Source organism: Artemia franciscana, chromosome 20 (assembly GCF_032884065.1).
Source record: "Artemia franciscana chromosome 20, ASM3288406v1, whole genome shotgun sequence".
NCBI lineage: Eukaryota > Metazoa > Arthropoda > Branchiopoda > Anostraca > Artemiidae > Artemia > Artemia franciscana.
In genome coordinates this window covers 31072189-31144277 of record NC_088882.1, presented here as the reverse complement: position 1 = coordinate 31144277, position 72089 = coordinate 31072189, and the positions used below count along the sequence as shown (strand labels likewise).

Sequence of the window (72089 nt, the reverse complement as noted above, 5' to 3'; positions counted from 1 at the left end):
AAACTAAAAAGTTTTTCTTGCAGAAATTTTTAGTTTTAAAGTAATAGTTTTGAAAAGTTTTTGGTTTCAAGTTTTTGTTTCAAAGTCTTAGCTTTAATGTTTTACTTTTCTAGTTCTTAAGTATTAACTTTAAACTTTTATTTGAAGTTTTAGTTTTAAATTTTTAATTTTAAAGGTTTTAGTTTTAAAAGTATTGGTCTTAAGGTTTTAGTGACAAAGTTTTTGGTTTCAAATTATCAGTTTTAAAGCTTATGTCATAGCTTTTATTTTACAAGTTTTAGCTTAGAAATTTTTTACAAAAGTCTTAGTATGAAGAGTTTAATTTTAAAAGTTTTGAAGTATCAGTTTTAAGGTTTAGGCCTTAGTTCTTTTTCTTAATTTAAAAGTTTGAACTTAATTTTTTAGATTTAATATGAAAGTTAAAGTTTTAAAGTTTGAGTTTTCAAAATTTTATTTTTAAATCGATAGTTCTTCAAAGTTTTCGGTTTTAAGGTTTTACTTTTACAGTTTTAGTTTTAATTTTTTCATTTTTTACTGACTTTAAAACTTTTCTTATACGCTTTTATTTTCAAGTTTTGTTCATGCAGTTTTAGTTTTAAGGTTTTACGAATTTTTTTTTGCATTGAACTTTCAGTTTCAAGCTTTTAATTTTGAAGTTTCAATTTTAAAGTTAGTTTTAGAAGTTTTATTTTTCATTTGTCAGTTTTTAATTTTTTTTTTTAAAGTTTTCATTTTAAACTTTCGTTTTAAAATCATAAGGTTTAAATTATCCGCTTTAAACGATTCAGTCTACCCATGACAGAAGACGCTTTAGATAATCTTGCCTGCAGTTCGGGGAGAACTGAGCCATTTGAAGAAATTACGGAGCCCAGGTAGGTGAAGTCTTTAACAACCTCGATGCTAGTGGTGCTGTCCAGGCTAACTGGAGAGTTAACAGCAGGAGAAGACGGGTCTATGGCTATAATTTTAGTTTTGTTCCAGTTTATATGCAGTCCTACTTTGGCAGCCTTTTCTCGCACAATTCGGAGCGCTTCCAGCAGCTGCTCCATGGAGTCTGCCAGAATGGCCAAGTCATCGGCAAAATCGACATCTATGATGGTATGATCTCCGAATTTGAGCCCAAAGCTGAGACGTGAAGTGGTTTTTGTCATAACGTAATCTATGATGACATTGAAGAGCTCTGGGGCCACTGCACATCCTTGGCGCACCCCTGTCGTGATTTGAAAGAATGGGCTGCGCCGACCATTTACTTGTACACAGCTCTCCGTCCCATGGTGCAGCGCCCTGAGAAGTCTGCAATATTTCTCGGGTAGGCCAGTCAACTCTAGGATCCGCCAAAGAGCTTTTCGATCGACTGAGTCAAATGCAGCACGGAAGTCAATGAAGGCAATAAATGCTTTCTGTCGGAACTCTGTGGTCTTCTCTACTATTTGTCGAAGCGTGAAAATCTGCTCGATGGTTGAACGATCCGACATAAAACCAGCTTGCTCCGGTCGCCAGATTTTTCGAATGATGCTCCGACATCAGTCCAGCAGGACCATTGAAAACAGTTTGCCAGGGACTGACAGTAGGGTTATTCCCCGGTAGTTGGAGCATTCGCTTCTCGAGCCTTTTCTCTTCCATAAGGGGATGATGACACCCTTCCGCCAATCCTCAGGAATTATCTCTGTTTGCCAGATTGTAGAGAACAGGGTGTGTAGAAACAGGAGCATTGCAGGACCTCCATATTTTAGCAGCTCTGAGTTTAAGCCACATATACCCGTAGCTTTATTATTCTTGAGTCTTTTTACTGCATGTCCAATTTCTGAGGGGCTGAAAGGCTCATCTGGAGGAACATCTGTTCCAGGTCTTTGACTGCAAGGTTGGCTGGGACTATCATTAGGAGGCGCAGACGGACCAGTATTGTTGAGGAGCGAACAGAAGTGGTCCTTCCACCGCTCAAGACAAGAACCTTCGTCAGAGAGAAGTGCACCATCCCTGGACAGGACGGGACCCAAGGTGGGAGTTTTATTTTCAGTGAGGTCTCGGAGATGCTTGAATAGGCTGCCCATGTCTTTCTTTTTTGCAGCTAGCTCAATTTCATCGGCTTTCCTTGCAACAAACTGGGTTCTATCCCGGTGAATGAGTCTGTTCCGCACTCCATTGAGCCTCCGATATGTGATCATGTCCCCAAGAAGTCTTGCCTTCCGTCTTTGCTCTATGACTTGCAGTGTTTCATTAGTTAGCCACGATTTCTTTGGATAACTCCTCTTGCCAAGCACTAGTTGTGCTGCTTCACTGGTCTGCAATTTAAAATGCTTCCAGAGATCTTCGCTGCTATTAAATGAGCCAAGGACCTCGAAGCTATTCGATATCTCGATACTGTACTTCTGGCAAGTATCTGGTTCCTTTAGTTTCCCAATATTTGCAGCGACGGGTTTTCTTTTCGATCGTTGTGCATGGAGGCGAAGCCGAAGATCGGCGCACACAAGCCTATGGTCTGTGTTTCAAAGCTCTGCTGATCTGTAAGTTCTGCAGTTCTTCACCAATGATCTCCAGCATTTGGAAATAATGACATAGTCAATCATCTTCTTTGTACGACCGTCATTACTATACCACGTGTACTGATGAATAGTTTTGCGTTGGAAGTAGGTGTTAGCAATGTAAAGGTCGTGAAATCGGCACAGTTCAAGTAAGCGGAGCCCATTGTCGTTAAGTGGGTCGGGGGATACAGGACCAACTGTGCCACGCCATAAACCCTATCATCGCGCACTGTCGCATTAAAGTCGCCAAGGAGAACAGTTATATCATGGGGGGGGGGGGGGTACTGTTGCAAGGCATCTGGACAAAGCAGAGTAGAAATCATCAGAATCGTTGGTCGGGGCATAGCATATGATGACAGTCATCTTGCCATGCTTGTGTCCAAAGCGGGCCTTCATTAATCTGTCCGATACAGCTTCGTGTAAAAGTAAGGCCTTTCTTGTAAGGCTATTTAGTGCAAGGCCAACGCCATTCCTTCTCGAGCTTCCTCCAGACCAGAGCAATGAGTCACTGTTACCTATTCGCTCTTCTCCGCTTCCGGTAAGACGTGTTTCTGTAAGACCTGCAATTGACACTTTATTCTTGCGAAGTTCTTCAGAGACTAGGTTCTTTGACGCAGGTTCATTCAAAGTCAAGACATTCCAGGTGGCTAGTCGTAGCCCCCTTCGGTCCATAAGGTTTAGTCTGTAAGTCTTTCTGACGTCGTCAGCATGTCCATTGACGCGCGATGGTCGAGATCTTAAAAGGGAATCCGGGTCCGAGGCTATATTGTCACAAAAGCAATTGTTTTTTAAAGTTTTGGTTTCAAGGTTTTAGCTTTAAAATTATAATTCTAATGCTTTAATTTTTTTCCTTCTGGCTTTTAAATTTTTGTCAAAAACTTTTGTTTTGAAGTTTCAAAATGCAGTTTCAATTTAAAGGTTTTACCTATGTTTTTTGCTTTAAATTTCTAGTTTTAAAATTGTGACTTTAAGGTTTGATTTTTAAATTATAGTTTTAGAAGTTTTTGTTTTAAATTGCCAGTTTTGAGGCTTAGGTCTTAAAGTTCTTATTATTTTAAAATTTTAGTTTCAAAAGTTCTTTTTTTTTAGTTTTGAAGTTCTACTCTCAAAGTTTTATTTGAAGTTTCAGTTTTTAAATTCTAGTTTAATAGTTTTTAGTTTTAGAGTAGTAATCTGAAAAAGTAATTTTTTGAGGGTTTTAAGACTATAGTTTCAAAGTTTTAGTTTTAATGTTTTACTTTTCTAATTCTGCAGTTTTATTTTTTTTAAAAGGTCGTATGTTTAAAAGCTTTTAGTATTTACGATTTAATAAAAGTCTTCAGTGAAGATTCCCACAAAAAAAAATATTCTCAGTATTTTTCATTATTCGTAAAAAAAATAATCAACATCCCACGTATGCCCTATTATTGCACAACATCCCAGATGTGCTTCGTCATTACGTAACAGTCACGCATACGGCGCCATTCCGTAGCACCCACATTTGTGCTGCCATTACGTAACATCTACATGTGTGCCTTGCTAGATTAGAGGTGGCGATTCCCCACATGTCACCAAAGTCTAGCATGCCAGGTGAGATTGCACCCTTCTTAACATAAGTAAAGAGTCTCCTATCACATAACAACCAAAAAAATCTTAAAAAACATCTTGATATAAAATGTTTTAAAAAATGTGTTGAAATGTCTTGATAACGTCTTAAGAAAAGTCTTGAAAAAAATGTCTTAGAAAACGTCTTTTCGGTGGAATTGGAAGCTTGGACCCCGGTAGAATTGGATGCTAGGGCCCCCATTGGAAATGCGTGCTGGGGCCCCCACTAGAATTGTTCATTAGAACCCCTATAGAATTGGTTGCTAAGGGCACCCGGTGGATAAGGTTGCTAGGGGCTCGTTGGAATTACTCGCTAGGGGGCCATAGTGGCACTGGTTGCTAGGTCGCCATTGGAATTAAGTGCTAGGAACCCACTGCAATAGGTTGCTAGGGTACCGCTGGAATCGCCTTCTAGGGCCTCTGTTAGAATCACTCGCCAGAGTCCCCTTTGGAGTTGGTTGTTAGGGACCCGGTGAAAGTGGAAGCTAGGGCCTCGCTGGAATTTGTTTTATGGCCCCGTTGGATTTGACTTCTTCGGCAACTGTTGGGATTGGTTGATATGGACCTGGCAGAACTGAATGCTATGGCCCCACTGGAAGTGACAACTAGGGCTCCTTAAAACTATGGAAAAGCCATTTAACCCCAAAAAATTAATATGCAAATTTCGTTTTAATTATTTATGTGCGGAGAGCAAAGATCAAACCATGCATTAATTCAAAAACGTCCAGAAATTAAAAAAAAAAAACAAGTTTTTTTAAATGAAAGTGAGGAGCGACATTAAAACTTGAAACGAACAGAAATTCAGACATTGATGGCGCGCAAAGAAACGATCTGAATGTAGAGCTTGCTCTTCTCAATTTTAAAATACAACTAACTCTAAAATGCCTCAATCTGTTGAATAAATATTAATTTCCTGTGTTCGAGAATAAAAAAATTAAGAATAATAAATGGTTTCTTTACTGACAAAAAATTCACTACAAAATTATAGTGACATTCGAATGTCACATTTATTTTAAATAACACACAGTAGGCACTTGGGAAAAACAACAAACATTTTTATTTAGATAAAATAGACACTTGGGAGAAAAATATTAAACAGCGACACGATATGAAAGTTCTTGAAAGAAGACCTTTGAAAGCACGGCGGTCGTTGCGGTGGCCAAAGGACGGAGCCAGGCAAACGCCAGGTAAACAATAGTATAATATTAAACACTTTTTATGTCAAGATATAGAAAAATATACCAACACATAAAAAACAACAATAAAAACTCTGCCTTACACGGAACAAACACACATGTAAAAAAAAGCACTAGTGAAATAAAAAAAAAGAACCCCGTCCCGCCTACTATTGAATTTATTCCAGACCGAGATGTTGCCTGTATTGCACACATTCATCTCGGTTCGAAGTAGTGTCCATGTAGAACTTTTCCACCATCCGCACACACACTCACTTTGTCCGATATGGACTTGGGATTTTTCTCTAGTCTAACCATGTAGTTTTTAAATTTTAAAGAGCAAATTGCTCTGTCTTTCACTCTTGGAACTAGATTACTTTCTACACAGTTTCTATAAACAGTCACACCAAAATTATCCTACACATAGGGCAGGGCTTCTTAAACTTTTGTAATTCCCGACCCCATTTACGATTGCGAGTTTCTTAGCGACCCCAACAAATATAAAAGAAAAATAAATTAGTATTTTTGATGACATATTTATTAGGTAACAATATACATATGTATATGAAAATATATAAATTTAGAATCCGTTTTGAAACATATAAAAGTCTAAAATTGAAATTTGCACAAAATGTTATAGAAATGTTTTTATTATAGTTTCAAAAACAAAAGTGGATTCTGACCGTCTTATTCAAACAGTTCGTGATAACGAACTGTAGTAAGGAGCGACCAGGCTCAATAGTAACCGAAACTCTAAAAAACGGAATTTTGATACCAATAGTTCCATCAAAAGAATGGTATTTTAATCCTGATTTTAAATATATAAGTTTCATCAAGATTAGTCTTACCCATCAAAAGTTACGAGCCTGAGAAAATTTGCCTCATTTTAGAAAATAGGGGGAAACACCCCGTAAAAATCATACGATTTTAACGAAAATCACACCATCAGATTAAACGTATCTGAGAACCTTATTGTAGAAGTTTTTAAGCCCCTATCTACAAAAATGTGGAATTTCGCATTTTTTGCCAGAAGACAAATCATGGATGCGTGTTTATTTGTATTTTTTTGTTCACTAGGGCGTGGCGTCTTGAAGAATCCCCACTCACGAACTCTGAGGGTTTTCCTGACCCTCTGTTTCTAGAAATAATTGTAAAATCCTTTGTTTGCAGACAACAATGGGCCATGCGTGTGTGAAGCATGATAGCTTTGGGTTATGATCAATTTTGACAATGTCCTTACTTGAGGGGACCTGAAGATTTTTTCTGGCCTCATAGGTTTTTAAACATAATGAGCAAAGAAAACATAATTTGTGGGGGCCCTGAATATTTTTCCTGGCCCTTGCGTGTTTTTTGTTAACATAACAACCAAAAGAAAACATGATTTTGCGGGTCCCTTAAGGTTTTTTTTTTTTTTTTACCTGGCCTCGAATTTTTCAAACAATCAAAGAAAAAAGAACTCTCTATTTTGTAACAAGCACCTGCACCTTTTAGAAAATAAAAGACTATTACGTAACATCTAAAGAAATCCTGAAGAATACAAACCATATTACGTAACATACACCTGCATCCTAAAGAAAACAAACTTTATTATGTAATAATCGCCTGATCTCTTAGAAAATATACCCTATTACGTGACAGACATCTTTATCTCTTATTTGAAAGGGGCTTTTCCTTCTCAACGCCCCGCTAAAGTTTTCTAGTGTTTTAAAATTAAGAAAAAGAGTCAAACTTTAGCGTAAAGAGCGGGCGTTGAGGAGGGAAAGCCCCTTTCAAATACGGAGTAAATTCTGTTCGTTTTAAGTTTTAATGTCGCTCCTTACTTTCATTTTAAAAAACTTGTTTTGTTTTTGTTTAATTCTCTCGAATATATCCAAGTCGTTGCGTGGTAAATATTAAATTAAAGTTTATGTTAAAAATTTAATGAGATGGATGTGCCTATTTTTTATTGGATAAGAAATCAAATCTTGGTGTAATGTTTGAAACTGCTGGACGTAAGACCTCTTCAACATTTTTATCGCTGAACAATATTGGGATTTAATGTGTGTTAAAGCTGAGAAAGTAACTTCACATAAATATGTGGTGTTGAATGGCAGAAGTACATTTAACGCCATATCAGCAATTGTGGGAAATTCAGTTCTAGTTCAGATCCAGAATTCAGTCAAGAGCTTTTTTTGGAATTGTAGTTTTAAGTTTGAGTCACACGAAAGCTCAGCAAATTCCTCTTGAGCTTTAAGTGGCAGATGATCAATCTCACTTAAGCCAATCCAAAACGGCTTTTGACTCCAAACTATTTTTTGTAAATCAATATTTAATATAAAATATGTCCGGAACTGTATTTCTAGCGCTTTTAAGTGATCTACAATAGTTTTTGCAATAAAAGTCTTACGATGAATTTTCTCAAATACAAAATTGTCGACACCGGAAAACATTTCGAACGAATTTTTTTCGACCCTACTTTTCCAAATACTGATCTTTTTAATAAAACTTTCAATTTTGTCGCTTGAAGTAAATATATCGCAATATTTTCTTGAAGAGACAAGTTAAGATCGTTTAACTTCGCAAAAATATCTGACAAATAAGACTGACAATTAAGAATATAAGACTAAATATCTGACAATTTGCGGGAAAAAACAGGAATCTAAAGAACAGATTATATTCGAGAACGTATTATAATAATGTTTTGTTTACCATTTTAAATCTAAATCTAGCAGCTTCTAAAAAGATTTGGGTAAGATATTATGAGAAAAAGAACCATCCAGCAAGTGCCATATTCAACCTCAGCTCTCTGCAAACGTGTCAACGCTGGCAGTATGAATTTCAAATCATAGTTGGAATTGTGTATGTTAACCGGTAGATTAGCTATTGTTTAATACTTAAATTGCAAGATTTATGGGCGAGTCCGTGAAAGTTATTACAACAATAAATTGATATTGTGTAAATGATCATGATCGTGAACTGGCATCTCCCCAGTACTCTCAATAAATTTCAATTTAGACACTCAATACATTTTCTAATTTTTAATGGCCAACTTGTCTTCTGATTAAAGGGTCATTGGATAGACTGCATTGCCCACCTGTGAAATTGACTAATTATGAGTTTTAATAAGTGCAATCATGGCAGCAACCACAAAATCTTTCCCGCCCAATGCTTCAAAAATTTCTACCAATTGTATCGTATTTCTTGAGTCTCTTTTTCCATATGCAAAAGAGGCAGTAATGGCTTCATGTTCTTTGACACTATTTAAATCTGGTGTATCATGTCCATCTATGAGTTTGTCCTCGTAAACTAACACCATCTTGTCACTCTGTAAGAGTGAATTCTAAAAGTTCTTGAATCACAAGATGGCATTGTCGCCCGAAACTGTCTCCACAGATTGATACTCATGACGCTTATAGTGCTTGAAAGGGTGCTTTGATATTAATTTGGTGTGGAATCTAGACTGACACATTAGATATTAGTAGCTTGTCCCACTCCTCTCTCCCCGAAAAATATGTACTATAGAAAAAATGTGGAACTGGATTAGCCTCTTTAGCAAGCTCGTAAAGAAGTCATACCCAGGGTTTTACTGATTCAATGGACGGAGCCCTCACTGAATATGCTACCTTCTTTTTATCCTTACATCCTCCTAAAACTCTGTATCTTACTGTAAAAGAGTAACAGCAATCCTGAAATGCTCATTGGCCCGCTTAAAAATAATTACTCCTTTGAGTGTTACTGATATTGACTATTTAAACAGTTAAAGTTTACCTTAGGAAACTCTGCCCTTCTCTGGGCCCATTTACTGCCAAATCACCCAAATCTGCCCTACTGGTACCCTTTTGCAATTTTTTGTGGGCTGCTATGACAAATGCGCATTGAAGCAATGCAACCTTGTTTCAAAACAAATTTCTTGAATACTACTACACCTCCTCAAATCTGAATTGTATTTTGTACCTGCCTTCCCCTCCCACCTCTTAAACAAAATCTTTTTTGAAATTACACCTATTAATATATAAATTCTCAATAAATAACACCTCTGACCCACTCCCCTTTCCATTACAGTCATCCAGTTTATTCATAATACTATCTACTCAACCCGGAAGTACCCCTTCAGAATTATGCAAGTCTGGGTCAAGTGACTTTCAATTTGCATACAATACTAATAAAATCACCCGATTTTTCGTTTAATTCAAAAAAAATTGTGAGATGGATGGGTTGATCCTATCCCTACCTCCCCAATCCTGTATCTGTTTTTCAAGAAGGGCTCGAATCCTGCCCCCATAGGAGAAGACTATGTCTGTAGAATACATGATTCAACAGCCCACTATAATTAAGTTAAAAGCATCCCAAAGTCTGCGCTATAGACATATTTTTTGCAGAAGGTAGAGTTCAACAAGTAAAAGTATGGTAATTCAGGGGATGAGCCACTTTCACTTTGTCCCACACCCCCAGCTTCTCCTTTCCACGGTCACTGTGAGAGTTTAGGAGGAGTAGCCCCTCTATCGTCTGCCAAGAGTCTCTGGACTGTGTTGGGTGTTAACTCCTCTTGCAACCAATCCAAAAATTCTGCATTAAGACCAAGATTGGCTGGAAAACTATCTAAATCAAAGTTGGGAGATTTATACTATCTAGGATCATCTCACAAAATATGTTTAATCCCTCTCCTACACTCTCCTTTGGGGCCTTCTCTGTCTCAATTTGGGCACAGATACTGTCATAAAATGCTGATGGTGCAACAAGACAGATGTCTTCATACCGTCAAAGAGATTATTGACCCTTTAAGTTGATGGCACTGATAATGTCGCTCGCTGGAACGAAAAATAATGCTACCAGCTTATTTTCTTTTTCAAACGGTTAGGATTTTAACCTGAAAAATAATCTATAATTTTCATCGTTTTAATAATCTATTCTATTTTTTGGAGGCCCCGGGCCCTCAAAGTTCCCCCTGTCTCTCCAAAACCATCGAATAGGGATGGACCCAGCAATCCAAATTATTTGGATATGATTTTCGTTTTATTAGTCTGAACGAGAATATATTATTCTGCAGTATTGAAAAGCCTATAAAATTATTTTTTTAGGGGATTTGGTGGAAGGGGCAGTAGCTATCCAACAGGGGGTTACTCAACATCTGTTTGAAATGGGATGGTTTTATTAAATTGAAAAAAGAATGAATTCACCAAGTTGAAAGGCCTGTAACTATTTTTAGGAGTGGCAGAATCCTCGATAAAAAGCCCCAACATCATTGTTTAAAGGTTTATAGCTTTATTTTTTATAAGGGGCAGAACTCTTGAACAGGAGGTTCCGACATCATGTTTAATAGTCTGTCATTATATTTTTAGTGGAGCAGAACTCTCCAACAAGGGCCCCAACATAATATTTAACAACCTGTAACTCTATTTTTTAGGAGGGTCAGAACTCTCGAACAAGAGGCCCCTCGATACCCAGGACCGGACATACGCAGGACCAGGTTGTAATTTCTAGGCAATTCAGGATTTTATTTTCCTCTGGACTTTCCTTTGAAAAAGCCTATATTCTTCAGATCTAAATTATATTCATTCTCAATCATATCCAGGACTAGCAAAGCGAATTTAAAAACCATTTTATTTGACATTAGTCTTATGATTCGGCATTACCACTAAGCTGACCCAAATAATAATTAATGCTTCCATTTGCCCCTCGAGGAGCCCTTTGAGGAGGGTATTCCCGCCATATTCGCTGTAAGCTTGGGTGATTTACATAGAAACTGTTTCATTTGTTCTTGAAATAGAATTGACCCATGTATGTCACCTTTCATGCTTATTGCCCCTATCTGAAATATAGCTATTGATCAAACAGTTTGTGGTAATGAACTGTAAGTGAGAAACGACCCGGCTCAATAGTAACCGAAACTCTAAAAAAACAGAATTTTGATACCAATAGATATATCAATGGAATCGGCATATTATGCGATTTTAAATATATAAGTTTCACTAAGATTAGTCTTAACAAATTTTTGAAAAAACGAGGAAAAGACCCTTTAAAAGTATTAGAATCTTAATGAAATTTACACCATCAGATTTAGCTTATCAGAAAACCCTACTTTGATGGTTTCAGGCCCCTGTCCGCAAAAATGTGGAATTTTGTATTTTTTGCCAGAAGAAAGATCACGGATACATTTTTTTTTCAGGGGTGATCGTATCGACCCAATGGTCCTCAAATATTTTGAGAAGGCTCTTTCAAACGAAAGTGAACGTTCTAGGGACCACAAAGTTTGGAGGATATCCTGTCCCCCTCCCCCGCCTTTTTTCTAAAGTTGTCTGATCAAAATTAAGTTACAAAAAGATCGGAGGGTATCCTTTCCCCCACCCCCACCTTTTTTCTCAAGTTCTCTTATCACAATTTTTAGATAGCCATTCTGCCCAAAATAGTTGAAAGGCCAATAACCCTGCCTTTGGATATAACCTGACCCCCTCACAGCCCCAGGGGAAAGGCTTTTAAGTCATAAAATGTGCCCATTGTTTACACATAGTATTTGTTATTGTGAAGTGTGTATGCATTTCCGGGTGGGGGGAGCAAATTTTTGCTGTTTTTTTCCACAGGGGAATTTTTTTATTGGAGGGGAAGTTTCAAGGGAAGTGAATCTGTTAGGGGAAATTATGCACTGGGGGAATTTGGCAGAAATCCAATACAAAACGCTTTTTATATATCTTGCATACTCATTTCCGTCTCAATGTTACGCGTGGAGTTGTTAAAGGTAATTGTCCGGGGTAAATTCTCACCGATATTCAATTTTCTAGAAGATATTTTCGTTGGGAGGGGGGGGGGGTTGAATTAAGGTGAAAAACTGGTTTTTTTCTAAATTTCTCCAGTTACCAAGCTCCAGTCGAAAGAACAATTTCTCAACAAGGAGAAATCTTCTCAGAAATGGGAGCTGCTAAGAAATCCAGGTCTTGGCATGGCAACCTCAAAGATACCGATCCTGAAGTGGAAAATGAAAATGGTAAGTTTTCACTAATCCCAAGAAAAAGAAGGGCATTGATAAAGAGTATTAATATTAGTAAATCTATGCTCTTTTTCTCGACATAAATTGTTGGGTCCACAGATATGACAACTTAGACCTTAGTACTATGCAAATAATAAATTAGAGACCTTTTGCTCTCCACTATGTCAGTGCTGCTATATTGGGTATGGCGCTAAGTATACATCTAAGAACACTAAATCTCACAATTTAGCTTTCAGACCACGGTGTAGAAGCACTTTATATAAGCTATGGACCAAGTTAAATTGGGATCCAGTGTAATATTCATCCTCCAAACATGAATTTATTCTTGTTTTTATTGCATGTCTTAAAAGTTTTATCCATTTGACGTAGTGTAGCCCTATTTGAAAATAATTTCATAGATGACAATATTTCTATTTATAGTTATATTTTTAATTCTATTTATATTATTATTTATTATGCACAGTATACCGCTTATCTTACACGGTGGAAGAATTCAGTCACACTCCATAAAGTCTTATAAAAATACATTGGTCAAAAAGCAGTTCGTCCGGGCCGGGGTAAATATAGCTACTAACGCTCTTCCTCCTCCCAGCTTCAATTAGAGCTTCAATGTTTTCTCCCATCCAAGAATATCCTACTTTCTTTAAGTTTGTCTTCAGAATTTCTTCCCACTCTATTTTAGAAGGACCTAGCCTTTATAAAGATGACATCCATAAAAGAGGAATTAATCCTCACGTTTCATAAAGCTTAATCTTTGATATACTGTCGTTCAAAGGATCATCTTCCATGGCCATATTTAACAGCTCCCACTATTGTCATAATCAACCATGGTTATAAGACCATTGACTCCCACTATTGTCATAATAAAATAAAATCATAACCGTGGTCATAAGACTATTGACTCCCGTTATTGTCACAATCGAATGACATCATAACTGTGATCATAAGACTATTAATTCCCGCTTTTGTCATAATCATATAACATTATAACCCTGGTTATAAGACGATTTACTTCTACTTTTGTCAGAATCAATTAACATCATAACCATCGTAATACGACTTTTCTTTCAATTCTTCTAAACATTTTTAACGTCGAAAAAAGTCCCCACGTCTTTCCATTTATCACTAAAAATAAAATATAATAAAGGATTCTATTTAATAGGTCTTATTTTTTGGCCCCAAAGAATGGCCAAAAACACAATCTTTAACAATCTGTAATAAGTAATAAGTACATAATGTAATAAGTACAAGTATTTGGAGATATTCAGCTAAATGATGATCTTAAGTGGAGAGGCGACAACCCAAACAATCTGAATGGTTGGCTGGAAAATGCTTATAAGATTAGGTTTTTATTTCTAAAAAACGTCTATCACAAACCCAAGTGACCGGAATTTGCACTTTAGTGTCAAAAAATACAAAATAAACAAGCAAATATAATAAGTCTGGAAATGTTTTTTTCCAAAAAGTTGTAAAAAATAACAGTTGTCAAAACAGTAGAAAATGTCCAAATAGTAAGAAACATACAAAATTAAAAAACGAATAAGCTAGATAAAAAAAACACATAAGAATAATTTAGTCTCACACTAAAACATACAAAATACAACTCAATTAAAAAATAACTAAATTTGTTAGCTAAAAATTTAAGAGTTGCAAGGTAAAAAAAAGAGGGGAGGATCTCATGTATTTAACATGCTCACTATGTAGAGGATGAAAGTCCTTCTGTGTCTCTCGGTAGACAGTATAAATGGGGTAAAAAGGGGAATTTTTATTGAAGTAGAACGAGGGAGGCGAGGACGAAGGGAGAACTAAATAGGGAAAAGGTACTTTTCCCAGAGACTATGAAGGGTATTTTTGGCGAAATAAAGGAAATTTGTATTCTGGGTGACAAGATCAGTTCTTCGAAGAATGGAGATATAAAGGATTTTAACCACATTCAAAATAATACTTAGGCACCTTTTTTTTAGACCGCCTCTATTCTTGCTGACAATTGCCAAACAGGACAAATATACTCCATGATTGTGCGTACATATGAAAGGTAGATTCTCAAGCAATGGGATATAGGACATTTAAAATTTTAAGGAGGAACAATGTGGTATTTGCGCTTGGACATGACGATCCCATTTTAAGTCACTTGTGATGACAACACCCAGTAGTTTTGTAGTGCTAACTGACATTTCAAGCGAGATTGGTCATGTTAAAAAAATGGGAGTCTTTATAAAATGAATTAAAAAAAAACAAGTTTTTTCAATTGAAAGTAATGAGTGAGATTAAAATTTTGAACGAGCAGAAAGTATTCCGCACATGAAAGGGGTTGTCCCCTCCTCAACGCCCCCCTCTTTACGCTAAAGTTTGACTCTTTCTCACAACTCTGCTTTTTGAAACAATAAAAATTTTAGCGTAAAGAGCGAGGCGTTGAGGAGGGGACAACTCTATCATGTACGGAGTAATTTCTGTTCGTTTTAAGTTTTAATGTCGCTCCGTACTTCCAGTTGAAAAACTTGTTTTTTTTTATTTGATTTCTGAATGGCTTTGAATTAATGCACGTTTTGATGTTAGTGAATGAGTTGTGCTCTTTTTAAGAGTCAATTCAATTTAGTTAAATTCATTTATTTACAAATGATATGACAATTATTTACGAAATCAACTTTAGCAGCATGGAAAGTAGAGTGGCCTCTCTGAAAACCAAACTGCGTCTCACTTAATAGGCCATGATTCGTAAGATGGTCGTTAAGGCGTTGATGGACCACTTTCTTAAGTATCTTGGAGAACATCGGCAATATTTAGATTGGTCTCCATTTACCCATATTTGACTCTAAACCTCCTTTGAACAGAGGTATTTCTTAAGCATGTTTCAAGGCATCTGGGAAGGTGCCTGTTGTCAGGAATGTGTTAATGATGTGAAGCAAGGAAGGAAGTAGATACATCATTGTGACTTTAAATGTGAATAGATTTACATCATCAATCCAAGCCAAATTTGATTTAATATCTATAACAATTTTTATAGCCTTATTACTTTTAGATTTTTCAAACCGAAACTCCAATCTTTCCCCTCGATCATCCACAAATTTATGTGAAAGAACAGTTATTGAATCATTTCTAGCATCCTCATGAACTCAAGATCCTATTTTTGAATAAAAATAGCCGAAATGACTGGAGATAATAAATTTGTCACACCCCCTAAGAGTCATAGAATCTTAACGAAAATCACACCATCGTATTCAGCGTATCAGAGAACCCTAAAGCGCAAAAATTTCAAGCTCCTATCTACAAAAATGTGGAATTTCGTATTTTTTGCCAGAAGACATCACGGGTGCGTGTTTATTTGTTTTTTTTTCTTTCTTTTTTCCATGGTTCATCGTATCGACCAAGTGGTCCTAGAATGTCGTAATAGGTCTCATTCTAATGGAAATGAAAAGTTCTAGTGCCCTTTTTAAGTGACCATAAAAATTGGAGGGCACTTAGACCCCCTCCCACGCTCATTTTTTTCATAAATTCAACGGATCAAAATTTTGAGATAGTCATTTTGTTCCACATAGTCGAAAACCATAATAACTATGTCTTTAGGGATTACTTACTCCCCCACAGTCCCTGGGGGGAGGGGCTGCAAGTTGCATACTTTGACCAGTGTTTACATACAGTAATGGTTATTGGGAAGTGTACAGACGTTTTCAGGGGGATTCTTTTGGTTTGAGGGTTGGGTTGAGGAAAGGGGGCTATGTGGGAGGGTCTTTCCTTGGAGGAATATGTCATGGGGGAAGAGAAACTCAATGAAAAGGGCGCAGGATTTTCTAGCATTGCTATAAAAAAAAACAATGAAAAAATAAAACTGAAAAAGTTTTCAGAACAGAGATAATTAAGCATATGAGGGGTTCTAAAAATACTTTAGCATAAAGAGCAATATATTTAGGAGGAAATAAATACATCACTCTTTATGCTAAAGTATTTTTAGTAATTTCAACTACTTATTCTACGGCCTCTCTGATTCAGGGGTCATTCTTAAAGAATTGGGACAAAACTTGAGATTTAGTATAAAGAGCGAGGTATTAACGAGGGGACACACCCCCTCATATACATAATAAAAATATAAGAATATAAAAGTTTTGTTACGTAAGTTAATTCTTAAGTTACGTATATTTTTTACTAATAAAAACGTTAGTTAAAAATTAAAAGTTCTAGTTACCTTTTTAAGTAACCGAAAAACTGGAGGGCAACTACGCCTCCTTCCCAACCTTTTATTTTTTAAAATCGTCTGATCAAAAGTAAGAGAAAGCCATTTAGCCAAAAAAAAAATATTAGTATGCAAATTTCATTTTAATCATTTATGTGCGGAGAGCCAAAATAAACATACATTAATTCAAAAACGTTCAGAAATTAAATAAAAAAAACTAGTTTTTTTAACTGAGAGTAAGGAGCGACATTAAAACTTAAAACGAACAGAAATTACTCCGTATATGAAATGGGTTTTCCCCTCCCTAATCCCTCGCTCTTTACGCTAAAGTTTGACTCTTTGCCACAATTCTAATTTTTAAAACAATTATAAACTTTAGCGTAAAGAGCGAGGGATTGCGGAGGGGAAAACCCATTTCATATATGGAGTAATTTCTGTTCGTTTTAAGTTTTAATGTCGCTCCTTACTTTCAGTTAAAAAAACTAGTTTTTTTTATTTAATCATTTACAGACGCGACATACTTTTCACTAAAATACCTTTTTCTTAGCATGGTGTTACAGAAAGTTTATTCTGTTTCTTGCCTTTCTGAACTCCTCGAAATCAGTCGGATCCTGAGTATTTAGAGTTTGTTTGTATAGCAGATCTCTTTTGTTTCTCTCACTTATGATTTGGTCTATTTTTAATTCTAATTTTTTAAACAATTATAAACTTTAGCGTAAAGAGCGAGGGATTGCGGAGGGGAAAACCCATTTCATATACGGAGTAATTTCTGTTCGTTTTAAGTTTTAATGTCGCTCCTTACTTTCAGTTAAAAAACTAGTTTTTTTATTTAATCATTTACAGACATGACATACTTTTCACTAAAATACCATTTTCTTAGCATGGTTTTACAGAAAGTTTATTCTGTTTCTTGCCTTTCTGAACTCCTTGAAATCATTCGGATCCTGAGTATTTAGAGCAGATCTCTTTTGTTTCTCTCACTTATGATTTGGTCAGTAATCCATGGCTTTCGTGGTTCATCCTCCTTCCGTCTGACAGCTCGTTAGGGATATGTTTTATCATAAATTGGCAGTAAAATAGACATGAATTTATTGTAAGTTCAAAGGATCATCTTTTTGATGCAAAAGATATTTAATGTTAACTGGCCGCTTTGAAAGAGTTTGACAAACCGTCTTTTGGTCAATAGCACAAGTTCCAGTTCCAAAAATAAGTCTTAAAAAACAAAAGATTCTGAGATTTCAAAATTGACGTATTGTAGACAAACTATAGACAAAATATATCATATTATGGATAATATATTATTTAGACAAAGTATGGACAAAATCTGGCTGAAAATGACAAATAATTGGGTGCTTAGGGGACATATTCATGCAACTGAAAGTTTGAAACCCTGATCTTGTGCTTTATTTTCATCATCAACCTTCTCAAATTCCGCCGGCCATATTAAAAGGAGTCAGAAGGGAATGATGAAACCGCTATTGCATTAAGGTAATAGGTAAACTTGCTTGAATACTTTATGTAGGCCCATATTTTAACAAAGTGGGTCTCTTTAAATTAGTCTGCAACTCTAAGTAACGATAGAAATAAAAAAAAAGGTAATTACTAGGCTATGCATAATGGATAGTATGTTAAGTAGGCTAATAAAATTCCCTTTTCAATGTGAAGCCTGTAGCATATGATGTCTATTAATGAGATTATTCTGTATTGACTTCATTTAATATCTAGCCTAAATTTGAAGGCGATTTAAAATAAAAATCATAGGCTATAGTTGTAATGTATTGTTCTTGCTTTGGTTAAACCATTTACATTTTTGCCAGCTGGTAGGAGAGTATTTGCACCAATAGAAAATGTCTGGTTAATGTTTATATCAACAGACTACACAGGTAGCTAAGGAACAAACATAGGCTACCTCTATATTCAGGATTGCATCCTGATCCAAATTTAACATACATTTATATCAGAAATGAACTTTATTCCCCCATAAATATGTAACAAGGTAAATTTGTGACAGTGATAAAACTGACTTACCAATGAAGTGAAAATACCACTTGTTGCCTTTATTATGTTCTTTACAAATATATTAATTTCTTTTACTGTAAATTCAAATTTAAGCACTTATTAACATAACGTTAGCTTGCTACAAATAATTTTGTATCTGAGAAAATGTAGCATTATTTTAACAAATATAACTAAGAAAAGATGGTGCTGAGAAAATATAATATTTTTTGTGGAAAACAAGCAATAACTTATACTTTTATTGACAATTTTAATTGAAACTTACATTTATAGCTGAAATTGCAGCCTGAATCCAAATCTAACATGTACTTTCATCATAAATAAACTTTATTCTCACCCCATCCCTCTAATCTGCAAATATATACCCTGAATTGGTATGCAGTAGGGTAAGACAACCAGTACTGGGGCACTTTGATCACTCTGCCTATTTGGGGACAGAATTTTTGATTAGATCACAACATGTCCAATACTGGGACAAAGGACTTTAATCTTGGACATCCAATCCATACATTCTTCTGCGTTGTATCCAAAAAACCTGTTGTCTTTTGTCCCAGTATTGGACATGTTGCAATCCAACCAAAGATTCTGTCCCAGAATAGGCAGAGTGATTGAAGTGTCCCAGCACTGGTTGTCTTACCCTAAAGTTCACTTTTGATGCAAATGAATATTAAATTTAGATTCAGGATACAATTCAGAGATTCAAGAGGTAAGTTTGTTTCTTATCTACCTGAATAGTCTGTTAATATAAACATTTCCAAGAATGGGAAGTAAATTTTTTGTTGTTCATACTATTGACTTAAGAATAAAGTGAAACTACCTCTAAATGTTTCTTTTTACATTTTCTTTACAAATATAATTATTACTTTTGTTGCAAATTCAAATTTCTGTACTTTTGAAGTTTTGAAAATGACCAAAATATTTCTAGGTTCTGGGTATAAAAAAGGTTTAGAACATTGGTCCAAAACTTAATATTTCATTATACATCAATTTTTTAATTTTACAATATTATGCTGTTTTCTTTTTCCTTGATGCTTGATGTTCAATTAAAATATGGGTTTTTTTATAAAATATTAGAAATATGAAAGCCAGCAAAAGAAGGTATAGATAAATATCCCATGAGGTTCCAATCCAAAGCAGTATTTAAATTTACAGATATTCAAAATGTTAGCAAATTCAGGTTAGGTTAGGTTTAAAGGGCTTAAATTTGAATCTGCAAATAAGTGATTTTTGTATTTGTATAAAGTTTAAAAAAAGCATCAAGCACCTAAATGTTCACTCTTCATAAGTCAAAAATATGAACAATGAAAAATTTTCCAAATGGGTAGTTATTAAGTACTGGAGGCATTATCTTAGATTGTCATAAAACTTCAATCTTAACTTTCCTTTTATCAATTGCTAGGCCTAGCCTACAAGATAATGAGAGGGTTCATTTAAATTTGAAGGATATTGACCAAACTCAATTATTATTAGTATCTTATGTAGAACAATTTAATTGAACAATGAAAGTAAGGACAGTTTTTGGACTAGTAAGCTTTTTTTTCATTTGGCTATTGTGACTAGAGCTTTTATTGCCTCTATAAGCTATATTTTATCATGACCCCTAGTATTAGTGCGCATGTGGGGCTTTTGAGAAAGAAACATGTTCAGAAATCAATATTCAATATGGTACCACTTCCAATCAGGCTTCTTTTAATAAATACACGTTCTCCTTTGTTAATATAGGGTGGCTTTGGATTTGATAAACAATGCATTGACATTTGATTGCTTCAAACCAATTTTCTGAAACAAAGCAGCATCTATAATTTTCTTTAAAAGTATATTTTGAAAGATTGCCTATAACTTGTGTTGTATATTTTTACTTATTTTACACAAAGAAATTTTTTAAACCATAGGCATGTCTTGTCATCTTTGAATATAGATATCTATCTTGTCTATCTGTTATCTTAATCTAAGCTTGTTTAATACCTTTGAAAGATATGCAATTTTTGAAACAAGTATTTATTTTCATCGTGTATTTTAAAATTTAAATGGTTACTTAAATGGTTAAATGGGTTACTGATTTGGCTGCTTCTTATTTATCTAAAATTTGCTCAGATTTTTTTCAGTAGATCTTTTGATAAAAGTAGATCAAATATAAGATGATAAATACTGATTTTTGAGCTCTGGGGGCATGTATAGCGATAGACTCTTGGCTGATGGTGAAAATTTGTGGTGTTTGAAGCCCTTTAAGAGTTGACATTGCAGAATATTCTGTGCAGACGTCAGCCTATTACATTCAAATAGGCAATGGTCAATTGTTTCATTTTTAAAATTACAAAACCTGCAAAGAGGGAACTGTGCCACTTGAATTAGGGAACTGATATGATAACACCTCAAAATTTAGCCCATTTGAGCCAGACAAAATTCTATGATAAATCTTGGAAAGGTGCTTGTTGGGGAAAGGCAATAGGATTGGATTATTTCTATGTAACAACATCTCTGATAATCTCCGTTGGTGAATATCCCTAATGGGGTTTGGTACTGGGAATTTCTTTGGGGTATTGACATAATCATTTGCAATGCCTCTATACATGGATAGATTTCTTAACCAGTTATGCAGAGTATGAGAGCTATTAGTTCAATTTTTGTGAGATAATTAATCAAAATAAATCTTTGTCTTTCATTTATAGTTGATTTATAGTCCACTCTCAGTAAGGAGAAACTTGGTGTTTGTTGGTTTCCTTAGACCAAATGTGAGATGGATTATATCATTTTGTGTTGTTTCAATTTTTGCATATGGGTATTAGCACAAGCACCATAAACAATGAAGCCATAATTAATATGGGGTCTTATAGGTGATTTATAAAATTTGAACAATCTTTTCTCATGACAGCCCCAAAGTGTTTATAGTAGTCTTTTTATTATTCTTATTTTTTCTAAGGTAATTTTTAATTGTTTGTGATGTGAAGGTGGAAATTGAGTTTTGGGTCAAGCATGAGGCCTAGGTAACTTATTTGATTGTCCTCTTGAATAATTATTCCATTTTGAGTTAGCCTTGCATTAAGATTATTTTGCTTGTGGTGGAATTGGATGATTTTCAAATTGGTTGGTGCAATGGATAAATCAGAATTTTGAGAAAACTTTTCAAATTGGAATGGTGATTTTTGCAACTTTGAATGTGCAATCCCAAAGGTTTTGCCAGTTGCCCATAATACCAGATCATCAGCATATTGTAAATTGGTGTGTGGGAAGTTCATGTCCTAGAGAAATATGGAAAAGAGGAGGCAGCTCAGGACTGTACCCTGTGGAAGGCCTTTGGTTATCGCAGTTTTTGGTTAGAAGGGTGAACCTACAAAAACAATGGAACTTTGATTTTCTAGGAAAGATTTTATAAAGGATATAAGCGGGGGGGGGGGGGGGGGGTAATCAAAGACTTGCAAGTTTAACCAATAGAATCTGGTGATTAACATTGTCATATGCCTCTTCAAAGTCTAGTAATGCAGCAATTAGGATACTATTTTTGGATATGAATTCATTTATTGCATTTGTTTTTTGTGTGTCCTAGTTTTAAATATTTTTGGCACGGGATTGGTTTTGGCTTGTAGGGCTTATGGAGTTTCCTTTGTCCAAAAAGAAATATCTGGGCCAAGGTATTGCATTCTTCTCTGAGTGTGAATAAGAAAGACTTGCTTGACTTTTGGCCATTGACATCTGGTTTACTCAGTTGGGTGACATCAGCAACTGGGAACAGGTTACCTGTTCTGTCAGAAAGCCTCTCATTTAGCTCCAGAATAGGTATTTCTGGAGGGATACACAACTATTTTTGCTGGATTATGGTTTGGAGTCCATAGAACAGATTTTATTGGGATGTTAAGAAGAGATTTCAAATTCAGCAATATTTCTGCTGATTTAGCATTTTGGAGGGCTATTAGCAGAGATCCATCATGGTTAATGTTTAAAGAGAAAAATGATTTTAACAATTTAAAGAATGCAACCCTTAATTAAGCTATCTTATTTATCTCAAAGGGGGTATCTGGAGAAATTTTAAAGTAAATTCCAAGGTTTTGTGAAGGAGGAATTGGATCATGACAAGTTATTTGTGATCAGGCAGATTTTTTTTTCTTTTTTTGGAGCTCCTTGATAGGACCTCTTGAAATTCAATTTCATTTTCATCATGGATAGTGACAAACGCCCCCACTTTCACCAATATGTTATTCATTGATTCATCATGTGAGCTTTGAGATAGTGAGCTTGACCAGCCAAGATGTTGAACGTTTTTGATAATACTTGGGTAAGGTCTAGAGGGGACTTTTTGGGGGGTGTTCCATGCATTACCTATTGGAATAAGGTTTAATACTAACAAAGATAATATTATAATACCAGACTGTCTGCACTCTTACAAAGGGAGGACTTCACTATCCACAAAAAACCACGGTGTGGTCCAGAAGTTGGTTTGGTCCACCGTTGGTTGGGTTGACTTCTGATAAATTGAGATAAATATCACAAGAAATTTTATTATAAATTTCTTTAAGTGTTGCTGTTGCGGTTTAAAATCAAAGAGTTATGGTCATCAAGTCATGGCTAATTGTAGGAAAAGCCAAGACAGATAGTCCAATTGAGTGAGAGGCAATTCTGGCATGAACCCCCCTTATTAGGATTTATTAAAAATGATGTTAGTTCACTTGTTAATAGATAGATAGGTCTATCTATTATTTGTCCATGCGTCATTCCTAGGGCAATAGAACTAAAGTAGATTGTCATAGAGCTAAGGTAGTCACAGAACTTATAGTTTTCCAAGTGTTTGGTTAAATGGTACAGGTTAACGGCGGGACTAATTGTGCCTCTCTTATTGGACCAATCCTTGTTTGTTATTTTTTTTTAGCAAGTCACGTCTGCCTAGAGTCTCGGGCAGGGTGACTAAGAATTTAAAATTGATATGGGACCACCTGCCTATACAAAACTTGCCTACCTATGGTCTTAGATAATTGATACTTTTGCCGAGACTAAAGAAAGAAAAGTTAGATTTAAAAGAAAGAAGCTTCGCTAATAAATGAGATTTGGCCTTTAATTTTTTTTGGGAAGTAGGGGGTTTAAATTTTGTCCCAATTCCTTAATAATGACCCATGAATCACAAAGGCCGTAAAATAAATATTTGAAATTACTAAAAATATGTTAGCGTAAAGAGCGAGGTATTACGAGGAGTTGAACCCCTCATATGCGTAATAATTTCTGTTCGCTTTAAGTTTTAATACTACCCCTTACTTTCAGTTGAAAAAACTTCATATTTATTTTTTATTTTTTTTTAATAATGCTAGAAAATCCTACGCCCGATTCATTGAAATTTCTTTCACCATAACAAATTCCTCCATGGAAAGATCCTCCCATGTAATCCCCCTTCAAATTCTCCCCCCTTCCCAAACCAAAAAAATCCCTTTGAAAACGTCTGTGCACTTCCTAATAACCGTTACTATATGTAAACACTAGTCGAAGTCTGTAACTTGCAGTCCCTCCCACGAGGACTTTTGGGGAGTATTTCGGCCCCAAAGACATAGTTAATAGGTTTTTATGGCACTTGGTCTTTTTCCCGATTTGACCATCTGGGGGGGGGGGCCGGTTAATTTGCAAAAAATAGAAAAAATGAAGTATTTTTAACTTATCAGCGGGTGATTGGATCTTAATGAAATTTGATGTTTGGAATTATATTTTGTCTGAGAGCCCTTATTTTAAATCCCGACCGGATCTGATGACATTGGGGGGAGTTGGAGGGGGAAAACCTAAAGTCCTGGTTTTTCTACTTTAGGCACTTCCAGGTAAGCTAGGACGATGAAATTTGGTAAGCGTATCAGGGACCGGACCAGATTAAATTAGACACAGTCGTTTTCCCGTTTTGACCATCTGGGGGGGGGGCGGTTAATTCGGAAAAAATAGAAAATATGAAGTATTTTTAACTTATGAGCGGGTGATTGGATCTTAATGAAATTTGATGTTTGGAATGATATTGTGTCTCAGAGCTCTTGTTTTAAATCCCGACTGGGTCTGATGACATTGGGGGGAGTTGGAGGGGGGAAACCTAAAATCTTGGAAAACACTTAGAGTGGAGGGATTGGGATGAAACTTGATGGGAAAAATAAGCGCAAGTCCCAGATACATGATTGAAATAATCGGAACTGATTTGCTCTCTTTGGGGTAGTTGGGGGGGGGGGAGTAATTCTTAAAAATTAGAAAAATGAGGTATTTTCAACTTACGAACGGGTGATCGGATCTCAATGAAATTTGATGTTTAGAAGGATATCGTGTCTTAGAGCTCTTATTTTAAATCCCGACCGGATCTGGTGATGGGGGCGGGGAGTTAGGAGGGGGAAACCTAAAACTTGGAAAACACTTAGAGTGGAGGGATGGGGATGAAACATGGTGGGAAAAATAAACACAAGTCCTAGATAGATGATTGACATAAACGGAACGGATCCGCTCTCTTTTGGGTAGTTGGGGGGGGGGTATTTCTGAAAAATAAAAAAATGAGGTATTTTTAACTTACGAACGGGTGATCGGATCTCAATGAAATTTGATATTTAGATGGATATCGTGGCTCAGAGCTCTTATTTTAAACCCGACCGGATCTGGTGACATTGTGGGGGGGGAGTTGGGAGGGAGAAACCTAAAAATTGGAAAACACTTAGAGTGGAGGGATCGGGATTAAACTTGGTGGAAAAAAACACGAGTCCTAGATACATGATTGACATAACCAGAACGGATCCGCTCTCTTTGGGGTAGTTGGGGGGGGGTGTTAATTCTAAAAAATTAGAAAAAATGAGGTAATTTTAACTTACGAACGGGTGATTGGATCTCCATGAAATTTGATTTTTAGAAGGATATCGTGTCTCAAAGCTCTTATTTTAAATCCTGACCGGATCTGGTGACATTGGGGGAAGTTTGGGGTGGGGAAACCTAAAATGATGGGAAACGCTTAGATTGGAGGGATTGGGATGAAACTTGGTTGGAAAAATAAGCAGAAGTCTTGCATACGTGATTTACATAATTGGAACGGATCTGCTCAATTGCGGGGGGGGGGGGGGGGTAATTCTGAAAAATAAGAAAAATGACGTATTTTTAACTTACGAAGGAGTGATCGGATCTTCATGAAACTTCATATTTAGAAGGACCTCGTAACTCCGATATCTTATTTTAAATCTCAACCGGATCAAGCGTAATTGGGGGGGGCAGTTGGGGGGACCGGAAATCTTAGAAAATACTTAAAGCGGTGAGACCAGGATGAACCTGGATGGGAAGAATAGAAACCTGTCTAAGATACGTGACTGACATAACTGGACCGGATCTGCTCTCTTTGGTGGAATTGGGGGGGGGGGTAATATTGAAAATTGAAGTATTTGTAACTTACGAAAGGGTGACCAGATCTTAATGAAATTTGATATTTAGAAGGATCTTGTGCTTTAAAGTTCTAATTTCAAATTCCGACCAGATCCTTTGACATTTGGGGGAGATGGAGGGGGGAACCGGAATTCTTGGAAAACATGAAAATTGGAGTATTTATATCTTACGAATAGATGATCGGATCGTAATGAAATTTGATTTTTAGAAGGATATCGTGTCTTAGAGCTCTTATTTTAAATCCCGACCGGATCTGGTGATGGGGGCAGGGAGTTAGGAGGGGGAAACCTAAAACTTGGAAAACACTTAGAGTGGAGGGATCGGGATGAAACATGGTGGGAAAAATAAACACAAGTCCTAGATAGATGATTGACATAAACGGAACGGATCCGCTCTCTTTTGGGTAGTTGGGGGGGGGGGTATTTCTGAAAAATAAAAAAATGAGGTATTTTTAACTTACGAACGGGTGATCGGATCTCAATGAAATTTGATATTTAGATGGATATCGTGGCTCAGAGCTCTTATTTTAAACCCGACCGGATCTGGTGACATTGGGGGGGGGGGGGAGTTGGGAGGGAGAAACCTAAAAATTGGAAAACACTTAGAGTGGAGGGATCGGGATTAAACTTGGTGGAAAAAAAACACGAGTCCTAGATACATGATTGACATAACCAGAACGGATCCGCTCTCTTTGGGGTAGTTGGGGGGGGGGGGTGTTAATTCTGAAAAATTAGAAAAAATGAGGTAATTTTAACTTACGAACGGGTGATTGGATCTCCATGAAATTTGATTTTTAGAAGGATATCGTGTCTCAAAGCTCTTATTTTAAATCCTGACCGGATCTGGTGACATTGGGGGAAGTTTGGGGTGGGGAAACCTAAAATGATGGGAAACGCTTAGATTGGAGGGATTGGGATGAAACTTGGTTGGAAAAATAAGCAGAAGTCTTGCATACGTGATTTACATAATTGGAACGGATCCGCTCAATTGCGGGGGGGGGGGGGGGGTAATTCTGAAAAATAAGAAAAATGACGTATTTTTAACTTACGAAGGAGTGATCGGATCTTCATGAAACTTCATATTTAGAAGGACCTCGTAACTCCGATATCTTATTTTAAATCTCAACCGGATCAAGCGTAATTGGGGGGGGGCAGTTGGGGGGACCGGAAATCTTAGAAAATACTTAAAGCGGTGAGACCAGGATGAACCTGGATGGGAAGAATAGAAACCTGTCTAAGATACGTGACTGACATAACTGGACCGGATCTACTCTCTTTGGTGGAATTGGGGGGGGGGTAATATTGAAAATTGAAGTATTTGTAACTTACGAAAGGGTGACCAGATCTTAATGAAATTTGATATTTAGAAGGATCTTGTGCTTTAAAGTTCTAATTTCAAATTCCGACCAGATCCTTTGACATTTGGGGGAGATGGAGGGGGGAACCGGAATTCTTGGAAAACATGAAAATTGGAGTATTTATATCTTACGAATAGATGATCGGATCGTAATGAAATTTGATTTTTAGAAGGAATTCATGTCTCAGAGCTCTTATTTCAAATCCCGACCAGATCTTTTGACATTGTGGGGATTTGGAGGGGGAAATCTTGGAAAAACACTTGGAGTGTAGGAATCGGGATGAAGCTTGGTGGATAGAATAAACAAATGTCCTTGATACGTGATTGACAGAATCGTACTGGATTCACTCTCTTTGGGGGAGTTGGGGGGAGGGGTTCAGTGATTTGGCGAGTTCGGTGCTTCTGGACGAGCTAGGGCGATGAAAATTGGTTGGCGTGTCAGGGAGCTGCACAATTTGACTTGATAAAGTCGTTTTCCCAGATTCGACCATCTGGGGGGCAAAAGGGAGAGGAAAAATTAGAAAAAATTAGGTATTTATAACTTACGAGTGGGTGATCGGATCTTAATGAATTTTGATATTTAGAAGGACTTTGTGACTCAGAGCACTTATTTTAAATCTTGACCGGCATTAAGCCTCTTATTTTCCTTTTTAAATCAATCTATTGATTCATAGAATTTTGTTAGAGCTCATACCATATGATCTCTTGGCTCTTAGCTCTTCTCGCCTCGTCACAAGTGCCATATGAGCTCTTAGCTCTTGTTTAACTATGGTGCATAAAATGGCTATCTCAGAATTTTGATCCGGTGACCTTGGGGGGAAAATGAGCGTGAGATGGGGCCTAGGTGCCCTCTAATTATTTTGTCACTTGAAAAGAGCACTAGAACTTTTAATTTCCGTTATAATGAGCCCTCTCGCGACATTCTTGGACCACTGAGTCAATACGATCACCCCTGGGAAAAAAAAATAAACAAAAAAATAAATAAACACGCATCCGTGATGTCTTCTGGCAAAAAAAATGCAAAATTCCATATTTTTGTAAATAGGAGCTTGAAACCTCTACAAGTAGGGTTTTCTGATACGCTGAAACTGATGGCCTGATTTTCTAAAATAAGGCAAATTTTCTAAGGCTAGTAACTTTTGACGGATCAGATTAAACTTAATAAAACTTATATATTTAAAATCAGCATTAAAATACGATCCTTTTGATGTAACTATTGGTATCAACATTCTATTTTTTAGAGTTTCGATTACTACTGAGCCGGGTCGCTTCTTACTACAGTTCGTTACCACGAACTGTTTGATATTAATGATCTGTTATTGTTACCTGGCATTAAACAAAAAACTGTATCAAAAATATAGCTCAATCCTACCTTCTAGGGCTATTATAGAGTGATTGAGAAGGATGGGTTTCGTTTTACAGATATGGGATGATGGTTTGCTGAAAATTGAGCTCTTTGGCTGTCTAATTAGGACTAGTGGAAAAACAGGACGTTCTCGAATGGGGTAGCAAGAAGCCACAAGGAAAGTTTTAATGAAATTTTCTAGGAAAGTTAGAAAGTCACAAGGAACTTCGGATTGGAAAGGCAACTTTTGGGTCAAATGTTCAAATTTTCCAAATTGTTCTGCAAGTGAAAATAGGGAGTATGGTGTATTTTGAAGAAAAAACCGAATGCCAGTATATATATATATATATATATATATATATATATATATATATATATATATATATATATATATATATATATATATATATATATATATATGTATATATATATGTATATATATATATATATATATATATATATATATATATATATATATATATATATATATATATATATATGTATATATATATATATATATATATATATATATATATATATATATATATATATATATATATAAATGTATACTTATATATATATATATATATATATATATATATATATATATATATATATATATATATATATATATATATATATATATATATATATATATATATATATATATTCTGTCAGTCGAATCCATGTAAGAATGCAGCCGTTCCCCAAGGGGCAATACTATCAGTTCTTAGGGGAAGAAATAATGTAAATAGGGAAGAGCATAAACTATAATGATATTACTGAACTTCAAGTGTTTGTAAAATTATATTGGCAAACTCGAGGGGACTTCGATCTCCGTAAGCAGAATATACTTTCTTTGTGCATTTAGCTTCTGTTATGACCTTGTAAGACTCCCTCTTCTAGGGCTTGTATATATGGAGTGCTCTACTCCAATAAAAAGGCGCACAGAGATCTCCAATAAAAAGGCGCAACGAAGAAGAACGCATTCTGGCGTACACTCAAATAGCCAAAGTAAATCAGCATTTCATTTTAAATTTATTTTTTTCCAAGTTATCCATAAATCTTAGTTATGGGGACTCATTTAACGTAATTTAACGGATTGTTTAACATAAACATTCTTATTACAAAGAATTCGGGGGTCTCTCTGCCATTTGGAGTTCAATTGAGATAAAAATATATAGGAATAATGGGTAAAACTTTTCATTGAGACAAAAAAAAACATATTTATGTTTTTTACAGTAAAAAACAATAAAAGTGTATTTCGGCTACACGTCGGATAATCTTTATCAACGAAAAGAAAAAGACTTGAAAGGGAAATAACTGAAACATACAAGAAAATAACATAAGGAGATAAAAAGCGATATACAATAAAAAGAAAACGAGTAAAATGAAAGAAACCTAACAAATAAGAATCATTTAAATTCTATGCGATTTTGTTCTGCATTTTAGCTATTTAGTGTTTTCACTTGGTATCTACCAAGTGACATATAGCGATCGCAAATTCTGTCAGTCTGTCCTCTTTCGATGCGCTACCTTACAGATGGAGAGAATATTACGGTGGATTTGTCCATTCGAAATTTTAAGCGGGGATCAAATTGTGTGGCAAGATTTTTCCGTGAAAAAATATGGGCAATATCCTAAAGGGTGGTGCATGGTGACATTGCACAATTCTTACTGCACCAAAATGTTTCTGGTGTTTATTTTAATCCTTTATTTAACTGATATGATTTGCTTACCAGCAAGTGCTGATCTCCGTTTCTTGGCCCTTCAGCTGTGGGTAGGCTTTCTATAAACTGAAAAAAGTAAATGGAACTCACTTTTGATCAATAAGATATCCAGAAAAGGTAGTTTATCACTTTCTTCAAACTCCACTGTAAATTTTACGTTTTTGTAAAACAAAACAAAAAAAGTCCTCAGCTTTGTGTTTTGCTTGGTAGTCATAGATGGCATTGATTCTTTTTCTCTGGCATGTTGAGTTTTCTCTCTCAGCTGTTTCCGGCACTCTTTGGGCTGCTTTCTAAGCAGTTTTACGAGATCCAAACTTCTCAAAACCAAACATTTTTCATGATATTCCTGTATTCCGCAGAAAGAAGTTCCGTTTTCTGGAAAGGAAAATGTATAATCCGTAAGGAAATGACGTTATAAGTCGAATATATTACTTGGGATTTTCAAATAATATTATTATTTCAGCTTGTGGTCAACGAAATGCTCAGTTTAATAAGGGTGCTTCTTTGGATTGTTATTCTAGTTGTTTGAATACCAGTTTAAATGAGTATGACACAAAGAATTCTACAAACTAAGGAAATCGAAGTGTCTTGCAATGAGATATTCAATTTCTATTCGTCGTAGTGGTTGTTTAGTATGGGATGCCTTTTTAGATGAATTGAAGTCAGTGGAGTAAGCGAGGGAGTTTGGTGCCTTGTTGATGTTAATGTTTATGTAATTACTGAGGGAGATTGGAGAAGAGCACGGGTATTTATGGTGAATGTTCAGGTGTGCCAAAGTCAATTTGTGAGGTTTTCTTGACTGGAGGAAGTTTGAAAGGCTATTATGTTATAGGAGTGGGTTCTGGGTGTTTTGAGAATTTCTATCACCCGGTAGGCTGGGGTTCTTTAGGAATTGGTACGAAGGAAACGAAAAAGAAGAGAAAAAATGTAATTCGTTTCTTTTTCTTTTGTTTTTGTTGTTTTATTTGTTTTAGAAAATCAACATTAAATATAATGCATTTTTGGTTTCAGCTACATAATATGATTCTTTGTGAGCATTTGCTTCATGAATGATGTAATTTGTGTTTTGTTTATTTCCTATGCCAATTTTTGAATAATAAAAAAACAAAACAAACCTGACGCGCAATTGACATCGGGAATCAATCCACGATTTGCGTTCCTCAGCCGAAGGACATCTTCTAGAGCGCATCTCAAATTGCAATGTGACTCTCAAAATATAATAATATCCTTTAAATTTTTCTTTCTGTAAGTTTGAAAACGGGGGAAAGAATTACATTAGGTTTTTGATTACTCAGATTAAACCTAGCACTTTTCTTAAAACGTCGTCATTTTTTTTTTTTTTTAGAAGTTTTGAGAAGTAATTTGAATATACCGTGGTCCAAACATTAAATAATATGAAAATATAAATAGAGGTGCAAGGAAAGTTTCGTGGCCTATTTTTAAATCCATTGGGAGACAAACTTGGCCTTATCTAGGGGTGGGGGTTGACCCCCCCCCCCCCTAATTTTTTTTCAACTTGTAAAAAAGTACCACAAGTATAAAAACTATTTTTATTGCGTTAAAAAATTGTCTACCCCCCCCCTCCCCTCGAAAAAATATTCCCCCTCTCCTAACAAAAAATTCTAGATGTGCTCTTGGAGGCAATCCATTGTAATTTACTGATTTATTACTGTATTTCTATGACAGATCAAGCAACAGAATTCGCATAGAGAAACGTTATACTTAATGCCAATAATATTAACACAAATTTTGGACGTTAAAATGTATTAGCATTGACGGAATCGACAGCAATTAAATTGCCAGGATCACGTCGAATTAAACAACTGGAATGCTGCTATTCTTCATCGGATTCTACCCAGAATGTTGTTTTTCCTGTAGTTATTATAAATTGTTAAACTTATTTTCATAATAACCTTTCATAAGTAAATAAATAGCCAGTTAGTGCTATTTTTAAAGCTAAGGTTACATGTCTCCAGATGTATGATAGTTCTTCTTAAAAGACTAATCCGTGCATGAAATTCCAGGCTTATTTACGTATTGGTACGAGCATTTGTGGTGGATCTCTCGTAAACCACTACCATGTCATAACAGCTGCTCATTGTGTGGCCGGAGCAACGCCAGACCAATTACGTATTTACTTGGGAGAATACACGCTGAATAGTGAAGTAGAATCCTTCCCTTCTGTCATTGTTGGTGCTTCGCAGATAAGCGTCCATCCACTTTATAGACCTAATACACCGGTAAGTAGATAGTTTTAACTATACCTTGTTTTTATACTGAAAATTGACTCAGATATGACCCCAGCAAAATATAAATTTTGAGCAATCTAAGTTTGAAGTTATAAGGCTAGATATTATATGGTCACAGGAAAGGCTAAACAAAACTATTAAATATCATTTGCTATGTTTTATTAGTGTGACTATAGTACGCCGTTTTGAAACATGATAGCTCTTTATTGAGAGGAAACACTTAACCAAAATATATTGAAAGATCCCACTTATAGGTCAAGAACCTTTAGTCATGGTAGGGCACTATAGAGTTGAGTTGTTCGTATTGTCCACATGAGACATAGTTTCCAAATAATAGATTGCGCCCAAAATCAATTTTAATTTGAAATATCTGTAATCTCAAGGGCATCAAAGCTGCTCAACTTAAGCCCTGTTATTTATGTTATAAAATGTAAGAAGAACAAACGTTTACCATAAAAATGATTTAATCAAAGCCTTAGGAAACATGTGATTCGGCATTGAATTATGGAAGAAAATTTTCAATGTATACAAAGGTCAAGAGTTATTTTTCAAACAGAAGAATACCTGCATTTTTACATCAAACATGGCATCAAATTCGGTTATGAGGTTTTCCGAGTGGAACGTGATCATATTCAGCCTAGGTGTTGTTTTAAATGTCAAAGTTTTAACCATGTTCAAAATCAGTGTAAATCTGAATGTTTCAAATGTGCCCGATGTAGCGGTAATCACATTTCGACTAAAGACTCCCCATGTCAAGCGCCAGTTAAATGCGCCAGTTGTGGCTCGAATGATCATCCAGTTTGCAGCTTTAGGTGTCCGATTTTAAAGAAATTTTGTAAATGAATGTATTACTTTGTATTACGTCCTTTAATTCAAATGGTGTGTTAGGGAAAATACCTGTACTTCATAGTTTTTTGAATGAAAAATCATCGTTATTATGTCTTCAGGAACACCACCTCCTTGATCATTCGTTGAATCTGCTTTCTAGTCTGTCTACTGAGCATGACATTTTTGCTGTTCCCGCTACACCGACTGGTAGACGTCCCTCCGGTGGTTTAGCTACTATTTTACCCAAGTCTCTTAATGCAGCTATTCTAGCAATTGATACAAATTTTTTAGCTTGTAGTTTTTCAAACGTAGTTTTAATTAATTGTTATTTTCCGACTGATTAGCATGGTGATATTTCTTTTGATGCGTTTACTCAATGCTGTTTTAATCTTGGTCTTTTTGTCTCTAGTTTACGGTCAAATTTGCGTACTTATATTTTAGGTGATTTTAACTGTGATCCAAATATAGCAAATGAAAGGGGTAAAATTTTATCTTCTTGTCTTCCTAATTTTTCTGTTTTACCGAAGTCCCAGGATTTTACTTATATTCATTGGAGTGGTAGTACAACTAATATTGATCATGTTTTTTCTTCTAACCCAAGTGATCCTTTGTCAGTGGAGTAAGCGAGGGAGTTTGGTGCCTTGTTGATGTTAATGTTTATGTAATTACTGAGGGAGATTGGAGAAGAGCACGGGTATTTATGGTGAATGTTCAGGTGTGCCAAAGTCAATTTGTGAGGTTTTCTTGACTGGAGGAAGTTTGAAAGGCTATTATGTTATAGGAGTGGGTTCTGGGTGTTTTGAGAATTTCTATCACCCGGTAGGCTGGGGTTCTTTAGGAATTGGTACGAAGGAAACGAAAAAGAAGAGAAAAAATGTAATTCGTTTCTTTTTCTTTTGTTTTTGATGTTTTATTTGTTTTAGAAAATTTCAAACAGTTCGTGGTAACGAACTGTAGTAAGGAGCGACCCGGCTCAATAGTAACCAAAACTTTAAAAAATGGATATAAAAATAGTAACCAATACCTACATCAAAAGAATTGCATTTTAATGCTGATTTTAAATATATAAGTTTCATCAAGTTTAGTCTTACCCATCAAAAGTTACGAGCCTGAGAAAATTTGCGTTATTTTAGAAAATAGGGGGAAACGCCCCCTAGAAGTCATAGAATCTTGACGAAAATCACACCATCAGATTCAGCGTATCAGAGAACCCTACTGTAGTAGTTTCAAGCTCCTATCTACAAAAATGTGGAATTTTGTATTTTTTGCCAGAAGGCAGATCACGGATGCGTGTTTATTTGTTTTTTTTTTTTTTTTTTTTTTTTTTTTTTTTTTTTTTTTTTTTTTTCAGGGGTGATCGTATCGACCCAGTTGTCCTAGAATGTTGCAAGAGGGCTCATTCTAACGGATATGAAAAGTTCTAGTGCCCTTTTTAAGTGACCAAAAAAATTGGAGGGCACCTAGGCCCCCTCCCACGCTAATTATTTTACCAAAGTCAACGGATCAAAATTCTGAGATAGCCATTTTATTCAGCGTAGTCGAAAAACCTTATAACTATGTCTTTGGGGACGACTTACTCCCCCACAGTCCCCGTGGGACGGGCAACGAGTTACAAACTTTGACCAGTGCTTACATATAGTAATGGTTATTGGGAAGTGTACAGGCGTTTTCAGGAGGATTTTTTTGGTTGGGGGAGGGGTTGAGAAGAGGGGGATATGCTGGGGGAACTGTCCATCGATAGTTTGTCATGGGGGAAGAAAATCTCCATGAAGGGAGGGCAGGATTTACTAGCATTATTTAAAAAAAAAAAACAATGAAAAAATAAATATGAAAAAGTTCTTTCAGCTGGAAGTAAGGAGCAGCATTAAAACTTAAAACAAACAGAAATTTTTACCCATTTGAGGGGCTCACCTCCTCCTACTACCTCGCTCTTTACGCCAAAGTATTTTTTAGTAATTTCAACTATTTATTCTACGGCTTTTGTGATTATGGGGTCATTCTTAATGAATTGGGACAAAATTTAAGCTTTAGTGTAAAGAGCGAGGATCTGACAAGGGGGCGAACCCCCTCATATATGTAATAAAAATATGAGAATACAAAAGTTCTTTACGTAAGCTAATTTATAAGTTACGTAAATCTTTTACTAATAAAAATATTCGTAAAAAATTAAAAATTATAGTTGCCTTTTTAATTAACCAAAAAATCAGAGGACAACTAGGCTTCCTCCCCCGCTCTTTTTTTCTCAAAATCATTCGATCAAAATTATGAGAAAGCCATTTAGCCAAAAAAAAATGCAAATTTTGTTTTAATTATTCCTCTGCGGAGAGCCAAAATCAAAACATGCATTGATTCAAAAACGTCCAGAAATTAAATAAAAAAACAAGTTTTTTTGACTGAAAGTAAGGAGCGACATTAAAACTTATAACGACCAGAAATTACTTCGTATATGAAAGAGGCTGCTTCCTCATCAACGCCCCGCTCTTTACGCTAAAGTTTGACTCTTTCTCTCAATTCTTCTTTTTAAAACAGTAAAAATCTTTAGCGTAAAGAGCGGGGCGTTGATGAGGAAGCAGCCTCTTTCATATACGAAGTAATTTCTGTGCGTTTTAAGTTTTAATGTCGCTCCTTACTTTCAGTATAATTATGGCTCATTAAGCACCATCTATTAAAAGATGAGGCCGTGAGTCGGTATAAGCATGGATGATTTTTGTGGAGAAGAAATTTCTGGGGAAAAACTTTCCTGGGTAGATAAGGTGTAATTTGAAAAGTCAAGACTTCAGAAAATAAAATAAGTTTGTTTTTGTAAGACAAGATTTTATTCCAACAAAACGGCCATCACAAGCCCAAAAGGGCCGAATTCGCTCTTTAGTGTCAGTACAAAAAAGCGCTAAGAGTTCATAAGGCGCTTGTGACGAAGTCGGAAGAGCCATGAGCTCTAGCAAAATTCTAAGAATCAATAGATTGATTTAAAAGGAAATCAGAGGCTTAATAAAGGTCATGATTTAAAATAAGAGCTCTAAGACACGAGCTACTTCTAAATTCATTAAGATCTCATCTCCCATTTGTACCAAGTTTCATCCCACCTGGTTTCATCTCTCCTCTCTATGAGTTTTCCAAGATTTTCTTTTATCCCCTCCAACTCCCCTCAGCGTAACCAGATCTGGTTGGAATTTAAAATAAGACCTCTGAGGCATGAATTCCTTCTAAATATCAAAATTTATTAAGATCCAGTCACCCGACCCTAGGGTAAAGTACCTCAATTTTTCTAATTTTTTCGAATCAACACCCACCCCCAACTCCCCACAACGAGAGCAGATTCAGTCCAGTTGTGTCAATCACGTATTTAAGACTTGTGCTTATTTTTCCCACCAAGTTTAATCACAATCTCTCCACTCTAGGCGTTTTCCAAGATTTCCTGTTTCCCCTTCAACTCTCCCCAATATCACCGGATACGGTCCGGATTTTAAAATAAGACCTCTAAGACACGAGTTCCTTCTAAATATCAAATTTCATTAAGATCCGATCACCCATTCGTAAGTTAAAAATACTTCTTTTTTCAATTTTTCTTCTCCCTCCAGCCTCCTAGATGGTCGAATCGGGGCAACGACTGTTATAAAGTCAATTTGAGCAGGTCCCTGACACGCCTACCAATGTATGTCTAGAAGCACCAAACTCGCCAAAGCACTGGAAATCCCTCAACTCCTCCAAGAGAGCGGATCCGGTACACTTATATCAACAATGTATCTAATACTTGTGCTTATTCTTCCCACCAAGTTTCATCCTGATCTCTCCACCCTAAGCGTTAGCCAAGATTTCCAGGTCACTCTAAATATTAATTGTTCGACCTCAAAATTGCATACTTCCAAAAAAAGCTTTTGCACACTTTTTTGAATTATTTTTTTTTTAATTTCCTCTCACTTTAACTTCTTTCACAACAAAAAGGCCTTATATTTATTTCAGGGCTCCTGAATTTGTAATAAGGACATAATAAGGTCTTTTTGGTATGGTTGATGATTGCTAGGGTGTTCAGAACTAATGAAAATACTGCCACTTCTATTTATCTTAGCCCAAACCAAAGAGTTTTAACTTAGTTGCATTGAACTACAGTTTATTCTTAGCTGCCCAATTTTAAATACACCAGTCTCTTAATCTTCAGTCAATGTTATCTTGTGAGACAAGATAACATGTCTGGAATATGATTTTTGACTTTTAAAGCCAGGTAAGGCCTTGAGGTAAAAGTCACTTCAAACTTTAAAGCAAAACCTTTGAAATAAAAAAAAAATCGTTGCACTTATACAGGTTTTGAAACTGCAAACAGGTATATTTGCGAAAAGAGGACATGCATATTCCATGACAGGTCTGATGCACGAAATGAAAAGTGGCAGAACAGACTCATCAGGGAGAAGACTTTTGCATCTTAGGATAACTCCTAACTTCTTGGAGGAAGAGGATCTAATTTTACTGAGTTGCTCAGTCCATGAGAGTTCCGAAGAGAAATTAATCAAAGTAGGCACAGTGTATCAACTCGCATTATTGCCTCTCCTTTGAAGACGAAATCAGGATGAGCCCTCATATTAAGCACCTGAGAAAGTAGGAGCTCTTACATTTTTGATGCGTTAAAACTTTCAAGCCATGCATCTGCCCACGCCTCGATTCTCTCCAGGTCAACCTTATGGGGTTTGCTGGGATCGTCATCTTTTGCAATTGATGCTTTTGTTGTCGTGTCATCAGCAAAGTGGTGAGGTTTCTTCACAAGGTTGTCCCCTAGATCGTTTACGAATACCAAGAAGAGTTGGCCCAAGAATACTTCCTTGGGGTACTACCGATAAGATTGGATGTGCTTTTGATATGAAGCCGTTGAGGACAACTTACAATGATCCTTGACAAAAAAAAGTCAGCAAGCACCTCAAATAGTCGAATATCAATTCCACAGGCTTTCAGTTTACAAAGAAGTCTCTTTTGCCATACACGATCAAAGGCTTTCGCGATGTCAAAGGAGAGAAGGCAAATATCGTGACCCTGAGAAAGGGGCTCAACCCACTCATGATTTACAGCCCAAATGAGTGTATGTCATCAAAGAAAAACTGAAACAAAAAACCGAGGAAATATATGGATCAATTTTATTAAATGGAGCTTTTATATATATTTTCATTTTTAAACATTTTTCTTGTATTTACTAATTGAATTTGAAGGAACGCATTTGTCTCTGTGCTTTTCTACATAACAAAATGAGCCAGGAAAGTCTAAAGGGATTTGTTAATAGTAAGGGAAAAAAGGTACATTGACCTAGCATCCCAACCACCTTGAGGTTTTCGCTCTAGGTCGGAAAAACATAGTATTTATTGTCTGTAAATGATTGACGTTCCTCTTCTTTTCTAGGTAATGAAGTAGCTGCTGGGCAGTAAATTTCGAACTCTGTATAAGCCTGTTTTCTGTTGCATTCGTCTTTTTGTGTATAGACGCTTATTTTTACATAAAAAGACAGTGCAGCAGAACTGGTTTCTTATAATTTTAAAGTTTAAATAAATAAAAAATCAAGGGTTCTAAACCTTAAGTTAAATAGAATCTCAGTAAAATTCGCGTGTATTTTTCTTTCTCTCACCTTTTCATATTTTACAAAAAAAATAGAACCCTAAAAAAATTTTCTAATCAATATTCTTTTTTGCTCATCCTTCACCTAACGAATTTACTGCTCATTGAAGCTGTGCAATTATGTGGCCTCTGCTCCTGCCAAGGAACCCCTTCCTGACTCAACATTCAAGACCATTTTTTTTCCTTATTTTAATAGAAATTAAATTAATAAAATATTGCTTCTTTGCATTCTTGCAAACTACTTGTTGATCCTAGAGTTAGGGATAGTTCATAGGAACGGAGTACAAGACAGATAAAATACAAAACGGCGTTTATCAAAACAATTAATGAAAATCACTTATTATACACGAACATGTGTTGGATACTTATAAGTTTAAACATCCCCTTTTAACATGGGGATGTCATAAAGGAAAACTGGTTTTATGATTATGTCTCAAAAACAGTTTCGACAGATCTGTTTCTGGACCCACCATTTTATATTTACGGATTAATGCTAAACTTAAAATAATGTAGCTAGGCTTTTTTATATATAGAGTGAACCTTGATAAAAGTTGGAAAGGCGATCTTGCTTGTCGAAATGCCCCAATGCCAGAATTTACCGTATCTATATGCTTACTAATGGCGAAATAATAATAATTATGAAATGACTAAAATAATTCATTCTCTCAAATATGTTGAAAAACCATCGGAGAAAGAATAATTTCTGTTGAAAATATGTTCCGTATTCATTAAAGAGCCAACACCGCTAGTTGTTTGGTGGAGTTAAATGAGAGTTGCGCAACTCATATTTATGGCTTTTTCGTGTTTTTTTTTTTGTGCTCGATATCTTCATTCAGCTTAGTCTGTTTGGTTTAAGATTGTTAACTTAGAGGATTCGATTTATGCATTTAATGGCAATGCAATGCGGAACCAATGAATTTAATATGTTTTGATTATGGACGTCTATACTGTATTGATAATCTCAGATGTGTTGTTGTCCAACTGAAAAACCATTATATGAATATAATTCTGCCATCGTTTTCATGTATTGGATTTTCAGTGAAATGATAGTGCATATATTACTTTTGTATAGCTTCTGGTGAATAGAAGAGCATCCTAACCCCCAAAAACCTTGGGGTATTTTCTTGGGTATCTAGGCTTGTATGAGAAGGCTAGAGGAATTTTTTAAGAACCTAATAAAATTATTGATGAAGAATTTTGATCATCCTTCAAAAGATCAATACAGTACGGCCGTGCGAAATACGAAAGGGATTGTATGATATTTTCGAAAATGTTAAAGATTAAAGCGTTCCCAGTTGAGTCATAGCACATGTGAAAGCTTTTGAAATTGTTGAGAAAACTTTGCTCGGGTATATAGATAGAACATGACAAATAAATTCATTAGAATGTCAATAACCAGGAGAGTATTTTCAGTATCGTTATTTGATCTCTAACGCCAAAAAGAAGAAGAACAATAGGGAATTTTTTAAGACAGCGGGAAACAAATTAGAATGAATATTTCGGCCCTATGTCCAAGGGCCGTCTTCAGCAATACAAATAAGAAAAAACAACTGACAAGAGGATAAAATCAATAAAACTCAAATGAACAGTTTTTTAAAACAGTCCCAGCATCCTTACCTCAGCCAAGTTCAACCAGGACTCTGGTTGAGGCGTTTCCTTTTTGCAATCAATGGAATTTTTTTTTAGCGGCTTCTCACGGTAGGGTTTATGCCTTCCACTCGTAGTAAAGTTAATTTTTCATTGTCAGCAATTGTCATATTGTTGATAAATTTACTTAGATTGCCCTCAAAGTGCTGTTTTGGCGAAAGGACCAATTCTATTGGTGTCAGCTTGTAGGGATTAGCCATTTTTAGGAAATTGTAAAAGTCCTGCAATTAACGGCTGAAAAATTGCAAAGAAGCTCTTTTACAGCCGTTAGAATTTATTGGAAGACAAATTTTCCCCAGCCTCTTTTTCTTAAATGCGCCTCTTTTCTTAATTTAGACTCAAATATTGATTATATTAGATCTCAGCTGTGCTTACAGGCCATTGTCTAAACCTTAAATCGTGAGTAATGTAAAACACTCTTGACTTATATTGCTGAAAGTGAAGGTGGAAAACTATTGCTGAAAGTGAAGTCTGTAGGGGTAAAATATTTGGACAATGTATAGGTGGAAAACTATTCTTACTATATAATATGCAGAATAATTGTAACTAACACCTTAGGCATGCAAACCCGCTATACTTACCCCCCCCCCCCCCCCTAATGTTCAAATATATGGCCCGATTTTTTGAAGAACACTTTCAAGTGTTCAGGACAGCCTACAGGAAGAACGCTTTTCCTTTTAAATTTTTTCCCCTTGTTTTTGCCTGCTATGGCACGCACTAGTGAACAATTTAGCTTTGTCTGTTCCTAAAATACTTCTAGCAGCAGAACATCACTCTCAGTTAAATTTAAACAAAGCTCTGATAAGAGATTATTGAATTCTTTTTCAACCTCATGTTTGAGTGTAGCTTTCCTAAGCCTTGGTTTTGAATTACCTTGGACGTAAAATAAATATCAGTTTTCTTGTAGTTTCTTCAGCAACTTGATGTCAACTAATGACCTTTTACTGTTCACTGGTAAAAATATGGTAATTTTATTGTCAAAAATGTTGGTGACTACAGTCAAATGCTTGGGTGTTTTCTGATTGAGATACAGCACAATGTAACTATAGGTCTATTTTAAGCCTGATTGTGTGCTAAGAGTAGAAATTTCGATTCACAGGGATATATTTGTTATTTAAACTTACGAGGAAATGTTAATCACGAACAGTCCTGTAGGTAATATATTTAGTGCAATTCAAAGCAAGTGACCTCATAAATTTGTTCTGATGAAAGAATTTGTGGAGGACAGCTGTTACAGATATTTTTTCATGATGAGATTTGACCTTGAATAATTGTAGCATCTCTTGAGACCATTCTTCAATAGATCCAGATGAATCATTTGGTTCAGTTAAATAGTTTGGTTCAATAACGTTAAATACATTAAGCCTTTGTATGAATTTTGTGTCTGGTGTAATAGTCTTTATTTTACCATACAACTCTTGCTACATGCTATAAAAATAGCAGATATTTTTCGAATTTTATAAAATATTTTTTTACGATATTGAATAATTTTCGTTAGAAGTCTTGTTTTGCCAGCAGTTTATAATTACGAACTATTTTCGATAAAGATGCATGGGGACTTTGATCCAAATAGGGCTTTTTAAATTAATTATGGCGTCCACCCATTGGCTTTTTCACTATTCATTTTTGTAAATTTTATACAGTGTTTTTTCTTTTTTTCATATGGAAAAAAAAAATGATTTCCAATATATTCAAGGACTAAGTAACAAACAGCAGGGTCTCTCTTCACTTTGAATAACATATTATACACATTATTGATTAGGGTTCATGGACTTTGATCTCGTCTCGAAAGGGGTGCGTCGATCCCGGAAGTACTGCAATACCGGGCCAACGTGTGAAGGGAGCGGAGCAAGCCCTGACACCCCTCCGGTTTCCAAAAATCAGTTTAATATTCTGGGCCCATGTAGGGGCCGTATTAGATATTAAGCTGATAAGAACAGATACTACACTTTGATCTTAGCAAAAATGCCGAGAAGCGATAATTCAACAAGGAATGTCAAAGGAATTATAAGAATACAAGTAACAAAGTTTTTCATAAAATTTATTTCGGTTGCAATTCCCAAATAACATTCAATTAACTTATCACTTTGTCTTTAGATTTTTGTAAACAGTACGAAACATTTCTCATAATATCAAAGTTTATCTCAAAATTTTAATAGTAAACGGAAAATTTTCCAATCAAGACTTGGACAAAATTGTCACTCAAAAAGCCAAAATCAGAAAAGATAACACCTTAAACCAGAGATATATTCTCTTGGCCCTTTAGCTAACAATGATCGGAACCAAAATTGATGAATAACGTTAATTCACGGCAATTAAGGGGGTGGGGGACAGAGAAAAGTTTTTTTTCGAAATCCAGAGAGAACAATTCTCTTTTTTTTTACTTTCTTTTACAAAAATACCCCAAAAACACCCTCATTTGCAATAAAAATTGTCAATACACCAGTCGACACCACTGGTATTGATCAAATGCGCCAATTCATGGAAACTAGGGGACAATGCCTGACCCAATGTGCTAATCTCCGATCTGTTTGTCCGACTCGTTAAGACGTAGGGCAATGCATTTAAACAAGTTTCTGATGGGGTTTTTTTATTATTTTTTTTTTTTTTTTTGTATTCCTTCCTCAAAATAGATTTGTAAACACAGCCCAAGGGGAATGGGAGAGGGGGCGAAAGAGTATTCTCCAGATTCCAGGCACTGGAATCTCGTTGTCTTTTCAATTTCTTTAACAAAAATACAAAGCAAAAAAACAAGCCCTTTTTCAATGATAATACCACGAAGAGATTTTTTTTGAATCTAAGAGGAGGAATGCAGGAAAGAAATCTTGTAGAGAAAATTTCCTTCCTGATAAAGCCACTGGATTTCCATATATGCTACATGGTAACAATACAAGTTTTGTTAAGATATTATTAAATTTGCTTCAAATATGGAAACAAAAGCTGAATTTTCAATTACCTAAGAAAGATGCACAGGCACGAAACAGTGAGACTTTATCAGATAAATGATTGCTTACTTTATTGTATAAGTATTTGTTCTTTTAATTTGTCATTTACTTGAGTAATTCTATACAAAATGCGCTTTAATTTAATTATGGCGACTGGTCATTGATACCCCATCATTTGCTTTAATACAAGACTAAGAAAAACAAAATGTGTTTATTTAAGAGATGTTCTAATTTACTTGGTTTAAACATTGTCAATATGCATACTTTTTCCTTTGAATTCACAAAATTGCAACATAGTACGGGCTCAAAGGAAGAAACTTATTCAATATTTGGACAGGGGTCCGTGCGAACCACTAGAGTCTGGAGGTAAGTGGTGCATTTTATGCCCATTGGGAATTTAGGGTTCGAAGGGAAGGGAAAGTTATATAAACTTTAGAAGTGACTCGTTAGGTTGAAATTAGACCTTTTAGTTCCTTTTTATGAGTCGAAAAAAATGGATTTCAATTACACTTCCCCCAACTACCCCTCTTTTAACCAAACACAAATATTACAATAACGGCTCAAATTGTAAAGTTAGGTCTTTCAGGATAAGCTATGGTGGATCTTGAACTCGCCATTTTCATTTAATCTTAAAGTTACATTTGGTTTTTAAGCATTAAGAGCAAATCGCGAAACAGTGGGGGTTAACCTGCACAATAGCCCTAAATATATATTTACAAGATCGTTAAACTATGCTAAACAAAATGGCTTTCTTAAAATTTTGATTAAAAATACATGGATAATTATGAGCTAAAGAGGAGGGCTGATTACACTCCAAACACTTGAGTCGTAAAAAGGCTACTACAGCTTCGAATTTCCAATCAAATTAGCTCCTTTACAATATAATTGATACTATTAGCGATGATAGAGCAGCGCTGCCTATGATATTGCTTCTATCACCTTTTAATACTTTCATGTGTATCGTGTCTTTCCTTTGATTGTAACTCCCACTAAACGTTTCAACCCTTAACGTCATTAGTTACTATATTTGCAGATGTGGCATTAAAAGTACACGCATAGTGTCTTCTGGCTAGGTCTGCCACAAATTACCCTGAAAGGTCTATCTTTATAATGTAAGCTGTTATTGTGATATTTGCGCGTGGTGAAAGACGGGTTGCTGGGAGGGGGGCTGGTTGAACTCAATCGCTCTTGACTCTTAAAAGGGAACTAGAACTTTAAATTAAACCAAATGAGCCAATTTTAAAGTTTATACAACCATCTCTTCCATAAGAATTCTAAATCCCCCAGAGCATAGCTTAGAATCCTGACCCCCAGGTTCTAGTGACTTATTAACCGTAGAATTTGTATTAAAAGTATACACATAGTGGCTTCAGACGAGTTCAAGATCTGCCACAGCTTACTCTGAAAGGCCTAACTAAATAATCTAAGCCGTTATTGTGTTAGGAGCAAAGAAGGGTAGTCGGGGAAGGTCTGATTGAAATCCATCACTTTTGATTCTTAAAAAGGAATTAAAGATTCCGATTTCAACCAAATCAACGATCTGTAAAGTTTATATAACCAACCTTTTCATTCGAACCTTAAATGCCCCTGGGGGATAACATTTTTTGCTATATAGTTTTAACAAAAATTGGGCACTAACTTTTTTTTTACATTGTTGTGTTGTTGTTTTTTTTATTAGGACTACATCATTTTCTATTCCTCTATTTACTCTATGGGAGGGGAGGGGGAATTTTCCACGGGGGTATTTTCTGGGGGATGGGGGAATAACCCAATAATACTTTTTATAACTAAAAAGTTATTTTGGTTTTACCCCTATTTACTGAAAAGTTTTATGGCTGTCTTGTCCAAATTTTAAAATAAGATTGTGTCAGAATATTAACACTACCGATACCTGAAACTAATAGTCACTCCTAACTTACATTCCACAAATAAAATTTTTAGTTTTAAAAACTAAACAAAACAATATATATATATATATATATATATATATATATATATATATATATATATATATATATATATATATATATATATATATATATATATATATATATATATATATATATATATACATATATATATATATATATATATATATATATATATATATATATATATGTGTGTGTTTGTGTGTGTGTGTGTATGTGTGTGTGTGTGTGCGTTATTGCTTGATTTTAGTACTGCTCTATCGGACCCCCCCCCCCCCAAAAAAGGCCGAATGAAAAAACTGAATAAAACACAAAAAGTAAAAATTTCGACACACACACACACACACACACACACACACACACACACACACACACACACACACACACACAGTAAGGAACGACATTAAAACTTAAAACGAACAGAAATGATTCCATATATGAAAGGGGCTTCCCCCTCCTTAACGCCCCGCTCTTTACGCTAAAATTTTCAATTGTTTTACAAATTAGAACTGTGACAAAGAGTCAAATTTTAGCATAAGGAGTGGGGGCGTTGATAAGGGGACAGTTCCTTCCATATACGGAATCCAGGAAGCAAGGTAACAAATTACCTAAAGCCCATTAAACTAGGTAAAGTGCTTGCACTGAAAATTGAATAGACTTTTAAATTGTTATTTGAGATCCGATGACAGGTTATGGTTATAAAGCGACAAGACCGGAAAGATAAAAAACGAAGTTTGTTTCCTTGTATTGAAGTTTGTTTCAAATAGGCAACAATATGTATCTCCCCGGGTATTTCGGAGAACAGATCGTACGTAATGCATCAAAAAAATAATAGACATCATGGTGGCATTTTGGTTTTGGCTAAAGCATCTGCTATTGAAAGCTATGAGAGAATTAATAGTAAATCTGAAAACTTGCTTTGGTTTTATATTTTTTTAAACGTGGGAAGCAATTAATTTTGGGTTTACTTCAAGCAATTTAATGTCAATTGCATTTTAATTGCATTTTAATGTCAAAATATCCCAGCTCTCATTGAACCGTTAGATAAATACATAAGGTAATTAGTTCTGAAGGAGTGACGGACAGACACACCGTCACATTAAAGAGAGAGAGAGAGAGCGAGAGGAAGAGAGAGAGAAAAAAACACACAAACACAAAGAAAGTCCTCACGCTAAGTTTTGTTTAGCACATTCAAGAAAGCTAATTACTATTATTAAACGGCCCGTGTGTTTCCGGTTACAAAACACGAATTTTAGATAATCTTGAAAGAGCTCGAAATTCTACTGTGGTGCCAAACTGAATCAAGTAAGGATTGATAGGATTTTCTTGAGTAAGGGCTGATAGGACTATCTTTTTCAAAAAAGAGGCATAGAGATCTTAGGGTTTGAGGCGTAAGCCACTAGAAATTTTCTTCCCCATATATTTATTTGTTCTTTTTTAATCCTTGTTACTTCGTGGTATTGTACAGCAAATTGGAAAAAATCCCCTAAATCTGGGAACTCAGCCTCTATGCCGGTATAAGAATTAAAATACCCCATCAACACGCACTCCAGATCTCTCTAACTTTTCTGTATTAACGATAATTCTTCTTCTTTAATTTCCGAAGTATTTTCTCGATTATATGAACTATTCTGTGGAGGTAAATTAATTGCTTGAAGTAAACCCCAAAATTAATTGCTTCCCACGTTTAAAAAAATATAAAACCAAAGCAAGTTTTCAGATTTACTATTAATTGTCTCATAGCTTTCAATAGCAGATGCTTTAGCCAAAACCAAAATGCCACCATAATGTCTATTATTTTCTTGATGCATTACGTTCTCCGAAATACCCGGGGAGATACATATTATTGCATATTTGAAACAAACTTCAATACAAGGAAACAAACTTCGTTTTTTATCTTTCCGGTCTTGTCGCTTTATAACCATAACCTGTCATCGGATCTCAAATAACAATTTAAAAGTCTATTCAATTTTCAGTGCAAGCACTTTACCTAGTTTAATGGGCTTTAGGTAATTTGTTACCTTGCTTCCTGGATTCCGTATATGGAAGGAACTGTCCCCTTATCAACGCCCCCACTCCTTATGCTAAAATCTGACTCTTTGTTACAGTTCTACTTTGTAAAACAATTGAAAATTTTAGCGTAAAGAGCGGGGCGTTAAGGAGGGGAAAGCCCCTTTCATATATGGAATCATATCTGTTCGTTTTAAGTTTCAATGTCGTTCCTTACTTTCTGTGGAAAAAAAAACTTTTTTAATTTGATTTCTGGACGCATTTGAATTAACGCAAGTTTTAATTTTTGCTCATTGTTCATGAATAATTAAAACAAAATTTGCATATTATTGTTTTGCTAAATTGTTTTTTTAAATTTTTGATCGGACGATTTTGATCAAAGAGGGGCGGGGGAGATGGCCTAGTTTCCCTCCAAATTTTTTGGCTGCTAAAAAAGTATCCAAAAATGATTTTTTTTTAAATAATACCGGAAAATCCAGCGCCCCCTTCATGGAAATACTCTTACCCGTGATACATCCGAGGAAAGATCCTCCCACACATCCCCATCCCCCCGACTATAAAACGTCTTATACGTAAAATTTTAGATTTCACGCGTTTTATACTTTAAACGTCATTTTGTGTTGGAGAAACATTTTTTGGAAGAGGGGGAGGGGATTAATCCCCTAATCCTGACTCCTGGATTCGGTCTTGCTATCATAGATAGCTTATATTTTCTTATGTGTATCCCAAAATGACCAGTAAATTCAAGAAAAAATTTCCAGAGAGTTCAAGAGATCCAATGAAATAAAATAAATGAGATAATCCAATGAAATAAAAGCTGCGGGCATGAAGCCATAGCTAATTGTATATAGTAGGAGAAAAATAAGTTTTGACCAGGAAAAAATTGGTACAGGAATGGTTTCTTCACCATCCGGACCGGAAAAAAATGCTTAGCAACATATCAAAAATCTAAATCTCTAGCTCGATGCGAAATTGCTTTTTTTTAATGTTTTTTTATTTATTTTCTCAAAAACCGGGAAAAAGATTAAAAACGTAAACTATAATGTTTTACACATCTTTTTAGATCAGCTTTTGGCTCTGAATTCATTTCTGATACTCATTTCGTTACCTGACCAAAAAAAAATATTTATCAGCAAAAAAAAAAGGGGGGGGGGGAAACTGTGTCTTTGGGGAAAAAAAACTCTTACCAGCGTTGTAGTCTATTTGGCTATGTAAACGAAAGGCTTAGAAAAAAAAAGACTAAACAACAATAAACAGGAATGACGAAACACCTCAGCGCCAAACACCATGAGACAAGGTAGGTTCTAACTTAATGTGTTCAGAGAAAAGCTTTTATCTTATTTTTCAAATATATAAAAATTGCACATCATCAAAATATAGAAACTAGATTTTTCATCATCACAGTTAACTGTTATTTTTCTTCACATATTCTTCTTCTTGAAACTTCGAATTGTTGCACAAGCTTCTCTTACAGGTACGGCAGGCTATAGTACACTCAAGTCCGTTTTTCTTACAGGTACACTTTTCACTATCACAGCCGTCAATACGACACGAGCATTTGATAATTTTCAGCAGCTGAGACGGAGCGGCAGGGAGATCTGTTTTTATTGGCGCAAAAACTTCGTTATCCTACAGTTACCATCCCAGGCGTAAAGGGTCTACTGGGTTCCCGAGCCAGATTTGAACTTGGCAGTAGACACGTAGCGAGTGGTACTTCGCTGCTGCCTGAGTCGGTGGCAGTTCTTGTGGATGCACGAAAGTGGTGGCAGTGCTCACTTTTCTGTGAAAGATTAGCTTTCTGGCAGTGTCCAGGTTCGAAACATCAGGGCAACCGTACAGTATCAACAATGCTCGTTCTCCTGCTGCCACAATATCGTCAAGCGATGCGAGCTTGTCGCCAAATATAGCAGCGCTGTTCCTGAAACTCTTGTTGGAAAGTAGCAGCTGAACGGCTTTGCCCTTTCCTATTCCGTAAAGGTGAGAGGTTGTGTCACAACCCAGCACGGCATGACAGAACGGTATCAGATTGCTGACATCTGTTCCTAGCTTCTGCTTCATCTCACTAATATCCCAAGCTGAACTAGTACCGCCAAACTTAGCTTCAGGTGAGAAATATAAACGCCCGGAACGCGAATCTGATCGACTGATCAGAAGAACCAAGATGTCAGTATCATCAGCAACCACGAATGTGTCTGTAAGACTAGCAGCTTCTACGGCTTTTTCTACAATCAGAACGTCGGCGTCTCCTTCCGAGTGGAAAATTCGGAAACCAACGGCTTCCAAATGGTTGCCGAGCAGCTTCAGGAAACGTCCTTTGTTTGTCTTACATGAAAGAAACTCTTCTTTCTTCATGCAGAGGGTCATCTCTTCGGTGAAAAAGACTTGGCGGCCAACCATCCTTGCTCGACATAAATGGGTAGCATCTTTGATTGCTGGACCACCTTCATATCCATCAAACACAACGATCGCACTAGGGTACCTTGCTTGTACGTAATGGACGTATGAAGCAAAGATGACCTTGAAGGTTGACCCTACCTTCCATGGAACTCGATGTAGAAGAGAACCACCATCCAAGACGATGTTACACGCAGAAGCAGGTCTTGAGGGTGACTGAGTCTCAATCCCGCAAGCCAGAAAGATCGCTTTTGCAAGCTCTGGCTTATTTGCTTTTCTCATAAGGCCATCGCTTTCGAAAAGAGAAGGAGGAATCGTACAAAGTTCGTACTTGAAGTATTCTTCTCGGAGGTCAGTTCGTTGGGCTACTATTATAAACCGCTGGAATTGGAGCGCCGGATCTATGTGCGCTACCACAGAGGACCCCGCCTTTTTGGTATTCATTTGGGTCACTTGGTCTTTTTTCTTGAAGACTTGCTCCTTCAAGGTTTGTCCCGTCATCTTACTTAGAATCAACTTTCCAGCCAAATCGGCCTCGTCAACATTAACATCTTGGGAAGAAGTTATGCCGTTGGCAATGTTTCTAAGCTGATTGTCACCTCTGAACGGAGAAGATTCTCCGAAGTATCCGACGAGCTTCTGGGTATCGTCGAAGTCACGCTCCTTTCTACTGGAACTCATGTCGCGGTGCTGCTTACTTGTCGAGTAACCAATTTTTGATATCACTTTTGATAATCTTTGCTGCTGCTCTAATAAGCTTGATTTTCTCACTCTCTTCGTTATCGGTTTTGTCCAAGTAATAAAAATTCTGGAGTATCGCTGATGCTTTTTCTTTGAATGTCACCACGTCAGCCTTACCGTCAATAGTTGCAAATACTAGCTGGTCACTGAAATATTCCAGAAGCTTGCTCTTCAAGTACTTGTTACAGTACGGTTCAAGGTCTGTCCCACTCAAAAGCTCTCCCATTTTAACAACAAGTTCACTGACTGTATACAGTTCTTCGTCATTTTCTTCGAAAAAAGTAGCCAGCTTCAAAAACGCCTGATATCTTTCATCGTGACCTGGCCTCCCCCTTTTTGGACATTTTTTATCTGGCTCAGTATCTTCAAGTATTCCAAAAAGTTCTTGCGTCGCAAATCTGGCTGGAAGACTCTTATTTAATCGAAACATAGAAGAACAGGCTGCGTGATAAATGGCGTCAACTGCGTGCAGGTCTGACACTGCACATATTCGGCGGAAAAGGTTATTTGACCAATCATCATCACGGTTTTTGCACACTGCCTTTATACTCTCTTCAAAGTCTTTAGTCCGAACCTTGTACCACTCGTGTCCTTTTCTGTGGGTAGTGTGGAGATTTATCCTTGTAGTGCAGAAAAAGCAACACTCTTGGAAGTTGAAACTTGGAGTCCGTGATCGGAGTACCACTTTTTCTGCTTCCGTCTTTTCTTGCAAGGTTCGTCGTCTCTCATTCTCAATTTTCGACGGATATATTTTGTTTGTGAAAGTCTTTCTGCAAGCAATATGGACTTGGTTCCCTGCCTCGACAGAGATGCTGGTACCTCTCGTTTTGCTAGCTTCATTGATCACCGTAGCTCTTTTTTCTGCCAGTACCGACGATTCTGAGGTGTCTATTGAACGTTCACAAAGGGGACATAAAACTGCGGTCTCAGCCATCTAAAAAAGAGAACTGGGAATAAGTGAGCTGTCGGTGAATGTTACAACGAAAACCCTCATTCTGAACCGAAAAATTCGTGCTCCTCTTCGAAAAATACCCCGTGATCGTGTGTCGCTTGATTTTTTTTTTTTTTTTTTTTTTTACTTAATACAAAAACAAAAACAAAACATAAAAAAGAATTAAATGATTAAACGTGATGTTTCTGTCTAATAAAAGAGCACAAAAACAATCGTTTCTTAAAAGGGAAACCATCAATAAACTACTTTTCTTTTCACGGTTCCTCATTCTCGGATTCTGGAAATATCTAAAAAATAGGCGCAAAAAACGTGAAAAAAAGGGAATTTCGCAACGGGATGGAGATTTAGATTTTTGATATGTTGTAGAGCTCTCTTTTCTGAACACAGTGGTGCAAAAATAATTTCTGTACCAATTTTTTCCTGGTTCGACCATTTTTTTTCCGTATCTTTCCCCTACTAATAAGAAGCCAAGACTGACAGTCCGATTGAATGAAAGGCAAATATGGCATTAATCAAACAGTTCGTGATAACGAACTGTAGTAGGGAGCGACCGGACTCAATAGTAACCGCAATAGTTACATCAAAAGGATTGCATTTTAATGCCAATTTTGAATATATAAGTTTCATTAAATTTAAACTTACCCATCAAAAGTTACGAACCTGAGAAAATTCGCCTTATTTTAGAAAATAGGGGAAAACACCCCTTAAAAGTCATAGAATCTTAATCAAAAATCACACCATATTATACATCGTATCAGAAAACCCTACAGTAGCAGTTTCAAGCTTCTATTTACAAAAAATGTAGAATTTTGCATTTTTTTGCCACAAGACGGATCACCGATGCATGTTTATTTGTTTTTTGTTTTTTTTTGCTATTGTTTTTTTTTCCCAGGGGTTATTGTATCGACCCAATGGTCCTAGAATGTCGTGTGAAGGCTCATTCTAACGAAAATCAAAAGTTCTAGTGCTCTTTTCAAGCGATTAAAAAAAATTGAGGGCACCTAGGGCCCTTCATATGCTCATTTTTCCCAAAGTCACTCGATCAAAATTCAGAGATAGCCATTTTATTCAGCATAGTCGAAAAATCTAATAACTATGTCTTTGGGGACAACTTACTCCTCCACAGTCCCCTTTGGAGGGGCTACAAATTGCAAACTTTGACCAGTGTTTACACATTGTACAGACGCTTTCAGGTTTTTTTTGGTTTGACGGAGGGGTTGAGAGGAGGGGGTTATTTGGGGGGAGCTTTCCATGGAGGAATTCGTCATGGGGAAAGAAAATTTCCATGAAGGGGGAGCAGGATTTTTTAGAATTTTTTAAAAGAACAATGAAAAAATAAATATGAAAAAGTTTTTTTAACTGAAAATAAGAAGCGGCATTAAAACTTAAAACGAACAGAAATTATTACGCATATGAGGTGTTCACCCCCTCCTATTACCTCGCTCTTTGCGCTAAAGCAGCTTTATTAATTTCAACTATTTATTCTACGGTCTTTGTGATTCAGGGGTCATTCTTAAGGAATCGGGACAAAACTTAAGCTTTAGTGTAAAGACCGATTTATTGACGAGGGCGTGACCTCCCTCATATACGTAATAAATACATACGAATGTCGAAGTTCGTTGCGTAAGTTACGTATATTTTTACTAAAAACGTTTATATTTTTACTAATAAAAACGTTCGTAAAAAGAAAAGTTCTAGCTGCCTTTTTAAAGAACCAAACAATTTGAGGTCTACTCCCCCACTCCTTATGCTAAAATTTGACTTTTGTCACAGTTCTACTTTGTAAAACAATAGAAAACTTTAACGTAAAGAGCGGGATGTTGAGGAGGGGACAGCCCCTTTCATGTACGGAATCATTTCTGTTCGTTTTGAGTTTTAATGTCGTTCGTCACTTTCAGTGGAAAAAATAACTTTTTTCTTATTTAATTTCTGAACGCATTTGAATTAATACAGGTTTTGATTTTGGCTCATCGCAGACGGATAATTAAAACGAAATTTGTATTTTATTTGTTTTTCTAAACTGTATTTTCAAATCCTTAATAGGACGATTTTGATCAAAGAGGGGCGGGGGAGGTGGCCTAGTTTCCCTCAGTTTTTTTGGTTGCTAAAAAAGTATCCAAAATGATTTTTTTTTTAAATAATACCGGAAAATCCGACGCCCCTTTCATAGAAATACTCTTCCCCGTGATACATCCATGGAAAGATCCTCCCACACATACCTCTCCCCCAACCATAAAACGTCTTGTACGTAAAACGTTGGATCTCACACGTTATATACTTTAAACGTCTGTTTGTGTTGGAGAAACATTTTTTAGAGGAGGGGGAGGGGACTAATCCCTTAATCCTGATTCCTGGATTCGGTCTTGCTATCATTCATAGCCTATATTTTTTCATGTGTATCCCAAAATGACCACTAAATTCAAGAAAAATTTTCAAGAGAATTCAAGAAATCCAATTAATTAAAATTGAATATTTGCAGGCATGAAGCCATGGCTAATCAAACAATTCGTGGTAACGAACTGTAGTAAGGAGCGACCCGGATCTATAGTAACCGAAACTCTAAAAAACAGAATTTTATAACAATAGTTGCATCAAAAGAATCACATTTTGATGCTGATTTTAAACACATAAGTTTCGTTAAGTTTAGACTTACCACCCATCCAGAGTTACGAGCCTGAGAAAATTTGCTTTTGCTTAGAAAATAGGGGAAAAACCCCCTTAAAAGTCCTTTCATTTTAACGAAAATCACACCATCAGATTCAGCGTATCAGAGAACCCTACAGCAGAAGTCTCCAGCATCTATCTACAAAAATGTGGAACTTTGCATTTTTTGTTACAAGACAAATCACGGATGCGTGTTTGTGTTGTTGTTTTTTTCCCCAGGGATGATTTAATCGACCCAGTGGTCCTAAAATATCGTGTGAGGGCTCGTTCTAACGGAAATGAAAAGCTCTAGTGCCCTTTTTTAAGTGACCAAAAAAATTGCAGGGCACCTAGGCCCCCTTCCACGCTCATTTTTTCCCAAAGTGACTAGATCAAAAGTCTGAGATAGCCATTTTATACACCATAGTCAAAAACCTAATAACTCTGTCTTTGGGGACGACTTACTCCTCCACAGTCCCTGTGGGAGGGGCTGCAAGTTACGAACTTTGACCAGTGTTTACACATAGTAATGGTTATTGGAAAGTGTAAAGACGCTTTCAGGGGGATTTTTATGGTTGGGGGTAGGGGTTGAGGGGAGGGAGTTATGCAGGGGGATCTTTCCATGGAGGAATTTTCCATGGGAGAAGAAAACTTCCATGAAGGGGCGCAAGATTTTTTAATTTTTTTAAAAGAACAATGAAAGATAAATATGAAAAAGTTTTTTCAACTGAAAGTAAGGAGCAGCATTAAAACTTAAATCAAAAAAAGATTGTTACGCATAGGAGGGGTTCACCTCCTCCTAATACCTCGCTCTTTACGCTAAAGTAACTTTATTAATTTCAACTATTTTTTCTACGGCCTTTGTGATTTAAAGGTCATTCTTAAGCAATTGGGACAAAATTTAAGCTTTAGTGTAAAGAGCGACGTATTGACGAGGTGGTGAACCACCTCATATACATAATAAAAACATACAAATATAGAAGTTTGTTAAGTAAGCTAATTCGAACGTTACGTGTATTTTTACTAATAAAAACGTTTTTTAAACAACAAAAAAATTGGAGGGTAACTATGCCTATTCCCTCGCTTTTTTTCTCAAAATCATCCGATCAAAACTATGAGAAAGGCCAATTAGCCATAAAAATAAATTAATATGCAAATTTTGTTTTAATTATTCATGTGCGGAGAGCTAAAATCAAAACATGCCTTAATTTAAAAACGTTCAGAAATTAAATAAAAAAAACAAGATTTTTTAACTGAAAGTAAGGAGCGATATTAAAACTTAAAACGAACAGAAATTACTCCTTATACAAAAGACGCTGTTCCCTCCTCAACGCCCCGCTCTTTACGCTAAAGTTTTTTACTGTTTCAAAAAGTAGAGTTGAGAGACAGAGTCAAACTTTAACGTAAAGAGCTGAGCGTTGAGGAGGGAACAGCCTCTTTTATATAAGGAGTAATTTCTGTTCGTTTTAAGTTTTAATATCGCACCTTACTTTCAGTTAAAAAAAAACTTTTTTTCATTTAATTGTATAAGAAGCCAAGACAGATAGTCCTACTAAGTGAGAGGCAAATCTGGCATTAATCAAACAGTTCGTGGTAATGAACTATAGTAAGGAGCGACCCGACTCAATAGTAACCGAAACTCTAAAAAAATGGAATTTTTATAGCAATAGCTACATCAAAAGGATTGCATTTTAATGTTGATTGTGAATATATAATTTTCAGTAAATTTCGACTTACCCATAAAAAGTTAAGAGCCCGAGAAAATTTGCCTTATTTGAGAAAATAGGGGAAAAACCCCTTAAAAGTCATAGAAAATCACACCATTAGATACAGCGTATAAGAGAACCCTACAGTAAATGTTTCAAGCTTCTATCTACAAAAATGCGGAATTTTGCATTTTTTTTGCCACAAGACGGATCACGGATGCGTGTTTATTTGTTTGTTTTTTCCAGAGGTTATCTTATCGACCCAGTGGTCCTAGAATGTCGTGTGAGGGCTCATTCTAACGGAATTAAAAAGTTCTAGTGTCCTTTTTAAGTGAAAAAAAATTGGAGGGCACTCAGGGCCCCTCCCAAACTCATTTTTTCACAAAGTCAGCAGAACAAAATTCTGAGATAGCCATTTCATTCAGCATAGTCGAAAAACCTAATAACTATGTCTTTGGGGACGACTTACTCCCAAGAGTCCCCGTGAAAAGGGCTACAAGTTACAAACTTTGACCAGTTTTTAAACATAGTACAAACACTTTCAGGTAATTTTTTTAGTTGGGGGAAGGGGTTGAGGGGAGGGGTTGAGGGGAGGGGGTTAATCAGGGGGAACTTTTCATGGAGGGATTGGCCATGGGGAAGAAAACTTCCATAAAGGGGGAGAAGTATTTTATGGCATTTTCTAACATAACAATGAAAAAATAAATATGAAAAAGTGTTTTCAACTGAAAGTAAGGAGCAGCATTTAAACCTAAAACGAACAGAAATTATTACCCGTATGAGAGGTTCAGTATTACGCGTATGCCTTTGTGATTCAGGGGTCATTCTTAAGGAATTGGGACAAAATTTAAGCTTTAGTGTAAAGAGCGAGGTATTTACGAGGCCGTGACCCCCCTCGTATAAGTAATAAATATATACGAATGTAGAAGTTCATTACGTAAGTTATGCATAGTTTTACTAATAAAAACGTTGGCAAAAAATAAAAGTTCTAGTTGCCTTTTTAAATAACCAAACAATTGGAGACCTACTTCCCCGCTCCTTTTTTCTCAAAATCGTCCGATCAAAACTATGAGAGAGACATTTAGCCATAAAAATAAATTAGTATGCATATTTCGTTTTAATTATTCATGTACAGAGAGCCAAAATCAAAACACGCATTAATTCAAAAACGTTCAGAAATTAAAAAAAAAACATGTTTTTTTAACTGGAATTAAGGAGTGATATTAGAACTTAAAACGAACAGAAATTACTTCGTATATGAAAGGGGCTGTTCCCGCTTAAACGCCCCGCTCTCTACACTAAAGTTTTTTTTACTGTTTCAAAAAGTAGAATTGAGAGAAATAGTCAAACTTTAGCGTAAAGAGCGGGACGATGAAGACAGAACAGCCTCTTTCATACACGGAGTAATTTCTGTTCGTTTTAAGTTTTAATATCACTAGTAACTTTCAGTTAAAAAAAAACTTTTTTTTTATTCCATTTTACTCTCTTATTAGGATTGTATAAAAATGATGTTATTTCATTTGTTATTAGATAAGTCTATCTATTATCCGTCCATGCGTCATTCCTAGGGCAGAAGAACTAAGGCAAACAGTCATAGAGATAAGGCGGTCATATAATCTATAGTTTTTTAAGTGTTTGGTTAAATATAAAAAAAAATCATGTAAAGGCGAGAATTTTCAAAGGTAAAAATTGTCCATGGAGTAGCGTTCCAGCGCATCACAAAGGTGATTGGATGTATTTTTTTCTGAAATGTTTTTCTAGCTTGTAAAAATGAATAGAAAAAAATACATCCATACTTTTTATAAACCCCTGAAAAAATTCTTTTGCAACCGCCTCCCCCCGAAATAAAAATCCTGGATGCATTTCTGACTCATTCTAAATAGATTTTATACTCTAAATTATCCACCCACACGACAAATTCATGCATCCGACCTTCCAAGTAACAAATACTAGCCTATATATTAACAATAAACAAATTTCGTAACTTAAATACCTTTCCCCAAAGGCTTTTCCCCCAGTTGTTATAAACCCTTAAAGAATGAATTTAATAAAATCCTCTGTTTTCAAAATTTTATTCGTTGGGTTCATTATAAATTCATTTGTGATCGTAGACGGAATTTACTTCTCGAAATGATGCAGATTAATAATAGCTTGTTGTTATTTCCTGCAATGATATTAAGTAGCAAACCTGCGTGGGTTTTGTTTCTTAAACAAATTAAATAAAATAACACAAGTTTTTCTAATGGAAAGTAGGGAGGTGCATTAAAACTTAAAACGAACAGAAATTACTTCGTATATGAAAGGGGCTGTTTCCTCATCAACGTCCCTCTCTTTACGCTAAAGTTTGACTCTTTCTCTTAACTCTACTTTTTAAAACAGTAAAAACTTTAGCGTAAAGAGCGGGGCGTTGATGAGGAAGCAACCCCTTTCATATTAGAAGTAATTTCTGTTCGTTTTAAGTTTTAATGCCGCTCCTTACTTTCTGTTAAAAAAACTTGTTTTTTTTATTTAATTTCTGAACGTTTTTGAATCAATGCATGTTTTGATTTTGGCTCTCCGCAGATGAATAATTAAAATGAAATTTGTATATTTATTTTTTCGGCTAAATGGCTTTCTCATAGTTTCGATCGGATGATTTTGAGAAAAAAAGAGCAGGGGAGGAAGCCTAGTTACCCTCCGATTTTTTGGTTACTTAAAAAGGCAACTAGAAATTTAAATTTTTTATGAATGTTTTTATTATTAAAAGATATAGGTAACCTATAAATTAGATTACATAACGAACTTCTGTATTCCCATGTTTTTATTACGTATATGAGGGGTTTCACCCCTTCGTCAGTACCTCATTCTTTACATTAAAGCTTGAATTTTGTCCCAATTTCTTAAAAATGACCCCTGAATCACAAAAGCCGTAGAATAAATGGTTGAAATTACTAAAAATACTTTAGCGTAAAGAGCAGGGTATGAGGAGGTGAGCCCATCATATGCGTAATAATTTCTGTTCGTTTTAAGTTTTAATACTTTTTATAATTTTATATTTATTTTTTTTATTTTATTTTCTTATATTTATTTTTTCATTTTTTTTTCAAATAATGCTAGAAAATCCTGCGCTCCCTTCATGAAAATTTTTTTCGCCCATGAGAAATTCCTCTAAGGAAAGTTTCCTCAACATATCCCCCTCTTTTCAACCCCCTCCCCCCGAAGACGTCTCTACAGTTCCAAATAAACATTAATATACGTAAGCACTGGTCAAAGTTTGTAACTTGTAGCCCCTCCCACGGGGACTGTGGGGGAGTAAGTCGTCCCCGAAGACATAGTTTTAAGGTTTATCGGCTACGATGAATAAAATGGCTATCTCAGAATTTTAATCCGTTGACTTTGGGAAAATAATTGGTGTGGGATGGTAACTTAAAAAAGGCACTAGGACTTTTCATTTCCGTTAGAATGAGCCCTCTCGCGAGATTCTAGGACCACTGGGTCGATACGATCACCCCTGGGAAAAAACAAAACAACCAAATAACAAACAAACAAATAAACACGCATCCGTGATCTGCCTTCTGTAAAAAAATACAAAATTCCACATTTTTGTAGACAGGAGTTTGAAACTATTACAATAGGGTTCTCTGATACGCTAAATCTGATGGTGTGATTTTACATTAAGATTCTACGACTTTGAGGGGTTGTTTCCCCCTATTTTCTAAAATAAGGAAAATTTTCTCAGGTTTGTTATATTTACATGACTTTCAGGTCTAAAGCAATGACTTCTATTCTTTTTTAATTATCTTCTATACTCTTCTAACACAATTCCTTCTGATATGATATTTGAATTATTTGTTTGCTCCCATTCAGAGGTTCCAGCGTTGGCCAAATCCTACATAGGAGCTTCAAAAATTATTTAGTTAGACATTTGGGTGCTTCAAATGTTAGTCGATCTTCCCGTCAATTTAAAGTTTTTTCTCTAAATCATTTGGCTCATAAACAATCCTTACACAAAAATATATTTGTTTACATAAAGGACTAAAATTATACTATTAATCATTTCAATTATTTATAAAATCTTTATCGTTGACGAAAAAGTATTTTAAAAGTTTTACTAATGTACTGTATGGCCAGCAAATTAATTTGTCAAATTTTAGATTTCGAATTCATAGTCGTATTTGACCAAAAAAGGTGAGGAATGCTTTTCTAATGGAATTTATTTAAAAAAAAAACTTTAATTCTAAGAAATCGATTCACTTAAAAGAGCACTAGATCTATAAGTATTTATTGGAATGAACCTAGAAAATCAATCATTATTGTAAATGAAACGTAGGAGGGGGGAGGGGGGCTGCTAAAATACACAATACGAAATCTATGAGACAATTTAATCTGTTTTGTCAACATTTATGTAAATTTTGTTTTATTTTTCCGATGAAACTACGGAGAAACGGAGCATTTTTAGCAGACATACAAATACACATTTTTGGAATCAAGGGGAGCAGTGGCTATAGGCATTTACCTCACGTCCTCCTTGGAAAACAACCTCCCCGACAGAAAATATCTCCCTGAAATATACCCTTCCCAAACATACCCCCTTGGAATTTATCCCCAGCAGCAAATACCCCTAGGAAAAAATCCCCTTGGAACCCCCCCCCCCCCATTCGAAAAGTACCCCCTCATGGAAGATACATCTTTGCTGAAAGAAAATTACCCTAAGATTTCTTCCTACTGGATATTCCTCAGACAATCCCTTCTCCCTGCAGGAAATTCCACCGCGAAAAATGTCCGTATATTTCCCAATAACAAATACTATCTATATGCAATGAACAAATTACTAAACTTAGAAAGGCACTGGAACTCCTACAATAGGGTTTTCTTATTGTGCTGTATATAGTTAGGGAGAGAGATGCCTCAAAAAAGGCAATTTCATGCCGAAACATCCCAGTAAAATATAAAGTGCAAGATGCTTACTTTTGCTCTTAAATTTTGATAATACAAGAAGACAGAAAAAATTGAAAGGCCTTTTATGCACTTTGATTCTCGAATCATAAACAAATACATATCTTTGGGCTATCTTATTTCACACAAGATGTAACATACAGAGCTTTTTGCTGAAAAATTGCAAGTGCTAGGGGTCCTGGGATGTTGGTAGGGCTGTGGACCAACTTTATAATATGGAAAACCTGTCTTTCTAAAAAAAAGGGCTTGGACAGGGCTTTGGGAATGTTTGAAAGACCGTGAGCCCATTTTATGCTTTCACTTGTGCTTCCAACAATCCATTTATGATTCCCTTTTGAACCAGGTGCCACGCGTTTACCGGTAAGGCCTGAATTATACGCCACTTTCCAAAATCTATTGCTGCACCCATCAATTCGACCAGAGGTCCAGAGAAATTACACTACCCCTCCTTGAACAAAAAGGAAAATCATATTTTTGCATCAGCAGCACTGATCTGTCTCCTGTTTTTTTTTTCTTTCTTTTTTTTTCAACAGGCCCAGTGGGCTACCTGAACATCATAAGTGGCTTAATGGCTTTTTCGTAATAAACATGCGCACCTTGCGAATTAACTTACGTAACGAACTTCTATATTTGTGTATTTTTATTACGTATATGAGGGGTTTCGCCCCCTCGTCAGTACCTCACTCTTTACTTTAAAGCTTGAATCTTGTCCCAAATCCTTAAGAATAACCCCTGAATCACAAAGGCAGTAGAATAAACAGTTGAAACTACTAAAAATGCTTTAGCGTAAAGGGCAAGGTATTGTGGAGGAGATAAAACCCCTTATATACGTCTCTTAGTTATAACCTGTCTATATATCTCTCATATATATATATATGTGTCTATTATATCTCTTACTTATGGCCAGTCGCCATAATTAAATTAAATTGCCCAAACTGATAGAATTCCTGATGCATTTTGTTTTTGAAAATACTCTGTATTTATCAAGTACTGGTTTTCAAATTGAACTAGGAATCGAATCGAATCGCTGGAATTAAAATTAAGTCACAGAGGCTAGTCTTAAAAAGCGAAATGCCCTTGATCACCACACATTTCGTCACGCATTTGCCTTTGTTCACCATGCCCTTGTTCACAATGCCCTTGTCACACAATACCCTTGTTCACCACACATTTCGTCAAGTCAAATGCATTGGCAACATACTACTACTACTACTAATAACTCACTGCAGCACCAAGCCGCCTGAGGCCAACACAGCTACGCACACTCCTCCTCCAACCTAATCTATTTAAAGCCTCCCTCTTTACACCCTCCCAGGAAGTTCCCATTTCCTTTAAATCCTTATTTATGACATCCTCCCAACCCAGACAAGGACGACCTGCTTTCCGTTTAGCCCCAGACGGTTGGCCAAAAAGGACAATCTTCGGTAATCTGTCATCCTTCATCCGTAGAACGTGGCCTAGCCATCTCAACCTTTCTTTCATTATAGACCCAGAAAGCGGGATTGAACCACACTTTTCGTACAACCTACTGTTTGAAATACGGTCAGTCAGCCGGGTACCCAGAACAATCCGTAGGCAATTTCTCTGGAAAACATCTAGTAAATTTTCATCTGCTTTTCGGAGTGTCCATGCTTCAGAGCCATATTTGACCACTGTCATCACTGTAGCTTCCAATATTCTAATCTTGGTTTGTAGGCTTATCTTTCTATTCTTCCAAACTTTTTTTTAACTGTGAAAAAACACCCTGAGCTTTAGCTATTCTACTTTTAACATCTTCACTGCTCCCACCATCTTTACTAATAATACTACCAAGGTAACTGAAGCTCCCAACCTGATCAATCTTTTCGTTACCTAAGGTCACCTGTTCATCTTCACTTATTCCTAGCCTTAGTGACTTAGTCTTCTTAACATTAATTTTCAAGCCTATTTTAGCACCCTGAACTCGTAAAACCTCTAAAAATTCATTCATTTTGCTCACACTTTCATCTAATATGCTTAAATCATCAGCATAATCTAAGTCCAGGAGCGTTCTTCCTCCCCATTTGATTCCATGGTCTCCAATTGCCTTTCCTGTGCTCCTTAAGACGAAGTCCATCAAAATGATCCATATAAAGGGGGATAGAACACAACCCTGCTTAACTCCTGATTTAATACAAAACCAGTTGCTAACCTCATTTCCTACCTTAACCGCAGCAGTATTATTCTCGTACATAGCGCAAATCACTTTAATGTATTTTTCTGGTATACCATATAACGATAAGACCTTTGTTAACGCTGTTCTATCAACAGAATCGAAAGCTTGCTCATAATCGATAAAACTAAGGACCAAAGGTGTTTGACAACGAAGGGACTTCTCAATTATTAACCTAAGAGTGAAAACATGGTCGACACATCCTCTACCTTTTCTAAAACCACATTGTTCTTCCCTTAAAACTTTGTCTACAGCACGTCTCAGTCTAAAAAGTATCATATTACTCAGTAATTTGCTACCTACAGAGACCAGACTAAGGCCTCGATAATTACGACATTCACTCTTGTCACCTTTCTTATACAGTGGTTTAATTAAGGTTTTCCTAAAATCATTGGGTACTTCCCCTTTTTCAAAAAGCATGTTCATAATCTTCAGTAGCTTATTCCTAACCTCAGAGCCACCATATTTAAGGAACTCATTAATCATAATATCAGCACCTGGGGCCTTATTATTTTTTAATCCTTCTAGTACTGTCGCTAATTCTTCCTCACTAAACAAACCCTCCTTCACATCCAAGGTATCACAAACTTTTTCATTTTCATCTATATCTTTTCCTGCAACTGTATCCCGGTTCAGCACATTCTCAAAATGCTCCACCCATCTTTCTTTAACTTTTTCCTTATCACTAATTGTGGCCCCATTTCTATCTTTAACTGGGACTAGTCCGGATCGGCTACTCCCTTTCAATTTATTAACATGCCAGTATAATATTTTACTATTATGCCGTCTAGCCGCATCTTCCAGATCCTCAGCAATTTTATCCATCGCCTCCATTTCACATCTCCTTAGTTCATATTTTAATGCTTTCTTCACTTTCTTTACATTCCTTTTGTTTTCATACGACCTATCGCTCAGATAATTCTTATACAAACCCCTTCTACTCTCTATTAAACCTAAAGCTTTTTCACTAATATTCCTAGTTGCTGTCTTAGCACTCTTCCCTAGGACACCATCAGCAACTTCACAAATTGTTTTTCTGAAATTATTCCATCCATCTTCCACATTGTCAAATTTTAAACCCTCAAGTCCAGTACTCAACTGTTCCTGGAATTTTTTTCTCAAATTTTCATCCTGGCAACATATCAACCGAAGAAATCCTTCTCTATCGCTAAACTTAGGAAAAAGGGCGCTGCCCTGTTTTACTCCCAGCTTAATATCAAAAAGCTTCAAAAACCTCTTACTAGCTTGTAAGATTCCACTGACACAAATGTACATGCTCACTATCAAAATAACAAATAAATGAGGGAGGCCAGTTCTTAGAATGGGATCTTTCAATCAATCTCTGTTGACACTGTCGGAATCATTGTGGAGTTCCAAAAATCCGACATAAAGGCAAGTTTTTCCCTTTCCATGTTTACCTATTAATGCCTTTGAAATGAACAAACCATCTGTCGTCCCACACCCTGTCCTGGAACCTCCTTGTTCCTCGTGTATTATGTTGTTTTTATTTAACCAATTGAAAAGCCTAGTATCTAATATTTTCTCTAATCTCTTACTTAAAGCAAGGACAAGCGCTATTAAACAATAATTTTCGTGAGCCTTCGGGTTTTTTCTCTTAAAAAGTGGTATAAACAATGATGTCTTCCAAAATTTTGGCCATTGCCCTGAAGATAACACATTATTACAAAGAAGAACAATTATCGGCATAAAAATGGTAAGAAAATTCTTAAATAGCTTTATTGGTATACCATCAACACCCACAGCAGTACCACCTTTTAAATTCTTAAATACCAACTTAATTTCTTGGCCATTCACATCACCCAATAAATCATAATCGTGTTCCCTCATAGGATAAATAACCGTCGCAGGGGTGTGCGCTATCTTATAAAGATCTACGCAATTACCTTCCAATTTTTTTAGGTAATCAATCCATGAATCAGCTTCCAGAACAACCTGGATATTAACTTTTCCCTTTCCACTATCATTCTGTATAAGGCGCCAAAACTTCTCCATTTTATTAAACTTTTACATTTTCTTCTTTTATCTTTATATTTAGCCAATCTCAATCTTTGATCTTCTGCGCTTTTACATTCATTTAAGCAATTCAATAAGTATTTCACTTCTCCTTTCATTAGCTTGCAATCCAAATCAAAGTACCACTCATTCTTTCTTATTTTTTTTGACAGGCCACACGATTCTCAACAACTTTGAAGTTAGTATACCCCCCTCCTTCCCCGATGACGGGGGCAGGGTTGTAACCTATGCCACTGGGCATATAGAACTTTTTTATGGAAGAGGTGGTCATATAAACTTCGGAAGGGACTCAAATTAGTATAAATTAAAAGTTTTATTTCGTTTTTAAGAGTCAAAAATGATCCGATGGCTACTAGCCCCCCCCCCCCTCAATCCTCTTTTCCCGAAATACGTCCGATAAAATTTGTTATATAGCCGCTTTGTTCAAAATAGACCAAAGATCATAAAAACAAAAAAACAATAGGGATAGAGCATCATACAAACAAACATCCTACATAGCATCATACAAACAAAAACAATAGGGATAAAGCATCCCTCCAAACCCCAGGGGTATATAAGATTTTATTGAAGAGATGGTCACAAAAACTTTGGAGGGGACTCATTCGAAAGTAAATTTGAATTCTAGTGCCCTTGTTAAGAGCAAAATGTAATCTGATGGCAACTAGCCACCTCCCTCAAAGCCCTTTCTCCCAAATGCATCCAATCAAAATTTTGTTATAGCCATTTTGTTTAAAATAGTTTGAAGATCAGACAACGAAAACTCTGGGGTCGACAAACGCCCCCTCCCCAGTGTCTGGGGGTAATTGTTGTAAGTTATTCCGCGGGGGCATCATAGTTTTTGTATAATCATAACCATCATAGTTTTTGTAAGACAAAGGAAAGAAATTAACTCACTCAAAAATTCGTCGGACTAAATGCAGTAAAAGATGAAAAATTTTTGATAGTGTCTTCTTCATTACCTCATAAAAATTCAGTCAAGGTTGTTTTTATTATCATTTTCAAAATTTCGACTGTATGACTTGTAGCCATCTTGTGCGAAATATAATCTAAAACAAAGGATAGAGATCAACTCCCTCAATAATCTGTCATAAAAAATATTGATTAAACTTAAACTGCAAAAAAACATATTATATAAAAATATCCCTACATGTACAAGAAGGTATAAAATCTGGAGGAATCCCTGCATCGAGGGAATACTTTTATCCTTTCGTTGTTCCGTTAAAAGGACAATTTTAGATCCTTAGAACTTCAGTTTTCCACAGATATAAAATGAATGAGCACACAGACACTAAAACTTTCCAAAAAAATAGCAAATTGCATCGAAACTTTTAAAATAAAATCTGAGAATAAATTAGTGGCCAACCCCTGTATCAGAGATTTTTAAAATCGCTTTCTCAATAATCTGCACCAAGACAATCTTTCTTTTCTGCTTCTATTTCGCGTATTCTTAGGGAAATACAAAAAAGGTGCTGGGGTACCCCAAAGCCTGTATGAGGTGGCTAAGCTCCTTAACGTTTTCATTAATGGTGTTCAAATCTGTTAGGCAAGTTAAGCGCAACACATTTCGTAAGTCACTAAACGCTACCTCATATCGGTCCCTTAAATCAAAGAATTTTAATGTGCCATGCCATGGCCTGGTCTATTGTCTGGCCCACAATGCCATGGCCTATTGTCTATACCAGTCACGTGTAACAATAAACTAGTTAATTCAGTTTACCGCATTTTTACTTTACTTTATTCTTTGTTTAATTTTTAATTGTCTTTTTATTTCATTTTTTACTCTGTTGCTTACTTTTTTTCGTTCAGTTTATACCTTTACATCTTCTGGGGACTTTTCGAAATTCTCCAAGATTAAAATAGACATCTTTGACTTTTTGACAATTTTTTGATATTTTTTGCACAATACTTAATCTACTTTCTTTTTTTCTTTTTTTGTTTATTAAAAGTCGTTTCTATTGAAAGAAAAATTCTACTGTTTCTTAAAAAATATAAAAATAAACAGGAAGTTTAGGCATAGATTCTCTTAGTCAAGTTTCCGTTGCGTAATAATTTTCTGATGGTATAAGCCATCTGGTATAAAGGTTTTATAATAAGTATTGCTAAAATGGCATGGCTCCCACCAAACTTGTAAAGGGATCTTTTGATATCAAAACTGAACAATAAATTATCTAAGGAAATTAGGATTTGCTCATCATCTTAAGGAACTGCTCTGATGTCTTTTTGTAGTTTTTTCCTTGAAACCTTGGTTTTTAGATAAATTTTAGGGTTGAAACTTGAAAAACGGAAACGGTGCGCATTATAGATTCAGTATATCCATAAAAAAGGAAGATAAAAAATGTAATAAATCGTATGCAAAATCAAAACGAATGTGGATCTTTTTGCTTAATATGACGATTTTAGGACAAGAAATTACAGAGCTGCATTTTTGCCCAAAATTTGGTAGAATGTAAGCAAAAAAAAATGCTATTTTTAAGCTTTTATATTTGTATGTACTTTTTTTATGACTTACATGTAGCTCATTCGGTAAATGTCATAACATTTAAGGGACAATGCATTACTACTTATATTTATAGTGCTTGAATTGATTTTTATTCGGTGTCGTTTGTAAATACGTTAATCTATTTCTTTTAATTATAATTTTACATTAGCTGTCATTTTTATTATTTTCATTTGAGTAATCCTAGTAATTAGCAGTTTCGGGAAAAAAGCTTATACGGACTTATACTTTTGGAAATATGTCAGGCTGAGACATACTGAAATTAACCAAAACAAAATGCCATTTTTAAATTTAAGTATCAGGAACAGTGTAACCAAAACCTGCTTATTAAATTGGCTAAGTCAAGATGCTATAGCGTATATTTAAAACTAGAAAAAATTAAAAACACAAAAATAGCCAAAAACAAAATATTAGTTTTGAACTTAGAGTACCAAGGACAGTACAACTCAAACCTGTTTATTTAAATTGGCTAAGTGAAGACAGCACCATGATCTATCTTTTAAAATTAAAAAAAAAAAAAAAATAGCCAAAAACAAGATGTTAGTTTTTAACTTAGTGTACCGAGGACAGTGAAACTCAAACATGCTTATTTGAATTGGTTAAGTGAAGACTTATTAAAACATTTATACTATATCTTTAAAACCAGAAAAAAAGTCCAAAGCAAAAAATAGCCAAATACCTATGGCACCAAACAGCTTAAAAAAGTATAGCTTTCCTCTGAACATTCATGATTGAATATGTTTGGTCCCGATGGGATTTTCTTGTGGGGGCCTCCTTATACTTAATATTTAAAATAAATCTGCATAGTAGTTAACGTACGTAAATTAGTTCACGTAGGTAGTGCAAAATCCCTCTACCATAGGATTATCCAGATTAAATTCAATAAATTTGACATGAACTTTTACGGGTATCAGTTTTATGTATCATAGAGTATATATATTAAATAATAGTAAACACATTAACAAATCTCATACAGCAATGCAAACTCAAAATAAATATATTCTTAATTATTTGAATAATTCGTAATTTATCACCTATCGTCAAAAACAATTTGTTTTAAAATTTAAAAAAAATGTTCACTTTGATGGTAACGCAGGGCCCAATGTGCACTGTGGTAGAAATCATTTTACCTTCAAGCACATTTAAGGACTCATACATTCAGGAGTTACTTTCCTATAGCTCTATAGTCCCTTCAAATCACAACGTATGGGTGTTAAAAGCATTCATAAAATCATCTAATCTAAAAGCACATATACCGATGAATTACTTTCCTAAAGCTGTAGGGCCCCTTCAAGTCACCCCTTCTGGTTGTAATAAAGCGTGTGGCAGTAATAGAAAGAGGTGTTAATCGGTAATCAAACAGTTCGTGGTAACGAACTGTAAGTAAGGAGCGATGCAGCTCAATAGTTACCAAAACTCTAGAAAACGGATTTTAATACCAATAGATACATCAAAAAATTTAGATTTTTATGCCGATTTTAAATGTACAAGTTTCATCAAGTTTAATCTTACCTATCAAAAGTTACGAGCCTCAGAAAGTTTGCCTTATTTTTGAGAAAAGGGGGAAACACATCCTAAAAGTAATATAATCTTAATGAAAATCACACCATCAGATTTAGCGTATCAGAGAATCCTACTTTAGAGGTTTCAAGGTCCTATCGGCAAAAATATCGAATTTTGTATTTTTTGCCAGAAGAAAGATCACGCGTTTATTATTATTTTTTAAGGTGATTGTATCCACCCAGTTGTCCTGGAATGTTGTGAGAGGGCTCATTCTAACGGAAATTAAAAGTTATAGTTCTCTTTTTAACGGGGGCCAAAATGGCCCCCTTCCACGTTCATTTTTTACCCAAAGTCACCAGTTCAAACTTTTTAGATAGCCATTTTGTTCAGCATAGTCGAAATATATAATATCTATGTCTTTGAGGACAACTTAATCCCCCACAGTCCCGGAGGGGAGGGCTGCAAGTTATGAACTTTGCCCATTGTTTACATATAGTAATGGTTATTAGGAAGCATACAGACGTTTTCAGGGGGAACTTATTCTGGTGAGGGGTCGGGGGTTATGTTGCAGGATGGGGGTTATGTATTAGGAAGTACACAGACGTTTTCAGGGGGAACTTTTTCTGGTGGGGGAGTCGGGAGAGGGTGATGTGGTAGGACCTTTCCATGGGGGAAGTGAATTTCCATGAATTGGGCCCTGGTATTTCCAGCATTATTTAAAAAAAACAATGAGAAATTAAATAAAAAAAGTTTTTTTTCAACTAAAAGTAAGGAACAACACTTAAAACGAACAGAAATTATTACGTTTATGAGAGGATTCGTTCCATCCTCAGTACTTCGCTTTTTACGCTAAAGTGTTATTAGTAATTTCTAAAGAGATATTTAATCTAACTAAACAGCCTTTGTGATTCACGGGTCATTCTTAAAGAATTGGAACAAAATTCGGACTTTAGCGTAAACAGCGAGATATTGAGTAGGGGGCGGACCCCCTTATATACGTAATAAAAATATACGAATATAGGACTTTGTTACATAAGTTAATTCGTAAGTTACGTATATTTATTACTAATAAAAACGTTCGTAAATAAAATTAAAAGTTCTTGTGGCCTTTTTAAGTAACCGAAAAAATTAGGCAAATAGGCCCCCTTCCCCTCCCCCTTGTCCTCAAAATCGTCCAATCAAAATTTTGAGAAAGCCATATAGCCAAAAAATTAAAATTAATATGCAGATTTGGTTTTAATTATTCATGTACGGTGAGCCAAAATCAAAACCTACATTAATCTGAAAACGTTCAGAAATTAAATTTAAAAAACAAGTTTTTTGAACTGAAAGTAAGGAGCGACATTAAAACTTAATACGAACAGAAGTTATTTCATATATGAAAGGGGCTGTCTCCTCCTCAACGCCCGTCTCTTTACGCTAAAGTTTGACTCTTGTTCACAACTCTACTTTTTGAAACAATAAAAAAAAAAAAACTTTAGCGTAAAGAGCAGGGCGTTCAGGAGGGGACAGTCCCTTTCATATACGGATTGATTTCTGTTTGTTTTAAGCTTTAATGTCACTCCTTACTTTCAGTTCAAAAATCTTGTTTTTTATTTAATTTAAATAAGGAGAGTCATTTTGTCAGCCAGTAGTAAAATATGAAGACGAAAAACAAGCAAACATTTCGGCAAGGATTCGGCAAAGACGCCAAGTCGTCCTCAGTGTTCATAAAAAAACAAAACTGTCATTTTTATTTTCAAATCTCAGGGATTTATCTGCTGAACTTCTGTATTCATGCAGTCGTTCCCCCAGCTGTTGATGGGTCCTAGCAATGTCAGATTTGAAATTGAAAATGACAACTTTGATTCTGCTCTCGCCCTCCATATCTTCAAAAATCCTGAACCTTTAGTTCTTTTTGAAAAAGCAACTTCAATATCTACTGTAAATGGACTACCGCAACCTTTTAAAGAGGCAATAGAGATAAAAAAAATATAAACAGTTTTTTATATGTAAAATATATAAAAAATGTATAAATATATTCTTAAGCCCAATTTACAAAAACTTAACATTAAGACTCAATCAATATTTTCGCCTAGTCTAATTTAAGGCAACCTGTCCTAATGAAAATCGAGGCTGCAGACAGGCAAAATCTATTGCAAGGCAAATAATTCTTGTCCAAACCAATTGGCGAATTCCTTTTCATTTATTTCTAGATGGTTTTTGGATTCAGTATCTTTTCTCCTCTTGTCAAGTTCATTTCAATTTTTTTTTTTTTTTTTTTTTTTTTTTTTTTTTTTTTTTTTTTTTTTTTTTTTTTTTTTATGAGCACTGAAGACGACTGCGGGGGTCCTTGTCGAAATATTTCGACAAATACCAATTGGCGAATTCCTTTTCATTTATTTCTATATGTTTTTTTGATTCAGTATCTTTTCTCCTCTCGTCAAGTTCATTTCAAAATTTTAGATTTTTTTTTTTTTATGAGCACTGAGGACGACTTTGTGGAGGTCCTTGTAAAAATATTTGCTTGTTTTTCGTCTTCATATTTTGCGACTGGCTGACAAAATCCTCGTTTTATCACCTATTTGATTTTCTTATTGTACCCTATATTGATTTATTGTACCCTTTCCTTTCTTGGTTTCATATGTCATGTATAGCCATTGTGGTCTTAGTATGTATTTAGGATTATCTTGCATAATTTAAGCATCAGAAGAAACTGATCAGTTTTCTTTAGTATATATTTACTTTTGCTTACTTAATTGTAGTTTTTGAAACCAAGAGTTTCAGTCGTTCGCGAGTGGCTCAATCAATTCGAGCCAGGACTTTTCCCATCTTCGTCCATACTTCTTGAAGCCACCATACTTATTTATTATGAAAAATAACATAAAAGAAACTCACATTGAAGTACCGTCATTAAAGCTAAATTCTTTTTAAAACAGTCCTAGCAACATTGCTTCAGCGAAGTTCAACCAGCAATTCATTTGAGTGAAATAAAAGTGCTTAAAAATAAGCTTTCAATGCTAATCTTGCCTTTTTGGCAGCTAGCCTCAAAGGTCATTTCGTAACAGGTTCAGTGGTTTTTTTTTACTGGTT

General features: G+C 35.6%; 1 long non-coding RNA gene and 1 other non-coding gene across 2 annotated transcripts; one reads left to right on the top strand and one right to left on the bottom strand.

Moving 5' to 3' along the window:
• Nucleotides 1-17812: 17812 nt before the first annotated feature.
• LOC136040111 (uncharacterized) lies at nucleotides 17813-39119 on the top strand. Its single transcript, XR_010620625.1, has 3 exons — nucleotides 17813-17898; nucleotides 32247-32462; nucleotides 38679-39119. It is a non-coding gene; the product is annotated as an uncharacterized LOC136040111 (long non-coding RNA).
• A 3208-nt stretch (nucleotides 39120-42327) lies between these two features.
• On the bottom strand, nucleotides 42328-42518 carry LOC136040518 (U2 spliceosomal RNA). Its single transcript, XR_010620795.1, has one exon. It is a non-coding gene; the product is annotated as a U2 spliceosomal RNA (small nuclear RNA).
• Between the last annotated feature and the right edge of the window lie 29571 nt (nucleotides 42519-72089).